The following is a 65,641-nucleotide window of genomic DNA, read 5'->3' as shown; positions in this document are numbered from 1 at the left end:
CGGAGAACCCAGTCGTGTTCCCTACCCAGTTACAAGCGGGGATTCCCCATGGGGCCCCTGAAGTCTAGCATGTCATGCAAGATTGCGTCACCCTTAACACAGGTTAACATTCCACTATTACGTAACAATCAAAGAAATCTTGAAGAAGAATGTCTTGAGAAAAATGTCTCACAAAAACGTCTTGAAATGTGTAGTAGACTGTGCTAGTAGACTGTGCATGTATTTTCGGGCTAGTAGACTGTGTCAAACTGGGCTTAATTGCCAGGACTCGTCAGAAGAAAGACTATTGAGGGCTTTTCATTAAGTTTAAACGACCGATTCAGGTGTAAACAGATATTTTTGGATGAAAATGTCCGAAAAAACCATATGCGTGATAATTGTTGTCAGAGGGTGTCAGAAGACCAGTCATAACATGGCGCAGTGATGTGAATTGATATGGTGTATCACGTTGAGGGTGGCTCGCAAAAACATGATATAATGGATTTAAAGCATATTTTTAACAGGAAAATACATGAAAAATGCCTTAGGTGTGATGAGGAGTGACAGAGGGTGATCCATAGTTTGCGTGATCTGATTTGGACTAACAGGTTTGGGGGGGGGCTTGCGAAATTACGATCAAATGGATTGAAAAAATATTTTTATCATGGAAATATCTGAAACGTGACTTTGGAATGATGAAGGGTGTCAGAGGTTGCCGTGTGTCATCCATAGTTTGCTACGGTGACGTAATTTACCTTGGACTAAGACGTTCTAAAGCTTAAATCTAAGGTGGGAGATGTCAGATAATCGTTCGGCAAATATGTGAATGAAATCTATCATTCAGTCAAATAAACGAGGGATTTTCATTAAAAAGTCCCAGAAATGTCTCTTAATATGGCTTGAATTTACCTCTAATAACAACCAACCCCTTCTGGTATAGTTTGCTATGGTGGGCCAGCCACATATTGTCAAGTTTGGTTTGCTGTTCAGATTTTGGGCAAAATTTTGCAACAAACTTTAATGATAATTTTACTCTAGAATATTGAGTCGATTGGAAAGGGGGATATTATTCAAATGGATTGAAAATCAGCAAAGTTATTGGAATTCTATTGGGGTGAAGCCACCTCGACCCCCTTCCTGGTACACAATTTGAATATAGACAAATATTGATCGACCAATATTGATAGTGTAAACAAATATTGACAGAATTATTGTATTAAATTTTGTTGTAACTGTTTTTGTTCGTTTTTTCTTTTTATTAATAAATGCATTTTGAGGTAATCTATGAAAAAGAGCTCTGTTTTGCTGTAGAAAAGGGGAAAAAATAAAAATAGGTTGTTAAGAATTAACTCAAGGTGATTTTTTTCTTGAGTGTGGTTCCCTTGGTTCAGAATTTTTATTTGAGGTGTCTTCGTGGCCTGACATCTCAAAACAGAAAACTGTAAAAAAAAACGAATATTTTGGACTAAGAATCAATATCACCATAGTGTCTTCAAAATGTATTATCCTTGATAAGACCCTTCCTCTCCCAAGTCAAAATTTAAAAATCATCACCCACCCTTTTAATACCTCTTCAAAATTTCAACCGGATGCCTGAAGGTGTTAATATTCAGTCTCGAGTGCTGCAGATATGGGGTTTTGAGAACGTTAAGTATATATTGCCTTTTGATTTAGCTCTACCCTTTTCCCGAAGCCTCAATTCAACATCCACTTTTAACAACGTTAGTTATGAATGTATTGTAGACAGAAATTGGTTAGCCCTTACCCTCTCCCCTAACTTAATTTGACTTTCCTTGCCCAAAATTCTCCCTTCCTATCTTAAACAGTGCCTGGAAGTTTCAACCCCATAGCCCAAGCTGTTCCCCAGATATTGGCTGCCCTGTTATTTCAAGGACCCGAATGCACATACTGTCATTCGTTTACACCTCTCCATCCCTCAAATCAAAATTTTGAATCCTCTTGGCCCTTCTGCCCTCCTCTATTCCCTCAGCAACTCGATACCTTCAGCAATTCACAAGATATTGTAAATAGCTTGAGAAATCAGGTGGATATAGCATCTTTTGATTTATCTCAGGTACGCGTGTCGTTTCCAGAGTACACTCTTGGGAAACTCATGGAGTTTTGGCCTAGCAAAAGATCCATAAGAGCGAGCTCGAAATACGACTAATTGGAAACAAAAAGTTTTATGCCTCTTCCAAGGGGCTTGTCATCCCCAGAGACACATTTTTAAACCTCTCGACTGTTTTGAACAAAATGGCCATCTCAAAATGTTGATCAGATTTCCTTACGATTGTAACAAATGTGATAGGCAAAGGAACTTTGGGGGGAGGGTCCACTCCCGGAATATTGAATGTGTACTGCTACTACTACTAAAACTCACTGCAGCACCAAGCCACCTGAGGCCACCACAGCTACGCACGCTCCTCCTCCATCCCAAATATTCAAAGCCTCCTTCTTTACACCCTACCAGGAAGTATCCTCCCAAAGGTACTCGACTGACTGACCGTATTTCAAACAGTAGGCTGTACGAAAAGCGTGGTTCAATCCCGATCTCTAGGGCTATAAAGAGAGAAAGGTTGGGATGGCTAGGGCATATTCTGCGGATGAAGGATGACAGATTCCCGAAGAAAGATTTAAGGGAGATGGGATTTTTTTTAACATTTCTTGAGAAGCACTATTGCATCCGCGGACAATCAATACAAACTACAATATTTGACTTGTTTTATGTTTGTTTTTTTCTTAGAAAAGTATTATAAAGCTGTCAAATAAAAATGCCGCTGAGATTTGAATTTAAAAAAATTCTCAAGTCATGACTCAACGTCCACTTGCCTTCCCCCCCCTCATAATATTCCCTGAGCTTAACACAAGCTTCAACTTAACACCTTAAGCCGTTTATGAGATATTGTAGGTACACCATTTTGACAACCTGGTAGCGCGTAGTGTCTTTTTCTTTATCTTACTGCTTGACCGTGTATAAACTATATGTCCTATAGAAGCATAAATGTAAAGACGTTATTTATGTCTAGAATAGAGACAAAAAATTGCTTAGCTCCATCCCTCTACTCTTAACAGTAAGTTTGAAATTTCTCTTGTCCCATCCTCCCCGTCCTTTGCTCTCAAGTACCTGAAAGTCTCAATTCTATCCCGCAAGCCATTCACAAGATATTGTACAAATGATATTTCAATTAGCTTGATGCGTATATTGTCCTTCGATTTATCTCCCCACTCGTTGAAATGAAAACGTAAAATCCCCTTGACCCCCCTCCTTTGCTCCCTCAAAGTTAAATTCAATCTATAAAGCTATTAATTTCCGTTCCCTAAAATATTGCGGGCATTATATTTTAATAATCTGGATGCACATAGTGTCTTTTGATTTCGTTCAGCACCCCTTAAACATTCTCTGGAAGTTTCAACTTAATACCTTTAGCCGTTCCTGAGATGTTTCAGACACGCAATTTTGACAACCTAGCAATAGTTGTGCAAGGTCGTCACCTTGGTTGAACCTTGGTTGACCTTGGTTGACAAGGTTGACATCATTAGCAAGCAAATGGTGTCATTTGCTTGCACAGTGTTTCCTTGCGTAACTGCCCATAAATTGCCAGTTTCATAGGAGAATAGAGCGAAACGTTATCTATGTTTGGATTAGAGACAAAATTACATGGTACCTTACCCCTCCTCCTGACAAAATATTTGAATTTTTCCTGTCCCATCCCCCTTTTTTGCCCAAAAGTACCTGAAAGTTCCTACTTCATCCCCCCAAATCCATTCTATGGTATTGCATACATTAATTACCACCCCCGCGAGGTCAAAATTTAAGTCCCCCCCCCTTTTTATTGCTCGATCAAAGTCTCAATTCGATCCCTTTAATCATTCACGATACATTGTAAATATTGTTTGAAGAATAAGGTATATAGCGCCATTTGATTTACTCAGGGATACATGTAGTCCCAGAGTAATTCTTATATGGGAATCTTGGCATTAAGAATGATCCGTAAGAGCTCGCCCATTATACCACTAATCAGGAACAAAATGTTTTTGGCTAATTTTTACGCCCTCTACATCCTCCTCCCTCTTCCACAAGAAAATTGATCCTTCTGACCCAAAGAGCGACTCTTGAAAGTTTCAAGCCACTTACACACAACATCAAACAAGCCCATCTTTTCCGTTAAAAAAAAAAACAAACTAAACATATGTTTAAAAATCTTTACTTAGGCTGCCTTATTACGCTGCCTATAGTCGACATAGAGTACTGCCCTTGCCTCAGTGGCTCTGGGATCATATTATCCCTGGACACTTATTAATTGAACTTTTTGACTGTTCCGAACAAAATGGATATCTCAAAACTTTGATCGGTTACATTTGAGATTTAAGGAAGGGGTGGGAATAGGTAGCTTCAGTACCCGTGAGATTCTACCCGTACAAGTTATACCCGTGAGGAATAAAATACACGCACACACACAAAAAAAGAAAGAAAACAAGTAAGCAGGAATCTCTGATGGGCTTCTAAAAAAAAATTCAAATTTTGAATTTCGTAGATAAGGGCTTGAAACATCTGTGATATGGTTCTCTAACATACTGAATGTGATGACATAACCTTAATCAACACTCACTTTACGGGTGTTTTTTCCCACTTCGGGGTTTTCTCCCTTAATCTTAAGTAGAATAAATTTCGAATATTTGGAATCACCATAAAAATTCAATTCTTTTGACGTAGCCTATATATCATTATTACGATTCCATTTTATAGAGCTTTGGTTACTATTAGCATGAGCCACTCTTTACTTGCAGTTTCTTACAACGAGTTGTTTTACGAGGGGGGGTTGAATCTGTTGACAAGAGCCATTTTACGATAAAGATAATAACAAATAAGTAATTATGATGGGTCATAATTGTCCTCCATAACGCCCCTACTGTTAACCACAAGGAGAGAGTTAGAACCAGGGCCCTCCCTCCTCCTTGGTAGAAGACAATAGTTTAAAAAGGTGATATGTTGAGTCCCATTCGATTAAAAATTCCACTTTTCTGGCAAGATTTTTTAAACAACCTTCCCTTTGGAAAAGTGTTTGGATGGGTCCCCCACCCACCCACGAGAAGTATCACGGTCACAAAATCCGTCTTTTATTTATCCATGCATCTGTGTAACACATCTACTTTCATACTATATGACAATTTAATTTAAAGTTCTATTCGCTTAACTACCCTTTATAAATTCACCATCTTCAACTTCGCAGTTCATCTCCTCATTCAACGCTTTTACAACGTTTCAAAAATTCTTCGAACCTTCGCAGCTTCATTCAAAAGATAGTTCATGTTTTGATCTTGGTTCGGCTATATATCGGAAGCGAAATGTAAGTTTTTTTTAACCGTTTAGGATGACTCGTATAGTGTCTTCATTTCTGATTGTTTAAAGGGAGGAAGGGGTATTACCAGCGTCTATGAATAGGCATTAGAATATTAGAATTTATAGCACATATTTTTAAAGGTCAGGGCCCTCTAGAGGGAGAAGGGGTGGAGGTAGTTGCCTCAAAATACCTTCCCGGGACATACTTTAGTCTGTAGATTCATCCCTGAAAGTTTCATTTTCCCAACCTAAACCCTTTCTGAGATAGCAAGAAATCAATTAACTAGAATTTTATTCTAGTTAATTGACTCCTTGCTATCTCGGAAAGGGTTTAGGTTGGGAAAATGAAACTTTCAGGGATGGGTGTACAGGCCAAAGTATGTCCCAGGAAGGTATTTTGAAGTACCCACCTCCACTCCTTCTCCCTCTAGAAGGCCTGGAAGTTTGCCTACATGACAGGTCTATACATATTGAAATTTTGACAAAACAACATTTTGCCTTAATTTTCAGTTAATAGTTGCTTTTGTTGTCTATATTTAAATCTGCCTTTAGTTCTGAAAATGCAATTCCTGTTATTTGAGTAGAATTTTGAACCATATCAATTTTTTTCAAAATTTAAGAAATGTATTTGCATATCTTTAAAACCTTATAAAATGGAATTGAGCAAAGTTATGAAACTGAAAACAATTTTGTTGTACTTCAATCAAGCAGAAGATCTATTTTGCAAGGTTTCACTTTTATAACACATATTTTTAAAGGTCATCAAAGGTCAGGGCCCTCAAGAGGGAGAAGGAGTGGAGGTAGTTGCTTCAACATACATTCCGGGACATACTTTAGTCTGTAGATTCATCCCTAAAAGTTTCATTTTTCCTAACCTAAACCCTTTCTGAGATAGCAAGAAGTCAATTAACTAGAATTTTACCTAACTTCCCAGGATATAATTCAGCCTAGTCCCTGAGCCCCGCGGGTAGCGGGGCCAGGTCTGTATTCTATATTTATTTAATAAACCTCGTTTGAGTTCTTTTTTTTAGTTTTATCACTCTTTGGTGAATAAATATTAGAATGCAGACCTCATCCTGCTGCCCGCGGGGTTCATGGACCAATGCACTTCGCTCTATAGGTAATGTTACCTGTAAGCAATCCCACTTTATGCATTTTTAGTCTCGTTGGAGGGCGATTTTAGAAGTTTAAAAAATGGATGCGCTTGTCTAATCAAACAGTTCGTGGTAACGAACTGTAGTAAGGAGCGACCCGGCTCAATAGTAACCAAAACTCTAAAAGATAGAATTTTTATACCAATAGTTACATCAAAAAAATTTTATTATTACACTGATTCTAAATATATAAATTTCATCAAGATTAGTCTTACTCGTCAAAAGTTCCGAGCCTGAGAAGATTTGCCTCATTTTAGAAAATAGGGGGAAATACACCTTAAAAGTCATATGATCTTAACAATCACACCATCAGATTCAGCGTATTAGAGAACCTTACCGTAGAAGTTTCAAGCCCTTATCTACAAAAATGTGGAATTTAGCATTTTTTGCCAGAAGACAAATCATGGATGCGTGTTAATTTGTTTTTGTTTTTGTTTTTTTGTCGTTTTGCTTTGTTTTTTTTTTCCCAGGGGTGATCATATCGACTCAATGGTCCTAGAATGTCGCAAAAGGGCTCATTCTAACGGAAATTAAAAGTTCTAGTGCCCTTTTTAAATGACCAAAACAATTGGAGGGCACCTAGGCCCCCTCCCACGCTCATTTTTTCCCCAAAGTTACCGGATCAAAATTATGAGATAGTCATTTTATTCACCATAGTCGAATAACCTAATAACTATGTCTTTGGGGACGACTTACCCCCCAAAGTCGCCGTGGGAGGGGCTGCAAGTTACAAACTTTGACCTGTGTTTACATATAGTAATGGTTACTGGGAAGTGTACAGACGTTTTCAGGGGGATTTTTTGCTTTGGGGGGAGAGTTGAAGGGGTGGTTACGTAGGAGAATGTTTTATTGGGGAAGAGACTTTCAATGGAGGGGGCGCAGGATTTTCTAGCATTATTTAAAAAAAAACAATGAAAAAATAAACATGAAAAGTTTTTTCTATTGAAAGTGAGGAGCAGCATTAAAACTTAAAACGAACAGAAATTATTACGCATATGAGGGGTTTACCTCCTCGTAATACCTCGCTCTTTACGCTAAAGTATTTTTAGTAATTTCAACTATTTATTCTACGGCCTTTGTGATTCAGGGGTCATTCTTAAGGAATTGGGACAAAATTTAAGCTTTAGTGTAAAGAGCGAGGTATCGACGAGGGGTGAGCCCCCTCATATACTCAATAAAAACATACGAATATAGAAGTTTGCTACGTAAGTTAATTCGTAAGTTACGTATACTTTTTACTTATGAAAACGTTCGTAAAAAATTAAAAGTTATAGTTGCCTTTTTAAGTAATCAAACAATTGGAGGGCAACTAGGCCTCCTCTCTCGCTTCTTTTTTTTCAAAATCTTCCGATTAAAAGTATGAAAAAGCCATTTAGCCCAAAAAAAATTTATATGCAAATTTCGTATTAATTATTTACGCGTGGAGAGCCAAGATAAAAAAAATTGCATTAATTAAAAAACGTCCAGAAATTAAACAAAAAAAAACAAGTTTTTTTAAATGAAAGTAAGGAGCAACATTAAAACTTAAAACGAACAAAAATTATTCCGTATATGAAAGGGGCTTTTCCTCCTCAACGCCCCGCTCTTTATGCTAAAGTTTTTTACTGTTTTAAAATGTAGAGTTAAGTGAGAGTCAAACTTTAGCGTAAAGAGCGGGGCGTTGAGGAGGAAAAGCCCCTTTCATATACGGAGTTATTTTTGTTCGTTTTAAGTTTTAATGTCGCTCCTTACTTTCATTTAAAAAAACTTGTTTTTTTTTGTTTAATTAATGACAAAGAAACAATATGCGATCATCAGAATCTTGCTATATACAGCAATACGCACTTTAGACAGCTTGTGACGAAACTAAACATTTACCACAATTCTTATTTGATGATATACGGAATAATTGTAGCTAAAACATTTTGACTGCAGATCCACTATACCCTCCCCCCCCACCTAATGTGCAAGTATAAAGCCGAGATTATATATTTGCCATAGATTCCGCCATCGGTTCCTCTTGTTTCAACCCACGTACCCGTAAATTGATAGATAATTTGGGCTATATATTTGCACATTTAGGGGGGGGGGCAAAGTAAAATGAAGCGCTTTTAGGAATGATAAGAAGAAGGTTGCTTTCAGAATTTTATTGTTTCCTTATGAGTAGGCCTCAAGGCAGAATGATACCGTTTCCTTTGCTAAAACTCAATTAGCTTTTTGTGGTTAATTTTACCTACAGGACAGGAGTCGGATAGGAAGAAATTTACGAATTAATTCCCAGTAAATTATACTTTTGCATATAATGTAGATATGAAAAAACTGAACATATAATTTGATGCTTTTGTTTTGCTGTGACGCAGTTTTCGAGAGATTTATGGTTCTTTTTAAGAAACTTGGCAAATTTTTTCACAATAACATTTTATTGTTAAATAAACCAAAATAACAATTACCATTCCTGAATTTGATACAAATGGCGATTTTCTCACTAGACGTTTTTTAGAACAGATCTTTAAACTTTCGGTTATTATGGGCTGTTTGAGCTCCTTTTAGGACTAAAAAGAATTGGCATCCAGAAGCGATTATTTTTGCATAAAAAGGGTATTTAGTGATGTATTCACTTGCTTCCCATATACGAAAAAGTGTAAATTTACTTAATTCCCTACTCAATGTTCTTTCTAAATGAAATAATCACTACCGTCACAATTGTGTACCAGTCTTTCTAATGGGGCGTGATATTGCCCTGGGCGTCATGCTAAAGTTAGATAATTTGCTGTTCCTTCCAAATTGGCTTTATTTGGAATTATGAACCAACTGTTGATGAAAATTAAAACATTAATGGTAAACCCACAAAATCAACAAACACTTGTCTAACCAAATCACGGGGGAGGGGGACTGGGACACAATTTTGACGGCAGTGATGGGTAGGTAATAAATGGGAAACCTAAAATGTAGCTAAAAATCTAAAATCTAGACCCAAAAAAAGACTTAAAAACCAAAAAACTCTAAAAGCAGGCAAAAAATCTAAAACCTAGAACCGAAAAAAAAAGATTTAAAACGACTTCAAAGTTTGTTGTTAAAGTTTAATACAGTTTAAATAGTGCTCTAAGCTTTACAATCTTCTAGGCCCTGGGGATGAATAAATGGTAGAAATAGCCTAGTAACTTGATAACACATTCCCGGGTTTATGTGAGGGGCTTGGATTCATTCCTGTAAACTAAATGAATTAGCCTACAAAAAGGATAAAACACCAATAAATTCAAATTCTATCGCAAATAGGGTATAATTCAAGAATATTCTTTAGATTTGAAAATTATTCCCGTTTGAAACATTGTTTCCATTTATTGCTCCCAGGTTTGACATTTGTTTCCATTTTTTCCTGAGCCCAGCTCAAGGAGTTATTTTGTCTGATTTTTCGACAACAGGTTTGAACAACCTGCCATAAAAATTCAAATATAGCACGAATTTTCCTATCAAAGTTTCTTACAAGCGATTATGAGCTGAGTTTTTCGTTTTGCTCCGAAATTTTCTCAGATAAGCCCAATAGGAAGCAGCTTCAGTTTTCATTAATTATTTTTTCCTTTTTTTTTACAGATAGCCTAAGACTATATGACACCAAAATAAGAGGATTAGGGAAAAAACTGTCAAAAAGATGAACCCATCCATGAAAATGAGCATACAATTAGCGATATAAATGTATCTCTTTTTGTTCATGTTTCCTTTTGAAGATGTTCATTTCTTAACTTTTACCTAAATTATGTTTCACTTAGGGTCCATTTTCACGAGGACAAGGGCTCAACCGAAGTCTTCTGTCCCATAGAGACCTATATTTTCGTGCTTAATTCGTTCTCCAAAAACGGTTAAAAATATGTTTTTTACTTTCGCTCTCCTCCTGTTCATTTCTAACTGAACTGGACAAAGCGCTTTTGTTCAGCTCTGCTTTGAGACTGGAGTAGAGATCAAATCGATAAACTGTATACTACTACTACAGCTAACAACTCAGCGCAGGCAAGCCACCTGAGGTGAACAAAGCTACGCACCCTCCTCGGTCCCAATCTTTCCTAAGCCTCACTCTTTAAGCTCAATAAGTTCCCATTTTCCTGAAATCTGTCCTTAAGACATCCTCCCACCCATTTGGTAGGACCTGCTTTTAGTTCGGCCCTAGACGGTTGGCTACAGTTATTAATATTCGGAAATAAAGTTTGAAAGCTTTGGGGTATTTTCGAGATATGAAAATAAAAGTTTTTTTTCGTAAACAGAGTACATAATAAACCATTTACAGATTATCTTCGTGACTTGAGGGGCTCGTTGAAATAGCTTTGTGTTTTTGGTAGTCTATACCTTCATCTCGATGAAGAATTCTCCACTTTTTTTGAACAAATGGCTGTTTTATAGAGGAGGGGGGTGAATGTGGTTCAAATGCCATCCCCTTGAAATGGTGTTGCTAAGCTTGTCATTGCAGCTTCATGACAATTTGAAATTTTCAGGGTGAGTTTCTAAAATAGTGCGCAAATGGCTGACTTGAATGTGGTGCAACTGCCATCCCCTTGAAAATGGGACCTTAAACGGTGTTGCTCAGCTCATCATTGCAGCTTCATAACGATCTGAAAATTTCGGGGCGGGTTTCCAAAATAATGTACCAATGGCTGAGGTACCCTAATATGATCTTTTCCATTCACAAATTTTTCATGAAATTCCTGAGAAGGAAAAACGGCTTTGTTTGTTTTTGTTTGTGATACTGAGCACCATCTTCAAATTGAATTATGAGAAAAGAGACCACGTAGAGACGGTGAGGAGGGTTCGACCCTTGCCTTAAATAGATTTTCATAATTTGTCCCTTAATTTTTTCTTTCGTGTTCCGCTAGTTTTTTTTATTCACTCCCTAACCCTCTGTTGAAATAAGTTCTAATATTATTAAGTTCTTAATGAAAATATACAATGAATCTTATTTCTCAATTTAAGACCAAATAGGACAACTTGCCGAGTAAAATGGTACTAACTATACACGCAGTAATGAGATTTTTTTTTGTTTCCCCGTTCCAGCCAATGAAGTTGCAATATTGTGTTTATGTGATCGGACGGAAAACTATTACTAATAATAGTTATTTTTAGCCATGGCTATTGATATTGTCTAACAGTAGGGTATTTTTAGAGAAAAATTATCGATTAAATTTGAATTTGAAAAAAAAGGAAAAATTCGAATTTCTAGTTAAGAATAATTGTTGATGAACTATGGTTTGGCGTTTTGCATTCTTTTTATAAGGGTTTTGAAATTTCAAATCTTTTAGTTCTTTGATCTTCTTTGAAATATTAGCGGTTCTTTTACATATGAACACCCCATTTTATTAAATTTCCTGTCGAACGAATGTGTTTTCGAAATCCTTTCTGATAAATTTTTGTTAGATGACAATAGCGTTTCCACAAGCTAACAGAAAATTTTTCGCAACTTTAGCGGCCGAGGAACAGGGTTATAAATTATTATTGGTTTATTATGCTCCAAAAAGTACTAAAAAGACGTGTCTTACGTATGAGTGAAAATTCTCGTATCTTTTACTAAGCTTTACACTAGCTTCTGAGGACTTCTGGGGGTGGATTTTTACTCCCTAGCTATGCTCGTGCAACACCGGTGTTGTAACTTTTTTTTAAACAAAAATCAAAATGCGAGAAGTTCTAATGTTTTCTGGGATTATTTACCATGGGACCACCAGGACTTGAATTCTAAAGGCAAGAAACTTTAAGGCATAAAAGAATATGCTTTGGGGTCTGGTGCTGGGTTCCTGAATGTCTACTGTATTTTGATATACCAATCCGCAAAGATCTTCCATTTTTTGTCAGATAGGGATTTTTCCCTCATTTCTCTTCAGAGAATCGAAGTCCATTTCACTCTAATCAGTAGTCTGTCTAATGACTTTGATGAGAACACCGTTGAATTCTCCTGCTCAATACCCTATCGAACAAAAGAATTGAAAGGTATTAGATCTAAGATTTTAGTCCTTTATTAAGCAAAGCAACAGTCGTAGTAGAAAGATCAAACATTGAATATCTTAGCAACAAAAAATGCCAGTCCACGGTCCTGCTACTAAATCCGGGTAGTTTATCTTGCTAAAACCGGGTAATTACCGGGTAAAACCGGTAGGAATTACCGGGTAATTCTGCTTGAAATTGATGTATTTTACAGTACAGTTAAAATTACAGCCGTCCTAGCACAGTTAAAAGCCGTCCTAGCAGAGTATATTGAAACGCTGGATTTAGGATACTTTGTCCGAGAGAGGGAGGGTTTGAATCCTAGTGTACCCAACTATTCATTTTGGGACATGGTCTAGTGGCGTAACTCTGTAAGCTCAGCCAGAGTTGATTCAACTCCAACAAATGGGTACTCGGAGGAATCTGGGGAAGATAAACAGGAAGGGTGTGCGAAAGCAAAGGATGGGTGGCCCCCAGCATCCATTGTACCTCCTGGCTGAAGGGGTAAGACACGGAAATTAGCACCACTGGTAGGGACTGTAAAGTCCAATGCCATACTCTTTACCTTTTTTTTTACCTTTACAGTTAAAATTCCAGTCTTAACCAATAATGTACCAACATGCCATGAAAGAGGTGATGGGGGCTGTTAGTAAAACTTCTGGGCAAATTTTAAGTTCCTGGATGTTAGGAGCCTTGAAACTGATTCGAGTTCATCAATTTGTTAAATTTTCAATGATAAAACTGTCTCCTCCACTCCCTGAGGGTAAGGGATATTATCTTATATATGTTACCCCTATTCTACATGTTCTACCCAAAGAGCCTGTCGGAAGACCAGCATAACAAAGAAAAATAAGAAATTTACTTCTGTAAGCATCAGATACCAACTGACTCAGAGTTGTCAACTGCCGCCACCTCAAAAGACTGCAAATCAAGGCCCAAAAAGAGGGATTTTTGTTCAAATCAAGCCAAAAAGTTTGCACAATTTCCATGTCTTAATTTTGATCGATTGAACCTTTAATTGAACTATAGTTGATTTCATAAGATATTTAGATAGTTTTTACTCAAATTTATTCAAATGTATGGAAAAAAATTTAGAAGTCCAAGTAACTAGTTATGAACTATAGCTGATTTCACTGTAGTCAAGTCAAGTAACATATCGTAGCTGGAAAAACAATGGTTAACACATTCTTATTCGCATTAAATAATTCTTTTTCTTCCTCTGCTGGATCTTCTTCTTTCCTTTTCTTTTGCTCCATCCAAAACAAATTTTTGGGAACATGGCTGGTAAGATTTCAGAAAAAAATGACTATCACAAGCCGAGATGAGCCATTTGTACTTTAAAATGGTGCATAGGCCTAAAGTATCCAAGATTGTGCCAAAAGCGATTATTATCTTCGGAAAGAGCATAAGAAAAGGCATCGAATGGTAAAAGCACTTTTGTCCATAGGTCAATAATAGGAACCGCTTAATATTTGTCCATTTTTCATTGTCATTTGGCTCCAATATTTTTGGACCTTGATTCATTTCTGAAAGTGTCATTCACCTAACTCAACTGCTTTCCAAGATAGCAAGAAGTGTCTAAATTACAATTTTAGGCTATCCCATATTTTCCTAATGTATACTTTTATGTCATTTTGATAGTATGGGTCCCATCCAAAGCAAATCCTTGGACCCGTGGCTGGTAAGATAAGATTTTTATTTCAGAAAAATTGGCTATCACAAGCTTTAAAATTGGCGTTTTAAAATAGTGCATAGGCCTAAACTCTTTGCAGAATTTTATCAGTTTGAGAGTAGACTTCGAAAATGTTTGTTTTGGTTGTTGCTTCTCCATCGCCTTACTATATGTTGCATACTCACTTTTCCATTTCCAAGAAGAATAGTTGGGCTAAACAGCCTTTGATTTAATGATTTTGATTTAATTTGAATCTCCAGTTTCCACGGTTTCACCTGTTAATTTGACTTTGATCTACTTCTTCTTAAAAGATGGGAAATGCTGTAAAGACGACTGGAGGGCTGGGGGAAGGCAGAGATCATACCGACAAGCTGTTCTATTTTTCGCGCTCGAATAATTTGAAGGTTTTTATTTCGTTTAAAATTTTTCTATCATTTCATTAAAGAGTGCAAAAAGAGCGATTTTAGCTAAAAATTGGCAAAAAAGTACAATTCCCGTCCGTCAAGGGAAAGAATGCAATGAGGTTAAAAAGAGTGAAAAAACTATGAAAGTTTGCAAGTTAGCAACCCCGAACTGGCAACCATAGGAAAATGCTTCTTTTAGGTACCTTGTCGTTTCATAATGTCACCTCATTGACTGGGAGTTACTGACAGTTATCAATTATATAAAGTAAGGTGTCGTGAGATCAGTGATCGGCTGGAGTTACGAACAATTACAAATTATTTTAAAAGATGTAATACTTATCTCTTATTTAAGGTATCGTTTTGGAGATATGCCAGAGGTGATGAAAGATATCTACCACAACAACATACGGCATATGCCGTTCATTGCCCAAATGGCACTTGCCACCATTGCTGCTTTTGGAATGCCGATCCTTTTACCAGTATTAATTTTTTTCGCTTGTTTCGCACTCCCTCTGAGGATTTTTAATAAACTTCTTTCTGGTTCTTATAAAGGAACACAGCGACTAGATGGGAAAACCGTGCTTATTACTGGCCCCGAGTCAGGTAACTTTCTTTGCTTGCGAATTTTTTACTCTTAATTCTCTCTGCGTAATTATCATCCACACTACGTATATTCCTTTCTGTATACGTATATCCCCATATATCCACATATATCCCCTCCTGACCTAAGAAATAGTACCATGTATGAAGAATTAAAAAGAAACTATTTCTGGTACTTGTCTATTAAACAGAACACACTCAAGAAGGGAAGTTAGGTTAGTCCTAATGAAATATACCAAAACATGAGGAAAATATAATACTTTAGAAACAAAATTATGGAAATCAGGCCACGCAGAGCACATTATATTAAATAGCTAACCTAACTTAACCAAACCCTAAACCATCTCTAAATATTAAATATTTAATTAAGATATACCTACATCGTAGTTTTCTCACTCACATTAAGCAAATCAAACGATTCTAGAGAGGCAAACCGGTTTTTGTCAGGTCTTAGACAGCGTGATTTTTGAGTGTGTTCCGTTTAGCAGACAAGTACCCTATTCTTTCCAAACTGTGAAGATTGTTTTATTTAGCCCTTAAGTTTCATGGCTTTAGTCCTCAATAGCCTTTTTCATGGCTTTTGCACTCTCCGTCCTGTCTCTTTAGAAAATTATTCCTATGCCTTATCTCATAAATCAGTTCTTAGAGCAACGATAAAATTGTATAAAATGAGTGGCATTGTATGTTTTATTTGAAGCTTATTTGAGTCCCTATTCTTTTGTTTAGAAGAAATATGTCTATCAATAAACCCTACTTTGGCGTCGCTTGCTTATTAACCTACTTTTTTGAAAATATTTATAGTTAATAGTTAAAACTTTTATATTTCTGAAAGTACCAAGGACAGTGAACATGAAATCTGATAGTTTTAATTGGTTGATTGGAAACCTTTATAACCACTTATATCGTAGGGAATTAGAAAAATCGCCATTTCAATTTCCAATGAAAACAACCTTATGGAGTTTTTATGGCACTTGGTATTAACCAAGTGACATATTGCAATCGCATATTCTGTCGGTCTGTCTGTCCCGGTTTTGCTACTTTAGGCACTTCCAGGTAAGCTAGGACGATGAAATTTGGCAGGCATATCAGGGACCGGACCAGATTAAATTAGAAATAGTCGTTTTCCCGTTTGACCATCTGGGGGGAGTGGGGGGCCCGTTAATTCGAAAAAAAATAGAAAAATTGAAGTATTTTTAACTTACGAGCGTTTGAACAGATCTTAATGAAATTTGATGTTTGGAAGGATATCGTGTCTCAGAGCTGTTATTTTAAATCCCAGCCTGATCTGGTGATATTGGGGGTGATTTGGGAGGGGGAAACCTAAAATCTTGGAAAACACTTAGTGTTTTCTCTACACTCTAAGTGGATTGGGATCTAAGTGGATCTAGTGGATTGGGATGAAACTTGGTGGGGAAAAATAAGCAAAAGCCCTAGATACATGATTGACATAACCGGAACGGATCCGCTCTCTTTGGGGTAGTTGGGGGGGGGAGTTAATTCTGAAAAATTGGAAAAAATGAGGTATTTTTAACTTAAGAACGGGTGATCGGATCTCAATGAAATTTAATATTTAGAAGAATATCGTGTCTCAAAGCTCTTATTTTAAGTCCCGACTGGATCTGGTAACATTGGGGGAAGTTTGAGGTGGGGGAACCTGAAATGATGGAAAACGCTTAGATTGGAGGGATCGGGATGAAACTTGGTGGGAAAAATAAGCAGAAGTCTTAGATACGTGATTTACATAATTGGAACGGATCCGCTCTATCGGGGGGGGGGTACTTCTGAAAAATGAGAAAAAATGACGTATTTTTAACTTACGAAGGAGTGATCGGATCTTCATGAAACTTCATATTTAGTAGGACCTCGTAACTCAGATCTCTTATTTTGAATCTCAACCGGATCCAGCATGATTGGGAGGGGGGCAGTTGGGTGGAACCGGAAATCTTAGAAAATACTTAAAGCGGTGGGACAGGATGAAACTGGATGGGAAGAATAAAAACCTGTCTAAGATACGTAACTGACATAACCGGACTGGATCTGCTCTTTTTGGGGTAGTTGGGGGGGGTTAATTGTGAAAAACTAAAATCAGGTATTTTTAACTTACGAACGGGTGGTCGGATATCAATGAAATTTAATATTTAGAAGGATATCGTGTCTCAGAGCTCTTATTTTAAATCCCGACCGGATCTGATGACATTGGGGGGGGGGGGGGGAAACCTGAAACCTGGAAAACACTTAGAGTGGAGGGATCGGGATGAAACTTGGTGGGGAAAATAATCACAAGTCCTAGATACATAATTGACATAACCGGAACAGATAAGCTCTCTTTGGGGTAGTTGGATGGGGGGAAAAAATTGGAAAAAATGAGGTATTTTTAACTTACGAACGGGTGATCGGATCTAAATGAAATTTGATATTTAGAAGGATATCGTGTCTCAAAGCTCTTATTTTAAGTCGTGACCGGATCTGGTGACATTGGGGGGAGTTTGGGGTGGGGAACCTAAAATGATGGAAAACGCTTAGATTGGAGGGATCGGGATGAAACTTGGTGGGAAAAATAAGCAGAAGTCTTAGATACGTGATTTACATAATTGGAACGGATCCGCTCTATTGGGGGGGGGGGGTATTCTGACAAATTAGAAAAATGACGTATTTTCAACTTACGAAGGAGTGATCGGATCTTAATGAAATTTCATATTTAGAAGGACCTCGTAACTCAGATCTCTTATTTTAAATCTCAACCGGATCCAGCGTAATTGGGGGGGGGGGCAGTTGGGGGGCACCGGAAATCTTTGAAAATACTTAAAGCGGTGAGATCAGGATGAAACTGGATGGGAAGAATAAAAACTTGTCTAAGATACGTGACTGACATAACCGGACTGGATCTGCTCTCTTTGGTGGAGTTTGGGGGGGGGGGGTAATTTTGAAAATTGAGGTATTTGTAACTTACGAAAGGGTGACCAGATCTTAAAGAAATTTGATATTTAGAAGGATCTTGTACTTTAAAGCTCTAATTTTAAATTCCGATCAGATCCTGTGACATTGGGGGGATTGGAGGGGGAAACCGGAATTCTTGGAAAACGTGAAAATTGGGGTATTTTTATCTTACGAATAGGTGATCGGATTTTAATGAAATTTGATATTTAGAAGGAATTCATGTCTCACGAGTTCTTATTTCAAATCCTCCCGACCAGATCTTTCGACATTGGGGGGAGTTGGAGGGGGAAATCTTGGAAAACACTTTGAGTGGAGGAATCGGGATGAAGCTTGGTGGATAGAATAAGCAAATGTCCTTGATACGTGATTGACGGAACCGTACTGGATTCGCTCTCTTTGGGGGAGTTGGGGGAGAGGTTTAGTGATTTGGCGAGTTTGGTGCTTCTGGACGTGCTAGGACGATGGAAATTGGTAGGCGTGTCAGGGAGCTGCACAAATTGACTTGATAAAGTCGTTTTCCCAGATTCAACTATCATGGGGGGAGGGGGCTTAAGGGAGAGTAAAAATTAGAAAAAATTAGGTGTTGATAACCTACGAGTGGGTGATCGGATCTTAATGAATTTTGATATTTAGAAGGACATCGTGACTCAGAGCTCTTATTTTAAATCCTGACCGGCATTAAGCCTCTGATTGATTCTTAGAATTTATTTAGAGCTCATACCATATGAGCTCTTGGCTCTTAGCTCTTCTTGCCTCGTCACAAGTGCCATATGAGGTCTTAGCTCTTGTTTAAGCATAACAACCATAGAAAAAACATTCCCTTTGACGTAACATACACCTGCATCTCTTAGAAAACATACCCTATGACGTAACAGATATCTGCGTCTTGAAGAAGTTTCTAAAAAAAAGTATCAGGACTAAGATTCGAGGGGATAGGGCCCTTGTCGGAAGCCTTGTGGTAATACTATTCATATTGTCAACTTTTGCGTCCCTTCTGCCCCACTAGCAGCCTAATTTTACATGAGATATAGTATATATTACATATTTGGTACTCCTAGAGATGTTAAGTCCAGGGGCAAGTTTAATCCCTTTCCCCCGCGCTGCGCTACTTTAATCTTCTTATTTCGAAATAAAAAATAGAAATTATACACAAATAGACACTGATACAAAAATATACATTGAAGATTGCTTTGTAATTAAAATAGATATTGATAAGGAAATTGGCTTAGAAACATAGAAAAAAGATGTAGTACATAAATAAAATATATAATAATAAAACAAAGTAAATAATATAGCGATATATATATTTATAATAGTAAATATAATAAAATATAATGTATAAACAAATTAATTCGGAAAAAATTGAGTTTGAGAGTAGTCATAGTATATCAATAAAACATACATATAAACAGAGAAAAATGGAAGTCCTCGTAGTCGTCTAAAAAACGTGATATATTCCTTGCGATATGCTTGCATATTGACATGCTTCGATTCAGAAGGACCATGTATTGTCGATCCGAACTCAGTGTCCCCTTTTGGTTGGATGATCAAAAATATTTTCATCTCTTGTCTAATTCTTTTCTAGTATCTTTTACTTACCTTCCTGACTTGAAGATTTATTTACAGGAATTGGCTTCGAAGTTGCAGTTAATCTGGCCAGGAGAGGAGCTCGTTTAATTTTGGCGTGCTACAAGGCCTCTGATGCCAGGGCTACAGAAGGTGAGATTAAGAATATATCTTGGGAATGTTTTTGGCAAAGATTCAGGGGAAAACTGTTTCGTTTTATATCGGGGACAATTCTTTAGTTGTATTTTCCTGTCTGCCAGTTGTGATGGGAAAGAAATATACCTGCACGTCCTTTTCTCTCGTAATTTGTGTAAGTAAAGCTGCGTAATTTGTTTGTGGAATTCTATTTGGCAGGAATATATTTTATATATTATAAAATATGTCGTTTCCCAAATAACATTCTTTCTATTTTTGCAGTCTTCTATGGGGTCCTTTCTTCCCCCTCCCCAGGAGATATTTTCCTGCTTATTATATTAGCTATTGGGGCATAATTTCAATTCTGTCAGGACGGGAAAAATGGGGTTAGAGCCAAGGATTTGTAATGGAGAAAGGAAGGGCAAAACCCCAGATTGTTTTTCTCTGGAGGAGGGGGGGGGGTAACAAAATAATGAATGTTTTTGCACTTTGTCTAGTGGTCTTGAAGAGTATTATCCTTATCTGCTTAAATACTTTACCTGCGTCTTGATTAATTTTTTCCAGGGGCAGGAATACTTGGCTTTTCACAAATTCGGACCAATTTATGAGTAGATCGCATGTAAAGAGAAAGGGGGTAAATCAACTATCCTTCTTCCCCCTCCACCAACCATTGCATTTGGCCTTGGGGAAACTGACACATGTACATTCTTATTTTTGTGTACCTTTAAAGAAATGTTTCCCTTTGTGCACATTACTTTATAAAAAAAAGGTATATAGCCCCATTTTTCTTATGTGGAAAAATCGAAATGAACTAAGAGTATTGGAAGTTTTATTTATTTTTTACTAATATAGATTAAGTCGACAATGATATTCATTTTTTAGTTAAGTTTCCTTATTGACTCTGTAGTGGCTCATCAGAGGTGCACAGGGGTACAAGAGGCCCATAGGGGACAAATGTCCTTCTCTCTGAATAATGGAAACATATACCATTCAAGTTTTGCGATGTTTTAAAATTCTCTTGACGAAGTTCCTAGCAAAAATATCGTGCGCCCTTGCCTTGCTTTCGTAGAAAAGTTTTTCTCAAGGGCTATACGACTGCTGAACAATTCTTCTACTCTCCCAAAATTTTTTGGGGTTTCCCCAAATGAAACAAAATTAGGTTCTCCGAAGTCTCCAAAAATAAACGTACGTAAGTATATGAACGTTAACAGGAAAAATATCAATTATTTTGTTAACGGTAGTTTTTTTAGGTTTCTCTTAACTTTTTTCAACAGGAAACTGTTCTCCCAAGTCTCCCCAAAAGTTGACATTCTTAAGTCCATGAACATTAACAGGTAATAAAAATCAGTTGTTTTCATTAACTCAAATTTTTTGGGATTTCTGCGAGTTTCCTCAAAAGCTAATTGGGTTCTTCAAAAATTTTCGAAAATTAACGTATGTGTATACATGAACGCTCGTGAATATCTGACTGATAGATCATATGGAAACAAAGCAAATGCATAGAAAGTGGAGAAAGTATTAAGATATGAACTAAGGAGGTGTGAAGTGGAGGCCATGGATAAAATTGCTGAGGAAATGGAAGATGCAGCTAGACGGAATAATAGTAAAATATTGTACTGACATGTTAATAAATTGAGAGGGAGTAGTTAATCCAGACTTGTCCCAGTTACAGATAGGAACGGGGCCACTATTAGTGATAAGGAAGGAGTGAAAGAGAGATGGGTGGAATATTTTGAGAATGTGCTAAACAGGGATACAGTTGCAGGAAAAGATATAGAGGAAAATGAAAAAGTTTGATGCCTTGGATGTGAATGAAGATTTGTTTTGCGAGGAAGAATTAGAAATAGTACTAACAGGATTAAAAAATAAAAAGGCTCCAGGTGTTGATAGTTTGGTAAATGAGTTTTAGATATGGTGGCTCTGAGGTTAGAAATAAATTACTGATTATGAATATGATTTTTGAAAAAGGGGAAGTACCTAACGATTTTATGAAAGCCTTAATTAAACCACTGTATAAGAAAGATGATAAGAGTGAGCATTGTAATTATCGAGTCTTTAGTCTAGTCTCTGTAGGTAGCAAATTACTAAGTAAAAATGATACTTTTTAGACTGAAGATGCTGTAGACAGTTTTAAGAGAAGATCAGTGCCGTTTTAGAAAAGGTAGAGGATGTATAGACCAAATTTTCATTCTTAGATTAATAATTGAGAATTCCCTTCGTTGTAAAACACCTTTGGTCCTCAGTTTTATCGATTATGAGCAAGCTTCCGATTATGTTGATAGAAGAGCGTTAGCAAAGGTCTTATCCTCATATGGTATACCAGGCATACATTAAAGTGATTAGTGCTATGTACAAGAATAATACTGCTGCAGTTAAGGTATGGAATGAGGTTAGAAGCTGGTTTTGTATTAAATCAGGAGTTAAGCATGGTTGTGTTATATCTCCCTTTATATGTATAATTGATAGAGAGCACAGGGAAGGCAATGGGAGACCAAGGAATCGAGTGGTTAGGAAACACTTTCCTGGATTTAGGTTATATTGATAATTTAAGCATCCTAGATGAAAGCGTGAGCAAAATGAATGAACTTTTAGAGGCTTTGCAAGCTCAGATGCTAGAATAGGTTTGGAAATTAATGTTAAGAAGACTAATTCACTAAGGCTAGGAATAAGTGAAGATGAAAAGGTGACGTTGGGTAACGAAAAGATTGATCAGGTGGGAAGCTTCACTTACCTTGGTAGTATCATTAGTAAAGACGGTGGGAGCAGTGAAGGTGTTAAAAGTAGAATAGCCAAGGCTCAGAGTGTTTTTCACAGATAAAAAAAAAAGTTTGGAAGAATAGGAAGATAAGTCTGCAAACCAAGATTAGATTTTTGGAAGGTATAGTGATTACTGTGGTCAAATATGGCTATGAAGCATGGGCGCTCTTAAAAGCGGACGAAGATTTACTAGATGTTTTCCAGATAAATTGCCTACGGATTGTTCTGGGTACCCGGCTGACCGACCGTATTTCAAACAGTAGGCTGTACGAAAAAATGTGATTCAATCCCGTTTTCTAGGGCTATAATGAAAGAAAGGTCGAGATAGCTAGGGCACGTTCTGCGGATGAAGGATGACAGATTGCCGAAGATTGTCATTGTTGGCCAACCATATAGGGGTAAACAGAAAGCAGGTTTTCCTCGTCCGGGGTGGGAGGTTGTCATTAAAAAATATTTAAAGGGAATGGTAAGTTCTTGGGAGGGTGTAAGGAGGGAGGCTTTGAATAAATCGGGATGGAGGAGGAGCGTGCGTAGTTGTGTTGGCCTCAGGTGGTCTGGTGCTGCGGTGAGTTGCTAGTGGTAGTAGCAGTAGTATACATGAACTTCAACAGGGAAATACAAATCGATTGTTTTCGTCAATGCTAATTTTTCAGGGTTATCCCGAATTTTTCCGAAAGACATTTGAGTTCTCCAAGATATCTAAAAATTGCATTCGTACATAGATAAATGTTAACAGAAAATAAAATTGTTAACCAGATTTTTCCATCGGGAGGAAAATCCCTTGTGGGGGGGTGAACTTTTGGGAAAAATTTTACACGGGTAATTTTGCACTATCGATCAACAAGTGGAGTAACGTTATTTTTATACAATTCTGAAAAAGGCTTATGCCAGCTTTGCCTCCCACTAAGACTATCTGTCTTGGCTTTTTCTCCAATTAAGTCATGGCTTGATAGCAAATTGATTTAAGTTTTATTGCCAAAATTCATATACGAAATTCGTTTTATTTGTCTAAATTTTGTTTTATTTGTCTTACCATTTAAGGTGTGGATATTTTCTGGGATAATTTTGCGTTGAAACTGTTAGCGGAGTTACAATTTTCTGGGGGGGGTATGTGGAGGGGGTGGCGTTTCGCCGGGAGAAATTCTCCCTTGGGGAATTATTTTATTAGATCTGAGAAAATTGCCATCTGCTTTTAACAGCTCGTCTTGATAATGCCATCGCAGTGTCATGTTGTCATCAAGTTTCTGGTTTTTAAATCCTGGGAAGCATAAAAAGGGTATCTTTATAATCTCTATGGTTGAAAACGCTGGACTAGAGTTTTATAAGTTTCAGGGAAAAGTTAGTTTGGGTAAAAGTTAGCTCAGGAAAAAGTTTTACTTGGGAGGATCTTTCCATGGAGGAATTTTTCATGGGGGAAGAGAATCAAACAGTTCATGGTAGCGAACTAAGTAAGGAGCGACCCCACTCAATAGTAATCAAAACTAAAAAACGGAATTTTGATAACACTAGATATATCAAAGGAGTTGGATTTTTATGCTGATTTCAAATATATGTTTCATTAAGTTTAGTCATACCCTTCTAAGGTTACGAGCCTGAGAAAATGTGCCCTATTTTAGAAAAAGGTACGAAAATCCCCTAAAAATCACATAATCTTAATGAAAACCACACCATCAGATTCAGCATATCAGAAAACCCTATTGTAGAGGTTCCAAGCTTCTATCTGCAAAAATGTGGAATTTCGTTTTTTTTTTGCCTGGAGAAGATCACGGATGCGTGTTTTATTTGTTTAGTTGTTTGTTTTTTTTTTCAGGGGTGATCGTATAGACCCAGTGATCCTAGAATATCGTGAGAGGGCTCATTCAAATGGAAGTTAAAGTTCTAGTGCCCTTTTAAAGCGACAAAAAAGATTGGAGGGCAACTAGGTTCCTCCCCCGCCCCTTTTCCCCCCAAACAGTCCGAATAAAATTTTGAGATAGCCTTTCATCATAGTTGAAAGGCCCAATAGCTATGCCTTTGGATATGACATGACCCCACCCCCTAGAGCCCCAGGGGAAAGATATTAAAGTTATAAGAATTGCCCATTGTTTACGCATAGTATTTGTTATTGGGAAGCATGCATACATTTTAGGGTGGGAAGACGAATTTTCCGCTAGGGGTTTTTCCACAGGGAAACTTTCCATGGGGAGGGAAGCTTCCAGGGGGTGAAATTGTCAAAAGAAATCATTCCCCGGGGAAATTTTCGAGAATTCCTATACAAAATTCTTTTTATATTTCTTGCTTTGTCTCTCCCGATCTGAATTTTACGCGTGGAATTGTTAAGGGTAATTGCCTGGGTAAATCTTCACCGGGATTGAAGTGTTCATAGGATATATCCGTCGGAAGGGTGTTTCTCTATGGAGGTGGGGCCATATTTCCTGGGATTATTTAAAAAAGGACCAGAAATTAAATTAAAAAAACAAGTTTTTTCAACTGAATTTAAGGAGCAACAAGAAACCTTAAAACGAACTGAAATTATTACGTATATGAAAGGGGTCACTTCCTCCTTAATTTCTCGCTCTTTACGTAAACGTTTGAGTTTTGTCCCAATTCTTTTAGAACAACTTCTTAAACACTATGTTCATTTAATTCGAACAATAATAAGTTTTTTTGAAAAGTACTTAAAAAAAACTTTAGCGTAAAGAGCGAGGTGTTGAGGAGGAGGCAATTCCCTTCATATACGTAATAATTTCTGTTCGTTTTTAGTTTTAATGTTGCTCCGTATTTTCAGTTGAAAAAAACTTTTTTTATTTAATTTCAGAAGACAAGCTCTATCCGGAAAACAAAGGATTCCAACATTCATGATGGAGGCGACCTTATTTTGTGGTTGGAAGATCAATTTTCCACCTGAAACTATTCCTTAGAATAAATAGTTGTAAATTTAGGAGATAATCGTTTTTTGTGTTTTTTTTTTTTTACAGCAAAAATCCGTGAACTTAGTGGCAATGACAAGATTGTTTCAAAGAATTTCGATCAATCAGACATGAGATCTGTGCGCCAACTCGCCGATGAACTAAACAGAGAGGAAGAAAAAATAGACATTTTGATAAACAATGCTGGAATTCAGGCTTGGGAACAGGTTGTTTCAACGACAGACGATGGCCTTGAGTATCAAATGGCCGTCAACTATTTTGGAGCTTTCCTCTTGACTAACCTCATTATCGGTAAGTTTGCCTTTCATAGTCCAAGACCAAAGGGTGCGGGTAGCTTACAAGAATAGAAACTGGTATTAGTCCCAGAAAACACCAGCGTCGTCTAGCCTTGGGCAACACTCGACATTTTTCAAGCTTTATAATCGTTCTGACACTTTATTACCGCGCTAATTCTACCAACTATGCAAATTAAATTAATTATTCTTATTATTACAACACTGAAAAAATTCCAAATTCCACCAAATACTAGATAGCGTTGACGTTTTTTTGTAGTTACTAGTGCCAGTTCCTATTGTTATAAGATACCCATAGTCTTTGGTCCTAGACATTATTTGAGCAAACCACTATTGCCGATTCTTGAAAAAATGTCTTGGCGAAGGGTTACCCAACATTGCGATAGATCTTTTGATAAAAATCTTTTTCTATATTTACCTGGAGGGCTCAGTAGGTTTTCACTAGCATCCTTTAAATCTGTTACTTTACTGAAATAATTTATTCAAGATTCACTAAACTGAAAAATAGAGTTAAACGAGTGACATATAATACACAAGTACCAAAATTCCCCCCATTGTCATTAGAGGGAGGCGTAGTAAACCGACAGACAGACGAAAGACGTGCTTTACAGTTTATATTTCTTTAGGAGAATCTTATTCTTGAGCCGTCTATATATTTGTAATGTTTTAGTTTTTTATTCTGCATCCTTGTTACTTTTGGCCTCAATCTATTTACGTCTCTGCCATTAATATTTTTGTATTGGTATTTTTTAAATTGAGAGAATTAAGTAAAATATCTGCTTCACATCCATCAGCTATTTTTAAATTACTTTGGCTTCACTATTTTTAGGCTTCACTTTGTAGTTTCATAAATATATTATTCCCAAGAAATAGGTACCTGTACGCAAAAAAAATTCTGGAACGGTAAGAAATAATGGCCATTTGGTCGAATTTCACACCTAAATGTAGAGGGTAACGCAAAACCCTAGCACTTTAACAAACCAATATATGCATAGATGGCATAGATGAAAATAATAACCTCTTTAATAACTGAGCTGGACTAATTTGTGACAGGAATATTTCAATAGTTCCAATTCAGAAGAGGGAGAAGATGATTTGTTCCTTTTTTCTGAATCGACGTTCTATGCATCGTCTGACTAAAAATAATGACAAGGGAGCTTTTACCTTACATACGGAAGTCATTTTTAATTAAAAATCTTATTAAGTTAGTATATATTATATAACTATTGTTATAATTATCGTATTACTGTGCAATACTTTAATTATTCTATTACTATATTATAATTTCAATCACAATATTGCTATGCTTTTTCTGTGTTTGCAGGAGTCCTCAGATCAGTTTTCCAAGCATAGCTTTTTGATAAGTAACCGTATTGAATCGATGGGCTGGAAGGTTTCTTAGACAAAAGCTAGGTTTTGATCGAATCTTGGGCAGGGTATTTCACACCTCGATGAGAAAAATGTCGTTTTTCAACCAGACAAAATATTTAAAATAGATAAAAGCTTTCTGTTCGAAGGGTTAACAATATAATGTAAGCATGATATTCTTATTTTGATTAATTAAAAAAAAAGCTTTTGACAAAAGAAGTTTGGAAAAAAAGTAGAGCTGAATTAAACCGAAAAGGAGCGCAAAAAAAATAAGTGGTTTTTCACGCTTAAAACTACCATAAGTCACCGTCAATAAATTAATGAAACTCAAAACGAACAGAAAATTCAATAAAAAGCCGAGTCAAAGTAAAAAAGAGCAGGAACTCAGAGAAGCAGGCTAATGCTCACCATGCCCTCTGAAGACCTGGACTTAGTTTGACTTTACTGAAAACAATCCTTATTTCGAGCTATGTGTTTTTATTTCATAAACATGAAAAAAAAAATACTCATAACGAAGATCACTGAAAAAAACAAATGAACGTGGATTGCCAGTTTAATATATATGCTAATATTCATGCCTTAAAGTCTTAATAATTTAGGATTTATTTAAGCTAAAAAAAAAGAGAAAACATGTAAAATTCATAATGATGAGTGTGTAATAATGATGGACTTATTCAGGAGGTTCACCTTTACGCAAGTGTCTTCTCCTCGGAATCTGGGACATCAAAGCCAGAGTATAAAATATGGCTCTGTAAGGTATCAATACCCCTCCGAAATAAGTATAACCATCTCAGCTGTCTTGGTCTCATTGAAGGATTGTGAATACCTTATCTCTTGGTCGAGATTGGTTTCAGTGCTGCACAGTATCTCTAGGTCGTAATTACTTTCAGTGCTTTACATTACCTGTTGGTCGAAATTGGTTTGCAGTGCTGCACATTATTTCTTGATCGAAATTGGTTTCAGTGCTGCGCATTATTTCTTGGTCATAATTATTTTCAGTGCTTCACATTACCTCTTGGTCGAAATTGGTTTGCAGTGCTGCACATTATCTCGTGTTTGAAATTGGTTTCAGCGCTGCACTTTACCTCTTGGTCGAAATTGGTTTGTAGTGCAGCATATTATATCTCTTGGTCGAAATTATTTTCAGTGCTGCACATTACCTTTTAGTCAAAATTGGTTTGCAGTGAAGTGCTCCACATTATCTGTTGGTTGAAATTGGTTTCAGTACTGCAAATTATGGTCTGCTTCGTCTTGCTAACTAAATGAGGGTATTAATCAAGCTTTAACCTGAGACATGGTAAGGTCCAGTGGACCATTATAAACAGGTCTATTTTATAACCTTAGCACAACCAGAGAGTTGCAAAAGTTTTTCTGGGGGGGGGGGGCTATATTAAGTTTGAAAAAAACTTCTCTGCCAGGGAAGCATCGTATTTTTCTGAACGTTAGAAATCTTGGTATATCTTGAAATTTTCGGTCTTCAAAATTTTTGTCACCCTCTTTTCTGCCCTCTCCAGCGGTTGCCCGTGTTATGGAGCACTACAAAATAATTCCATTCCTTTGTAAGAATCACTAATTAATGAATATTCAATATGGAGGGATCAAACCCCTCCATGCCCAGTAGCTATCTTAATGGAAGTGGGTATTTAGAAGTTAGCAATTTAACTTCTTCCAATAAGATTTAAATTCTTTGGATTTTTTTTCATGGAATTTGCACTGAGAACTCTTGGCGCCACTGATAGGTTTCGGCCTCTCTTAGTCCTGAATAGCTCCTAATTTATTTCGGACTGAGTCATGGAAGTGCCAAAAACTATTGGTGCCAAAAAAGATTGTCAGATCAGAATTTTAGAATAAATATTATAAATTTGAAGCATAATACTTTTAGCAGAACGATATTAGAGTTGATTTTTTCAATGTCTTTCTATTATTTTTTTTTCTATTTTTTTATTATTGTTTTGCGCATTTTGGTGTTAAGGCAGATGTATTTTTTTTTTCATTTTTTTATTCGAATGCTCGTGTCCTATAAATCAAAGATCAAAGTATATTATATGTAAAGAATAATTGTTTATGTGACTGGCTTGAAGCTCTTTACCTTAAACCTTAGATCCTCCGGAGCCATTAGTGCCGCAAAGGACATCGACAAAGCCTCTCCAGTAGTCCCGAAGCAATGCTGCAGCGGTGACATCTTCCCATTCAGGTATTAATGAGGTCTCAGTCGTCCCCTGATCTCAGTCAAAAGCTTGCCGCAAAGTGTTCTTTGGATATCCTCGTCTTCTTCTATCCCCTGGTTTCCAGTCTTAGGCTGTCTGAGGGAGGTGGCCTTCTTTCGTGTAGAGTACATGCCTTAAAAAATGTCCATCTCTTGTAGCCTAATCTTAGCAAGTTGTGAAAGCTGGGAGCTGAGTTAGATGGTAAAAGATATCTTACCCGATGATCAGCTGAAACATAAGACAGTTCATTTTTGATAGAGCGAGTCTAATATAGGATGGAGGTAGCAAGGGTATAAGAAAGCTATTTTATTGATATTATGTAGCTGAGAAAAAAGAATTAAAAAAAGGAAAAATTATGAATAAAGAGAATTGAGAATGGAGTTGAATATAAGCTCTCAGTAGACACAACCAGCATTTTTTGGGGTACCTTATAGTGCTCTTCGTGTCCAATATTAGTAAGTTGTGAAAGCTGGGAGCTGAGTAAGATGGTAAAAGATATCTTACCCGATGATCAGCTGAAACATAAGACGGTTCATTTTTTATAGAGCGAGTCTAATATAGGATGGAGGTAGCAAGGATATAAGAAAGCTATTTTAATCATACTGTGTAGCAGAGAAAAAAAAATAATTAAAAAAAGGAAAATTATGAATAAAGGGAATCGAGAATAGAGATGAATATAAACTCTCTAGACACAGTCAGCATTTTTTGGGGTACCTTATGGTGCTCTTTGTACCCAATCTTAGCAAGTTGTAAACTGTGAGGTGAATAGGATGGTAAAATATAGATTACTAGCGTAAGGGAGCATGGAGACTGCATGGAGCAGTTACTGAATGGAGCAGGTACTGGGAGCATGGAGCATTGCTACTGAAGAGACGTAACTTTGGCAGCAAAGAATAATTGCTGCTCCTCCAAATGGGCTTTAGAATTGGTGGCTCCTGTTAACGGACCAATTCTACGCCTAACATCGGTCATTTTTTCACCATTGCAATCGATCCAGGTACCCTGGTATTTGAAACCCCTTCACCTGTTCCAGATTAAGGCAGGACGCACACACAAGGAATCTTCCTATACCTCCCATGTTAAACATTTGGAGTTTGCCTGACGGTCCTGAATTAGTGATTTCGGCGGTTTTTATGTCAATAGAAATAAAAAAAACTTGGTGAATTGATTTAATCAAATCTTAAAGCCGCCAATTATATTTTTTATAATTCCAAAATAATTATAAAACCTGTTTCGGGTTTGCATTCTTGATTGCTATACTTGACACTGTTGTGGGGTATCAAAAAATAGAGTAAAAAATTTTCTATTCAACAATCAGAAACTTATTTTTATAATGTATACTTCCTAGCAGTCCCTTCAAATACTTTACATATTTGTGTTCTAAAGTCAAAAATTCCCCTCAAAAGACTAGATCCAGCTGTAATCGGAGCGTGCGAGAATGCATAAATTACACCAAGGGAATAACCACTCGGATTGTTCAGAAGCGATTCAGTCAAGTACAAGTTAGTTTTAACCTCTTTAAACAGATTCTTCTGGTTAAATACATATAAAAAATTATATTGTATAAATAATTACAAGAAGAAATGCTAAGGATAACCTGCACCTAATCGTAATTTTGAGTAAGGAACCCCTTAAGTTCAACCTTCTTATGTTTGTTTAGTTGAAGCGACGAAGAAAACTGATACCTTTGTATTTGACCGAGTTGCCGCCGCAGAAGAAGAATTGAATAGGGAGTTAAATTCTTGGACTTTGGCCGGGCCTCAAAGCTCTTTAGTTAGTTGAAAAATGACCTCATTTATAAATTTTATACAAAAATTCTGGAGGTTTCTTGAGCACCATTTATTGATAGAATTAGGATTGCCACACCTAGTGATTTATCACTATTCAAGAGATTTTTATTGTCTAGCGATTTTTTATTAGTAATTTTTTCGGAAAACTAGTGATCTTCTCTTGAATCTAGAGATTTTCATGATGCCGCGCATAAACTCAAGCGTATTAGATTATCTAGGGAGCTAATTATGGCAAAGAAATTTTGTAGTGAAAACCACCGAAAGCCGAGAAAACCAAAACTATTCCCTTTGTTTTGTCTCAGAAACCATATTTAACCGAAAATATGCTCATCAATTTTGAAGTTGACCGGGTTGACAAAGCTGCACACACCAATTTGAATGAAGCAGTTAGGAGGTGCTAATTAGTCCTAATTAGGTCCTAATTAGGAGGTGCTATAAGGATCAGCTTTGTTATGAAACATTTTAACTTAATTGCCACTGATTAATCTGTATTGATTGCTTTTTGTCGTTTTATTTTGTATTAACTTAATTAAAAATAAACATATTTTTTTGCAAAAGTAAACAGCAAAGCTATGTCTTGAGTAAAAAAAAAACTACCAGAAATTATATTTAACAATGAATTAAAAGTTAAGAGACAGATATTAGACTTAATAAATAAGAAATCAATAATGAACACGTGATGTACCGAAAACAAGACTGATGTTCAACTCAAACTCAAAACGAACAGAAATTACTAGGTATATGAACTGGAAGTTGTCCCCCTTGTACACCAATTATAGTTTAAAAATAAGTGTTAAAATTAGCACCTTGCATACGCGTTGCTGGGGCGTGCAGCGCTACAGCAACGCGTGGCAGCGGATATATATATATATATATATATATATATATATATATATATATATATATATATATATATATATATATATATATATATATATATATATATATATATATATATATATATATATTATATACTACTAATAACTCACCGCAGCACCAAGCCGCCTGAGGCCAACAGAGCTACGCACGCTCCTCCAACCCATTCTATTCAAGGCCTCCCTTTTTACACCCTCCCAGGAAGTTCCCATTTCCTTTAAATCTTTATTCATGACATCATCTCACCCCAGTCGAGGACGACATGGTTTCCGTTTAGCCCCAGACGGATGGCCAAAAAGGACGATCTTTGGCAATCTGTCATCCTTCATCCGCAGAACAGGGTCAGACATCACAACCTTTCTGTCATTATATACCCTAGAAAGCGGGATTGAACCACATTTTTCGTACAACCTATATATATAAATATATATATATATATATATATATATATATATATATATATATATATATATATATATATATATATATATATATATATATATATATATATATATACATAAATATATATATATATATATTCCTTTATGCATTTCTATACTTTACAATTACTATACATTGTATTTTTCTAATGTACTGTTTCATATGTATATCTTATACCGTTTCATTGTATTTCCATTATGCATTTTTTCAGATCTTTTGAAGCGTGCTGCGCCATCTAGGATTATAAACTACGGCAGCGTTGTCCATTGGCGTGCACGAGAACTGGATATAGATAACCTGAATTTCCAAAAAGGAGGGGCTGGCTATTTCAAAATCTATGGTACTTCTAAACTGTGCGTGATGTTGTTCACAAGAGAGCTTGCAAGACGTCTTCAAGGCACTGGAGTGGTTGCCAACGTCCTCCATCCAGGCTTGACTGATACTCCCACCTATGATCGGCCACAACCATTCTGGTTTAGAGTTGTTAACTGGCTGCCAAGGAAACTGCTGTTCAAGGTAATTGTTTTCAATTACGGAGATTTTAATTATTTTAATTATTTTACTTTTTGCTTATTGAAACATTACAACTCGGCTGTGTAAATACGAAAGGTGTTAAGTCACGTAATCTAAATTGTTTAGAAGAAGCAAAATATTATTTTGAAAAATACGCCTCCATTTCTCTCGAGCTCTAATCGTGTCTTTTTGGACACCTTACGGAAGAACTTATGTGACGATCTTCGTGGATGTGGAAAAGGACACAAGTGCTGGAGTAAGGAAGAAAAAAGAACAACGAATAAAAAATCAACGCTTAACAAAACCAACGACTCACCTATAGAAAGACTTTCAGGAAAGTAGAATCAAAATTTAGCCTCTTTTGAAACGACTCAGTTCTTATTCGGATAGCATCTAAGGGGCTAGTGACTCCATATCTGTTAGATAAAGCTGTTTTACTAGTCCAGAGGAGCAGTCGAAGTAGGTATTTCGCATAATTGAAAACACTTTCCAATGTCAGCAACATCACTTCGAGTGGAAAGGAAGTAGATGCGGGACTGCAAAAGCACAGTAAACATAACCGAGGATAGTTACTAAACTTAAATTTCATAGTAACCGAAGGCCATAAGCTTTCCTAGTGTTTCGGGAAAAAAAAATTCAACAGAGTTTGGGTTGTACGCAAATTTACCCCAATTGGCAGTCGGAGGTAAGTAAAGTGATCTGCTCATTAACGACATGCACCAAGAGATGGACTGATTCTTGGCTACGGCGGTTGAAAACCAGTAATTCAGATTTACTCTCGTTAAACTTTAGTCCGATGCGATCATACTCCTCTGACAGTATAGTAAGTGATCTGCATGAAGAGCACTGGTTGGAAGGTTTTCCTTTTCTGAGGACAGGGCTAATTATACCAGTATCAGTTCAGTTCAATTAATCAGTTTATTAAGAGAAAATAAAGAAAAATTACAAAGCTTTGGACCCCCACAAAGGCTCTTTGGCATGTGATGATTGGAGCCTAAACATTACCTTAATTAATATAGAACAAAATTAAGAAGAAGGTATAACACAAAAAAAAAGAAACGAAAAGTACTAAAAGACCAGAGAGATATGGCACCATTTCAGAGCGAAAAATCATTTGATATAGCAGTGTCAAAAGCAGAGCTTAGAAATGCATTAAATCGTCAACGAATGAGTGACGATAAAACTGAGGTCATTGCTAGACTCGAGACTAAATTTATCCTTCTCATAAACACCAAGACCGCATCAGGATCCAAAAAATCAGTACTGAAGTAATTACACAACTGGTAACTTGTAAGGACAGAATCACTACATAGTTTGGATCTACCATGTTTCACCATTTTCCACAATACTTCTGAGCCATGCTGCCTTATAGAACAGTACGGCTATACAATTTGCTGGATCTAGTATCAGATTTCTCGTAAAACGTAACTTTGTATAAAGACGAAATTCGTTCATTACGCTGGTACGGAGCATACCACCCTCTCAAAATATGGAACCGAAATTTTCACTTGGCACACGACTTGGCGAGCTCTGGACTGCTGGTCCAGTCAGGCTTTTCGGCTCCGACTGACTTTACGAACCGGTACACCTTTTCAGCAACGTAGAGGGCACGCACAATTTCAGCATAATCCATGTTGAATATAATCTGACTTTCAGAAACACTTACTCCAGACTTCCGAGCCAGGAGCTGGAAAGATAATTTGATTTTGTTCCAAGGATCGCATCACTTGCGCTTTGAAAAAAGGCGGTCAATTTTACTTCAGTCTCAGATTTCATGCCACTTGCTGGTATCATTTGATTTGAAGGGATCCGTTGAAGCTAACACGACGGAAAAGGGTTGCTGATTGGCGGGTTATCTGATGTCTGGAATGAAGTAATAACCGAGGTTTACAAGCTCGGCAACATTTCAGGGGAGTGAAACATGAGATCAAGAGAAGACGTGGTACCAGAGCTATGAATATATGTAAATCTAAGCTCTTTTTCAACTTAAATACAGAACACAGAATGTTTACTCTAAATGAAGAGAAGACGTGCTGCCAGAGCTACAGATGTATGTAAATATAAGCTCATTTTCAAGTGGAACACAGAACACAGAATATTTCCTCTAAACAACAGAAGACGTGCTGCCAGAACTATGGATGTATGTAAATCTAAGCTCATTTTCAACTTGAACACAGAACACAGAATATTTACTCTAAATCAAGAGAAGATGTGATATGTAGATCTAAGCTCATTTTCAACTGGAACATAGAATATTTTACTCTACTGTTGGAGTCATCAATCAGATTGCAGTTCAAGTCGCTGAACAATATGACTGCCAGAATGCTCAATTCACAACCAGTGGCAAGAGTACAAAAGAGGTCGGCACGCTTTATCAAAGGGAGTGCATTCAAAGGGAGGGCTAGCAGCTCCCTAGGTAATGCACTGTCCAATCACAATTCAAACTTTTGATCAAAATTACCCTACTGATGTCCCTTTGAGCAACGATTAGCAAATTATCTAAGAAGTATGAAAATTTTACATACGACCTTTAAGCATAAAAGTGACCGTATAATGGTTTGCGTTAAAAAAAAATTATTAAAATCAAAATTTTATTAGATATTTTACTTATAATAAATGGCATTAATGATTAAATTTAGAATTCCTTGAAGTTTAAATTAGTGGGAGCTTGTTCTAATGAAAAATTTTTCGGGGGGCTATTTGGAGTAACCACTTCCTTGGTAAATATTTGCTCGTTACATATTCCTGGGGTTTCATTTTCCTTGGTAAATGTAGCTTTGGAATATAACGTTAGTCTGTTTCTTTCTCCCAGCTGTTGCTAAAAATTTCCTCTCATCTCGCAGAAACAAGAATAAGTTGCTAGCAATTTTTAGAAACAGGAATTTTGAAATTCTAATATGTAACTTTCCAGTTACAAAAAAAAATAGATGTATATTTCCTGTGGTGGACGATTAGACGAAGCGTTTCCTGGAGATTCGTGGCCCAGGTCTCAATCCAAGCTGTCACAGGGTTGGTGCGAGGAGCTTTATACTTGTAAAACGTCCTTAATCCGTAAATATATGAACAAAGATGCATCCAGCATTTCAAATTTCAAAGCAAGTCTGGAAATGCAAGAAAAACTGTAAATCCCAGTAGATGTCTACAGTGCAAGTTTTTTCAAAAAACGGTAAAATTCTAATTAATTGACTTCTTGCTATCTTGGAAAGGGATTAGGTTAGGAAAATGAAACTTTCAAGGATGGGTCTACAGGCTAAAGTATGTCCCGGGAAAGTATTTTAAATTACCCACCTCTACTCCTTCTCCCTCCAGAGGGCCCTGAAATTTGCCTACATGACAGGTCTATACCTATTGAAATTTTGACAAAACAACATTTTAACTTAATTTTCAGTTACTAGTTGCTTTTTCTCTGCCTTTAGTTCTGAAAATGCAATTCCTGTTATTTGAGTAGAATTTTGAGTCATATCAGTTTTTTTTCAAAATTTAGGAAATGTATTTGCATATCTTTAAAACCTTATAAAATGGAATTGAGCTAAGTTATGAAGCTGAAAACAATTTTGTTGTACTTCAATTAAGCAGAAGATCTATTTTGCAAGGTTTCACTTTTATAACACACATATTTTTAAAGGTCATCAAAGGTCAGAGCCCTCTAGAGGGAGAAGGAGTGGGGGTAGTTGCTTCAAAATACCATCCCGGGACATACGTTAGTCTGTAGATTCATCCTTGAAAGTTTCATTTTCCTAACCTAAACCCTTTCTGAGATAGCAAGAAGTCAATTAAATAGAATTTTACCCAAAAAACTCTTAGATGGCGGAAACATGCCTGTTAATAGGATAAATTTGAATTTTAGGCTGAATAATTTATGACTAAATAATTTTAGGCTGAAAAAAAAGGCAGAAAGATTTTAGATTAAATCTTCTTTTTATTTTTATTTTTAATGTCTTTTTATTATTTCAGACACCTGAGGAAGGAGCTCAGACAACTATATACCTGGCTGTCGCCCCTGAAGCAGAGCATATGTCTGGACAGTATTTCACAGATTGCTCCGTGAGTAATTTTAATTTTTCTTACTATAGAAAAATTATATAATAAATTTATAAAGCACAATTTATAATAAATTGTGCTTTATAAGTATAGGCTGCTTGGTCCAAAATGAGTTTCTGACTTTTAATTAGACTGCATTAACAATATATACCTTTTTTGGAGGGGGGATACCTAAGTTTATCAAAAAAAAATAAGTTGGAGTCTGTATCTATAAGAAACAATCATTAGTATTTTTAGATGTTGGAGGGAGGGGGGCAGAGCAGGATCTGCAGAAGTAGACTAATGATTATATTATTATACATTTATTTTAACTATTTTTTCATATTTTAAGCGTTATTTTTACTTATTGTATTCATTGTTTATTTGAATTAATAGTTTAATCAGTCCTGAGCTAGACAGAGAGCTACTAAGCACGGGATTGAGTAGTGGGGTCATATTTCACAGGGGTTGACCTGAGAGGGTTGTGCAGAATAGGGTAAATTTGCGTGGTTACCAGGTATTTACAGTCGAGTAAAAACCCAGCAGATAAGCACTTTTGTGTTTATATAAGCTAATTTCAAATTTTTGCCGTACAAATGTAAGTTTATCCGAAACTTTTCTTTGACAGGGCAGACCATTCTGGCAAAGCCTTTCTGTCTGAATCCGTACTAAAAAAACAGTATTTTAAACCGAAAATTGTTTAAACTTGTCGAATTGTCAAAAATTGATTGATAGGTGGTAGATACAAAACTTGAGTTTATCCATACACGTGTGCTACACCAAATGACACAAAAGCAGACCCATATTTGGCTCACGACATCCCGAACTTAGTTGTGAATGATGTTTTCCACAGAGTTGCAGTATAAGTTAAGTTTTTTTTTCAAATGTTGTTTTTAAGCTGCTATATAGCTTAATGGTTGACTTAATGATAATAAGGTTGAAACAGTAGGTCAACTCCAATAAGGAGCGTATCAGGGCCTATTGCAACCGAAAACTTAAAAAAAGCAAGTCTAAAGAGCCAGTATAGTGGAGAACTTTCCCCAACTAACTATGGATGTAAGAACATTTTGTTTTGAACACGAATAGAAGCAAAAACCAAAATTAAAAAATAATTTTATAAGCCAAAAAAAATTAAGTTTTTCAAAGAAAAGTTAAGTGCTACATTAAACCAAAAATGAGCAGAAATCAAGTCGAATAATTTTTCGAGTATATTATATTTACATTTGAAAGTCAAAAATAAGCTTTTAAAGAGCATAACTTCTCAAATTCCTCTTTGTATTCCCAGACAAATTAAATCACGTGATTTTTCATTAGACAAGAACGGTTTTTCAATTACTTCGCAAGTTGATTTTGACATCAGCTACTGGGATATCAGCATAAGTGGCATCTTTAATATTTCTTAACGTCTAATATAACAAGATAGCAGGAATATACAATAAGAAACGTGTCTATCTTCCTGATTTCCTGGTCTTCCTAACGGCTCCGTAATTGCTCTGTGTTTGTTCTAATCGATCTTTGAAAATCTTTACAAACTTAAAAGACTGAAGTATTTCTTTCTTTAATTATAAAATATCCGTCGATATTGTTCAAGTCAAAATCAAAACATGTCAAAGCTTAGAAATCGAACACGTAAAGGTACGCATTTACACTTATTAAACTTGGTCTTGATTTGCTAGCATTTAATAAAGGCATTACTGTAAAAGTTCAAACAATATGGCTACATGAATACTACCTATTCAATTCTTTAAAGTAACAAATTTGTATCAATACACAAGGTTTTATTTCTAATTATTATACAAGGTCGGGGCCTAAAAGTGTTGTTTTATTTTTTATTTGTATGGAAATGAAGCTCCAACCGGATGGGTTCTTTTTTGGCAGCTTGGGTTTACAAACTCTGGCATAATATCTGTGTGTGTGAAACCTATTAAATAACTATTAATTTCAATAACTTTTTAGTAATTTTGTTGTGTTTAATTACATGCAGAACTTCTACCATTATATGTTTAATAGGCCCTTTGGTTCTTATGGACTCTAGTTGGTTTCTCGTTTCAATTAAACCTAAAAAAAAATATGAGAAATTTCTAAAATTATCTGAAGTTCTCTGCTCGACTTCACAAATTCAAAAAATTTTATTTTGAAATGACTGGGGAAAGAAAACCTACAAATATCAGAAAGTACACACGTGATTGTTGGAATGCTTACGGTGGGTATGAGCGACAAGCACTGAGAAACTATAATTATTTGAAAACTAACAGTTTTCATTGTCCAAATCGGCTTAGGGTAATCTTCTAAGGCTTAAAAAACTTGAACAATGGGTATTTGACATAATTTAAACTGTTAAACTGGTTAACCATAATTTTCGATGTTATACAATTTCTTTTGACAAAATTCTGAAAAATAAACATGGTTTTGACTCAATTTTCTGTTTTAAAATAATCTATATTTTTAGTTAGACACTATCAATGCTATCTATCAAAAAGATATTAATAGACAAACACTAATAATTTACGTTAAGTAAGGTTAGGTTCGATTAGCTAAGTTAGATGACACTCGGGTGTTTGTTTATTAACAATTTTCAAGACGAGAATAGACGCAAATATTTAAAAATGTGGTAGAAAAACTGGAAAAAGCGAAGATAAAGATTTTCCCCGTGCAAAAATGTTAACTAGGATTATTTTCCACATTTTGAAGTAAGAATTGTTTTCTTAACATGTTTCCATACGTAGAGAACCACTCTTCATTTATTCCCCCCAAAAAAAACTTTAAAAGCGGATCAAAAATCTGTTTAAGAATTGTTGTTATGCTTTTACGAATCAGATAAAAATGTCGAGGGGGGAGGCTGAAACTGCTAGATTTTGCCTTATATGGCACCTTGTTAATTTCCACAGCTGATTTCTATAAAATTATAAAAACTCGGAGAGCTGTCCTTTGTTTTGAGCCAGGCAATATATTGAGCTGTCGGGTCGCTAAAACTATTTTATTTTCTAGCCTGCTTCGTCTTCAAAGTTGTCTCAAGATCCTGCTATGGCAAAGCGACTGTGGGATAAGTCTGCTGAGCTTGTTGGTCTCCGTGACAATGAAAGAAAAATTTAAATCCTAGAAAACGAGGAATCTAAACTCTTACCTGGGAATCTTCAAAGATTTGTGATAATTTGCTACCTTTTTTCTTCGCTTTTTTTCTGTTTTTGCATGTTGTGCTGAGCCTTATTGTAATAAAATATGGTTGTTCACTTGTTTTAACCGACAATGCTTTATTAGATTTTTTTTTTTTCTGTGAAAAAACAGTCAGCTTAAAAGAATTATTTTATTCAATGTCATTTACTAGATTATGAAGTTCCTTTCTATTCTCTATTCTATTTAGTTTCTATTCCCTATTCTACTCAGTGTCTACTCTCCATTCTGTCTACTCCACTCTAGTTGACATAAACCATTTATTTCAGTCAGTGTCATTTGCTAAACACTGAAATTCCTTTCTATTCTCGGGTCTACGTAGTCTCTATTCACTATTTTATTCAGTCTCTATTATTTATTCTATTGAGTTTTTATTCTCTCTATTCTACTCCAAGTCGGCACAAAAGGTTTATTTTAGTCAGTGTCACTTGCTAGACTCTGAATTTCTTTTCTGTTTCCTATTCCATGTAGTTTCTATTATCCATTCATGCAACGTATTCTATTTCTTTAAATTCCAACTTTGGATTATTAAATTGTTTTTATGTCATTAGACCACTTAATTTAGTTGACCCTACTTATGATATGTCCGTGTCATACCGAAAGTCGAGACACCCCAGTCTCGTGATCAACCAAGACTACGATAGATTCGTAACAGTGTGGTTGCATAAGAGGCGCTAGCACGGCAGTATATCTAGTTAATCATCAAGTATATGGACCCCTCTTATAGTGTTGTTGATTTACTTTTGGCGGATTACAGAAAAGCACTTAACCTCATCCCGTTTTAGCAGCTACAAAAGTGCCATGCGTTCTTGAATTTGCCCACTCTCTTCGCTCGAAGACGTGATATAATAGTGAAATTCGGAAAAGTGCTATTACCAAACGAGCAGCACATATGTGCTTTTCCACCATCCGAACTGATAAGCAGAATTGCCAGGTATCACAATAAACTACAACCCGTTAAGTGCCGTGCGAACATATTTGTAACCTCCTTTGTCTCATATTGATTTCCCAGCTAGAAGTGTTTCGTGCGAATTCAATCTTCCGCGCAAAACACGAAACAATAAACTAGTGGGTCATGGCGAAGTACCCTTTCTGAGGTTAAATTAGAGGCTATATGGTTCCTAAAGAGAGATCCAATTAAGAACTTGTTAAGTCACACAAAAAGCATACTTTCAATGAAAAAATAAAATTAAGAAAGGGAGCTCACACTTTATTTCCGCATATTTGTTCTTTTTCACTAAACAGACCTTACTTTAAATTTAATATATTGAATAACATGTATAAAATCATGACTAGAGGGAAATTCTCCGAGGTTTCATTTCTTTCTACTTTTGAACTATTTATGACAGGTCGCACTGGTCCAAAATTTAGTTTCACAATCAAAAAATAAACTAACGATTAAGTAATTTCTCGTTCAGGGTAGAGTCAAAATGTTTAGAATTTCAGCTTGGACACAAGCACATTGTTGATTTGTTCCAACAGAACTTTCATGAACCTCAGTGGGTAGATGAATCAAACCGCACAATAGCATTTCTGAGGGTCTGGGCTTTGCCTCTCGTCTGGGTGTCTAATTCAGTATCACTTCAAGTGTAAGTTCTGGCAACATGCTCAATTATGTTAGTGAAGGCTTACATCTTTCCCACCTTCTTGCCTGAAATATTTCTCATATGAAGCTTGCATTCCATATTTTCCATGGCTTCTTTGTAATAGCTAAAGCCCTTATTGCCTCCATTGAAGAAGGAGTGAAGAACTCAAAGAGCGCAGGAGATGTTCTTGACAAGACTTGTGGATTCACAAGCATTTTTAACTGATGTCATTTCCTGTAAACGGCGTATTTTTCCCTGCGAAAAACTCTTCCAGTCTCAAAGAAAATTCCCCCCATGTGCAAACTGAGCAGCCAAAGAGAAAGTATGACATACAATAAAGAGGAAAAGAAGGAATTTTGGTATATTCTACGTGTGTTCTTAAATATAGGCAGAACGTATGGCGTAAAATTTAAATAGTATTTATTACAACGTTTTTATTTATTTTGGCTTTTTCTATGTTTAGGGGGTTGAATTGTCATAGAAGAGTAGATAAAGGTTCAAAAAAGTAATTTGAAAATGTAAAATTAGTGGAAAATTGAAGAGTTGTCTGTGATGGAAGTGCAGAGAGATAATAAGGTGGGACTAAGAAGTGCGAATAATTGCTTCCTGTGGATTAAGTCTTACCAACAGGCGGCGTCACTAGCAAAATATTTTGTGGGAGGGGGGGGGGGCAATGGATACTACAACTGGTTGGTCTTTTTGCAGACTAACTTGGGTGGTATTGCTATTCTAATTTCTTAATTTTTGTTCTTTGCTAACTTAGATCTTCTTCCACTAATTTTACCTCATATTTTTCCATCAGCCCAATTACTCAAACAAAAAATGAGCCTATAAAATGGTTGTGCTTCGTGCCACTACCTTCACTGACTCGAATTTTTCATCCGACTGGCTGAAAAAATTAGAGGAGTGGCCTCCCTTCTCCCCCATATGTGAATCCCGTTCAACAACTATAGTGCATGACACCAGTTTACCCCCTGTGGTCGAGAACACGTCCAAAGTTATATTTGGCTGGCTGAAAACATTGGCTGAGGAGCAAACCCTTACGCCACATCCCTGTTGACAGCTTTAGTACATGAAGCCAGTTCACTCCTTGCGAGCAAGAACACATCGGTTAAGCGTTTATCCCAAAGTTTCCCCGTCTGAAGTACCTTCCAAGAACATTTTTTTTTCTAATTTAATTTAAAGTTTTGAAGTTTTGACTTAAAGTTTTATTTGGCTGGCTGAAAACATTGGCGGAGGAGCAAACCCTTACGCCACGTCCCTGTTGACAGCTTTAGTACATGAAGCCAGTTCACTCCTTGCGAGCAAGAACACATCGGTTAAGCGTTTATCCCAAAGTTTCCCCGTCTGAAGTACCTTCCAAGAACATTTTTTTTCTAATTTAATTTAAACAATAAGATGTCAAATTTTTAAGTCAGAAGCAAGAAAATTTCAAATTGATAATGCTCCTTATTCCAAATCAAATAAGCAAGCAAAATCGTTTAAGTGAAAAAAAATTTCAGAGTTATCAAGCCCTGTTCCCAAAAAAGAGTGTGTATCGTCCACTAAACGTACATTAGTTGGTTTTCCAGTCATCAGAAGCACCTTTACTTGTATCGACTACGTAATGTGCTGAATCAAATGTGTGAGTTTTATTAAGATCGCTTGCCTTTTTGGCGGGTCTTTTCCCCGTTTTTTTTTTTTTTTTAAATGAGGCAAATTTTCTCATTCTCGCAGCGTTTGACGTGTAATATTAAATTAATTAATGTTTTATATTTGGAGTCAGCATAAAAAACTAATCAAACAGTTCGTGGTAACGAACAGTAGTAAGGAGCGAACCGGCTCAATAGTAAACGAAACTCTAAAAAACAGAATTTTGATGCTAAAAGATACATCAAAAGAATCGGATTTTCAGTCTTTGTCATCAAAAGTTACGAGCCTGAGAAAATTTGCCTTATTTTGGAAAACAGGGGGAAACACCCCCTAAAAGTCATAGAATCTTAACGAAAATCATACCATCGCATTCAACCTTTCAGAGAACCCTACAGCGAAAAATTCAAGCTCCTATCTACAAAAATGTGGAATTTCTTTTTTTTTACCAGAAGAAAATTACGGGTGCGTCTTTATTTGTTTGTTTTTGTTTTTTTCTTTTTCCAAGGGGTCATCGTATCGACCAAGTGGTCCTAGAATGTCGCAAGAGGGCTTATTCTAACGGAAATTAAAAGTTCTAGTGCCCTTTTTAAGTGACCAAAAATATTGGAGGGCACCTAGGCCCCCTCCCACGCTCTTTTTCCCGAAAGTCAACGGATCAAAATTTTGAGATAGCCATTTTATTCCGCATAGTCGAGAACCATAATAACTATGTCTTTGGGGATGACTTACTCCCCCACACTCCCTGAGGGAGGGACTGCAAGTTACAAAGTTTGACCAGTGTTTACATACAGTAATGGTTATTGGGAACTGTACAGACGTTTTCAGGGGGATTTTGTTGGTTTGGGAGTGGGGTTGAGGGGAGGGAACTATGTGGCAGGATCTTTTCTTGGAGGAATATATCATGGGGGAAGAGAAACTCAATGAAAAGGGCGCGGGATTTTCTAGCATTACTGTAAAAGAAACAATGAAAAAATAAACATGAAAAAGTTTTTTTTCAATTGAAACTAAGGAGTAACATTAAAACTTAAAACAAACAGAGATGATTACGCACATGAGGGGTTCTAAAAATGCTTTAGCATAAAGAGCGAGGTATTTAGGAGGAGATAAGTACCTCGTTCTTTATGCTAAAGTATTTTTAGTAGTTTCAACTATTTATTCTACGGCCTTTCTGATTCAGGGTTATTCTTATAGAATTGGGACAAAACTTAAAATTTAGTGTAAAGAGCGAGGTATTAACGAGGGAACAAACCCTCTCATATACATAATAAAAACATAAGAGAATAATAGTTTGTTACGTAAGTTAATTCTTAAGTTACGTATATTTTTTACTAATAAAAACGTTCGTTAAAAATTTAAAGTTCTAGTTGCCTTTTTAAGCAACCGAAAAATTGGAGGGCAACTAGGCCTCCTTCCTCACCCCTTATTTCTCAATATCGTCTGATCAAACTAAGAGAAAGCCATTTAGCCAAAAAAAGAATTAATATGCAAATTTATTTTAACAATTTATGTGCGGAGAGCCAAAATCAAACATGCATTAATTCAAAAACGTTCAGAAATTAAATTTAAAAAAACTAGTTTTTTAACTGAAAGTAAGGGGCGACATTAAAACTTAAAACGAACAGAAATTACTCCGTATGTGAGATGGGTTGTCCCCTCCGCAATCCCTCGCTCTTTACGCTAAAGTTTGACTCTTTGCCACAATTCTACGTTTTAAAACAATTAAAAACTAACTCTATTACTATATTGATTGTTATCAGAACTCCTATTGGCTAGAGTTGTGCCTTATTTACAGTTCGTTACTACGAACTGATTGATTCAGCGCAATATTCTAAATGCATTTTGCAATATAGGTAAAATATTCCAGGACCCCTTTGATTCTTCATTCTTTTTATTTATCTTCATTTTCTCTTTGGCTGCTCAATTTTACACGTAGAAAGAATTTTCCGTGGGGGAGAATTTGGGGGGATACACCGGACACCGTCATTTCTGTGTTGTGTCAGACTACGGGAGTATGGGATTATCCCTTTTAGAATTCTGGTCACATAAGCTTGAACCCCTCAGGACGTCCTGACATTTTTTGGTGAAGCCGTACAACAAGAGAACCAGCTTCTCCTCACTGGAACCAACATTTTGAATGCCCCTTAATATGTCGCTAGCTAGATCCAGGTCTTTCTTTGATTTCGATTTCACTAATATATCAGTCTTCATTCAGTCTTTGAACAGTTAAGATCTATCTATTCTTTTAAAAAGGAATAATCTCATTTTGAAACAGTTGTTGGTAAAGGTTTTTTACTCTGATTTAATTAGACACTGAATTCTTTCAGTAGTTACGAAACAGTGAGAACACTTTTACGTCTTATAAACTATTAAAAATATTCAGTATCTATAACCTAGTGGAATATGTGATGTCACTGGATAAATTGAATTAACTATAGTTTCTGTCCGCTGCATTAATTGAACTTCTGGCATTCTTAAATTGAAATAATTTCATATGATATCCAAGTGCGGTATGCCAGTTTAGCAATAATAAGGATTATAGTGGCGTAAAATTGCATTCGTATTGGCAAGAGCTGTGATAAGCAGAGAGCTTTGAATTTGTTCATTTTATTCCAAGGAATGTTTATACAAGGCGAGAATCCAGGAGATAAACATATCTCAAATGATGCGGAACCTCGAATAATGGTGATGGTCACCCTAATGAACGGTCAGTTAGCAAGAGTAGACCCAATTTCATCAGAAATAGCGGCAATAAATGGGGGACTGGGACAGTTATCAACTAAGTTGGAGGGAGCAATCACTGAAGTTAAGGCATACGCAGGGAGAAGTAGATTCTCTGAGAAGAGAACTAGAGAAGACGCGACTTAAATATGATTTAATATGGAGGAGACTGATTCGAAAAGAACAAATGTGATTTTCCACAGCTTTGATCCGTCAAGACGAGCACAGACATTACTTGAAGATATAGTTGTCACTTTTAACCAATTTATTTCGAACGCGTCGTTACAACTTAGCGATATAAAAGACATTTTTCGTATTAAATGTAGTAAAAACTACCTCAGGAACAAGTTTGAATTAAAATAAAGTAGTTGTGGGCATAAGGCCATGGCTAATTGTTGAAAAAGCCAAGACAGACAGTACGATTGAGTGAGAGGCAAATCGGGCATCAATCCCCTAATTAGGATTGTATAAAAATTATGTCATTTGTTAATAGATATCTGACATAGACCCCCTTATAGAAATCTGGCATTAATCCCCTTATTAGGATTGTATAAAAATGATGTTAGTTCAATTGTTAATATATAAGTCTATCTATTATCCGTCTATGCGTCATTCCTAGGGCAGAAGAACTAAGGTAGATAGTCATAAAACTAAGATAGTAAGGTAGATAGTAAAGATAGCATAAAATAGATAAGATAAATAGATAATAATAAATAAATAAGATAAAATAGATAGGATAAAATAGACAGAAAGATAGTAAGGTAGATAGTCATAAACCAAGAACTAAGGTAGATAGTCGTAAAACTAAGATAGTCATAGAGCCAATAGTTTTCCAAGTGTTTTGGTTAAATTTACGAGCGCTTTTGGCCTTGGTATTGTGAATATAAAATTTTTCTTTACTCAAGCCGTCTCAGTGACCGAGATGGTGTTGTAAAAATGCTCCCCTAAGCTGGAACCAGCTTATAGTATATGGTTATTAAGTTTTCCTACCAGTTTGATATGGATACCAACATTTTAGACATATACGTCGAAGGTCAAAATAGCACTTTCTTGGATCTAATTGTCGAGTGGTAGTAACGTCATCAGCTGGCAACCCTGCGTTAAATTCTACTTCGCCTCTTCAAACGCTCCCCATCTTATACTGTTTAAATTGACCTACTCCCTGACCAAAACCTTTGTTTATTTTTAAAAAACATGGAGGATATGAAATAGACATCATTTAAAGGTTTTTTATTCTACAGCTAACAACTTATATTTGAGATTTTTTCCTAATATTACCATTTCGAAATCTGCCATTTTATTCATTTATTTGCAATTCTCCGTGGAGTTTCTCAGTTGGCTTTCTGACTAAACTACACAGTTACGTAATGAATAAATATCACCTAAAATTATCCAATTTTGTAAGGGGACATAGTAGACTAATGCATCTTAAGCTTTAGAATTTCATGTTCAGTTTCGTCAAATTTAATTAAGCATCAGATTGGAGTCAAGAACCAGGAGAACAACCAAATTGGTTTGTTTTTTTGGCTACCTACGACAGGATTTGCGAAGACTGGACAAATTACTGAAGGAGTTCAATAGCCTAAAAGTCAAGATGCCCAATTTTCAAACGAACATAAAACCAGTTGAATCAATTCTAGTTAAATCAACAGAAACTGAATGCAGTACATCTTCGTTAAACTAGACTTGAACTCGATGAAATCGAGATAGAAGTAATAAATGAGTTTTTTTTTAATTTTAAACTGTACACAAACTAGGCATCGCTAACTTGATAGTGATTTAACTCATTAGTAACTTAAATGTGTGCTTTAAGTGATCTAATTAATTCAGGTGATTTAAAATAGGTGTGCTACGTGACTTAACTGATATGTGATATTAACAGATGGTTTCAGTGATTGGCGATTCAAAGGAGTGATTTAAAATCTAATATTCTGCAGATAACAACATCTGATGAAGAGCGACACAGAGGTAATAGTATGCATATACACTTTAGTTATGTGTTGCGACATCGCTGAATATGTGTTGGATATTATAAAGATCTGAATAAAAAAGTTTATGCAAGAAGATCTTAACCATCTATCAACTGACATACATACGACTAAATTTAACTTATAAAATACTTTAGTGATTTCTCAGTTGAAAGGTCTCGGTCTATTTACTGTAATGCATTCGAGTAAATTTACCAGATGACTTATATTTATGATTTCTCATCTGAGAAGCGTATACAATAAAAACTGTAGTGAAACAGATGTCACTACAATCCATCAATCCAAAATGGATTGATGGCTTTTAGTAATACGAGTCCCAGGATTCAATTCCCACTGCCGCAAGGTTGGGCGACAGGTCTGCTTCCTGTCGCTGAAAAAAGACCCAGCAACTGAAACCTCGGCACATTATGTACCATCAATGTCTAGAGAATAATTAGCCTTATCAAATCCTTTTCTAGCATGCTTCATCATTTAATTCCCCACCAAGATACCGATGTCTCTCCTTATTTCCCCATAATTGCAAGGCGCATTACATTCTCAACTCCCGTTACCCAAGACAGATTTTGTGTATAACTCTTAAAAATGACAAAAGAATGGGGTGGGGGGGGGCGAAACTTTATTTTGGTTACTTACCGAGAAGCACCTGCTTTTATTCAAAAAGATTTGAAGCAGTGGATATCGAAGAATAAGCTATGCAGTAAAGGCTAACCAAATTTATCCAAGAAAAGTACCTACCCCGTATAAGATTATAAGTGAATAGTGGTTAAATAATGAATTATAAACTAGAGTATGGGTAACTTATAAAGGTAGAAACTGGTGTAAGTGTCGACAGAAAACCATCAACGCCATCTAGCATTTGGCGTTTCTTTGCATTTTATTTCAGTGTAATAATATAAATAACTATTTAATTGGTGTAGTTGGTAAATAGTGTAGTAATAAGTGTTAGATCTCAGTTATTTCCACAGCCATACTCTTTGCAATAAACTTTGAAGCATAAACCGCAAAGTTTTAACAATAATTTTTTTGGAAAAATGAAAAGCACAGAGACGTACTTTTGCCTACCAAAGACTGAGATACTCGTAACAACTTCTAGTCGATCATACCACCTATCACATAGATCCCAGCACATAAGCCTCAGGGCGCATACAATCCCCGATTGTTGAACTGTGAAAGTTTATTCTTAACTTATCGCAGCTTAATCACTTTGCACAGAGAATTACGTACGTAGTGCAAAAGCATAGGAGCCAGAATAACATTTTTTTTCTTCTAAAAATTGATTCCGGAGATTTTTCAAAAATTAGGAGAAACGTCTGTTGGCAAACCGCGGGGAATGTTCACCAAAATTTGTCAATTAAGAGCATTCACGGTGAAAATAATAACCATGAAATTATTCATGGTTATATTCAAATCAACGAAAAAATTCCTTCTTTATCCCCCCTCCCCACTAAAATTCCTCTATGTGTGCCATCATAACTATTCCTGCCTCAAGTACTGCAACTACTGCGACATATCTTACTATGATTACTACTCCTGTCACAACTTTTTATATAATAACTATTTTTACCACAATTGATCCTACAAATCCTAATTTTTCCATGGAAGAATTGTTTCAATGAATTATCCCTCATAAACTGAGCACAAACTAAGAATCAGCACGAAGAACAAATTTCGAAAATCATATATTCGTCATTTTGCCACTAAATTAAATAAAGTCACTGGCAATGAGGCCAAAAACAGCTGAAAAGAATTTTTCACTTAAAAACTTCATAGCCACTCTGCTAAAAAAAAAAAATATGGAGTCACAGCGTGAAGTACCCTCACGAAGGTGGTGATTTGATAGGTCCAGGGTGTTGAGTGGCTGAAAAAGAAAATAAGTCCTAAGTTAAATTTGGCCACATTACAATAATACAAAATTCCTTAGTTTCGATTTTCATTTCATTTAGTTGTGCTTCATGTATCCATTCAATGTTAGAAACCAGACCATACATTATTTCATATCAAATTCACCCCCATCACGAGTAAATGATGCGTCTTTGATTTATAGAATCAGATGGAATATTATTTTCTAATGGCTGCGAAAATTCTGCCTACTATTACGAATTCTAACAAATAGTAGCAATATCGATTAATCAAAAGCGGTCTTTCTCAGAAGCAAACTGAACGTAGGGAAAAATCGGCCCTGCAAGCAATTACATGCCCAAGCAAGACGGCTTCAACAAAAAGAGAAGATGAGCGAGAGGCTATTCTTTGTAATCCAGGCATCCCTTACCAAGTTTTAGGTAAGCCAGTTTATCAATTCTATATTTTTACTGGTTCATAGTTAAACGAAAACTTGAATGCCATTTCATGTCTATGTTCAGCTCTAACCTTCTACCAGGTGATATTTTTTGCATTTCTTTTTTTAGATTGAAAATATGGTAAAAACACACCATAAACATCAAAAGAGAGATTCCTTCACATTTCAAAGGAAGTATAGATTATTCTAAAAAAAAAATCTGGATATTATACTTCTGGTTCAATGAATGTATGGATATGAAACTTCAATGTTTTCATAGCTGCGCAGAATGTAGTCTATGTGTCCATTTTCTTCCTAAAATGCGTCTGCATTACTACTCACTGCCTGAGAAACTTGTTAGTAAATAAGCACAAACATTAAAACACACTACCTAAACACCCATCCTTGTTTTCTTTAGCAAAATGACTTTCTGACTTGGCTCAACTTCTTTTGAAAATCTTAAAAAACGTTCAACTTCAATCAAATTCAATAAAGTTCAAAATAAATAAATGCTTCTTTCAAATTTAAATAAAGTAGACAAAATGATATGAGAAAAAACAATTTACCAACTTTACGCACTTATAGACATCAGAGGAGCCCTCCATAAGCCAAATGTTACAGGCATGATGTTCAGTAAGCATCAGCGCTACCTAGGCAGAAACCATTTTCTTTTTTTTTTATTAAACAATGAAAAATCAGTGAAAAACGAGTGCTAAGGGTTTTTTAGTAACATGTCAAATGGCCACTTTTGGCCATGAATGATTCAACAATATAGAAAAACGATCCCAGCTTTGCTTTTCTTTGATTAGACGATATATTACTCCGGTTCCAGTGGAGAAAAAAGAACAAATTTTAAATGACGGTCTAGCCCTAACTACGAGTTAAACAATATTCAGAACACAATTAAATTAGACTATATGGCCAGAGTTTGGTAGGTGAAAACATCAGATAAATTGCTCTTGGTATGAAAAGACAAAGAGACGGCAAAGGCCGTACGACTTTTTTTTTCTTTTTTTTTCGTGAATGAAGGAGAGAAGTGAAAAGCTTAAATAAGACTTAACGTCTCAATCTCCCTCGTAAGATACCCAAATTTACAAGTTAATAATTTAAACATAACCTGCAAGTTTTAGAGAATTAAAAAAGGAATATGAAAGCTCTTTTTGAGACTCCAATAAGCATTGGTAACAATTAACCCCCCCCCCCTTTTTTCGCAACAATTATTTTCAGTAAATAAACAACAAACAAATACCCTTAACACAACAATAAGACAAGTTTCAAAACACTTAACAGCCTAAAAAAAAACAAATGAAAGAAATCTAAAATAATCAATTATGAAATTATATTTGAAGTAAAATTATTCTGGACTTTTCCTATTTTTTTATTCGAAACACTAGAATACCTTGTCCGAACTCAAGCAAAAAAACTGGCCATCAAATTCTCTTTCCCAACGCAGTTTTATGGGCAAAAAGATGTTGTAAAAAAACAATGTCATCGCATTTTAATTTTTTCATATCAAACTGAAAAATATTTTATCTCATCATTCAGGACTGATTCTTATCATTTCTTTATATGTGTATATACATGTGTCTGATGCACAGGCACCAAATCAACAAAAGATAGGGAGGGGAGGGGGATTTTCTTTTTTTTAATGAAGATACAAAAAAAGTGTTTTTCAGAATATAGACGGGGTAATATCGGCCCGTCTGGTGCTGGTCTAGTACTGTTGTTTGATCTAAGGATTATCTGGGCCTAGATCTTTTTATCTTTGTATTATTGCTGTTTCATGGCCCAGAATTTCTTTGAGGCGTGCGCACTTATTCAATTGTGCATTTACGTGATTATTTTTTAACTATGAACTACTACCCTGCTCTACATAAGCTTACATCCTGGCTACACAAACAGTTTAAACATAGGAAAGAAAGTAGTGGTTTAACAAACTAGCTAATGTGTCAATGATATTATTTTGAGAAATTTGCCCACCCTAGTGATAGACAGATGCTAGAATCTAACCTCTTCGGACAAACGGTGTCATCATTGGGTTGAACATATCAGCGGAGGCAGCTGAAACCCCTACGCCAGGGTTGTTCGAAGGTTGCTGTACGCCACTCATCATCTGCTGCTCCATTTTAACATTGGGATTGGAGCTGTCTACTCGTTGAGGGGGTGATGTCCCATTTCTTTCGGAGCGAAGAGGATCTGAACGGAAATTCAAAAGTTAATTTATTATTATTATTATTATTATTATTATACTTTTGGTAAGGCCTACTGAATTCATCTTTTTATTCAAAACCAATTAAAATTAGAAGACATGTGTAGTCGATTCATCCCTTTCCTACAATATCACACGCTCTTTTTTTCACTTTTAACTATTTTAACCAGACTTCATCAGCCATATTTTAATATTCTCTTTTTTTAGTTGACATAACTTCATTTAAGTCATGAAGTCGTCAAACAATTCAGTTATACTTTAGTTAAATATAATTAATAATAATAATAAATATAATAATAATAATAAATATAATAATAATAATGAATATAATAATGTGCGTTAACGACGCTTCTTGACTGCTAAGGTCCTAGCATCAACCCTACAGCTAAGTTTGAAAACTGGGTCTCACACTACCATACTGAGATTAAAACCACTGCGCCGCCATAGGGCTTTCTTTTAGTATCGCGCACACATTTCAAATATTGGCAATAGAAAACACCATCTATGTTATCGTGTCGTGAAGGTACCGTTTTAAGAATCTCATGACTTTATTTGAAGCAGAGTCATCTATAATGTTCTTTTACAGCACATCGTGCTGCAACTATGGTGACCTGGCGCTGTTACCATGACCACAATGTATATAGTGTTCGTTATTGCCAATGCTTGAAATACAAGGCACACAATTTAAGTGACAAAAGAAATTGATTAATTTTAAAAGTGGAAGCGCATAAAAACCTATAGGATTGCAATTTTTGTGCATATTATGAAGTAAAAACTATTCGCGCACTCACAATTCAAATATTGGCAATAGAAAGCACCATCTGTGTTATCATGTTGTCAAGGTGCCGTTTTAAGAATCTCATGACTTTATTTGAAGCAGAGTCATCTATAACGTTCTTTTACAGCACATCGTGCTGCAACTATGGTGACCTGGCGCTGTTACCATGACCACAATGTATATAGTGTTCGTTATTGCCAATGCTTGAAATACAAGGCACACAATTTAAGTGACAAAAGAAATTGATTAATTTTAAAAGTGGAAGCGCATAAAAACCTATAGGATTGCGATTTTTGTGCATATTATGAAGTAAAAACTATTTTAACAATTAATGCTTCCTTCTTGATAAGGCAACTACTACGTATTTAGCCTAATTTTTATAAGCGTTCTCATGAAGAAAAAAAAAAGAATAAAGAAAATCCAATAAGATTTGGAATGTCCTTACTACTTACAACAATAAGTTCTAAACAAATATAAACTTCCCCAAGTATGTAATGATCATTTAGCAGTTGTTTCTAGATGATTTTTCTTTAAAATTACTTACTATGATCTTGTTGGTGTTCATTATGTCGCTGATGCTGGGAATCAATTGCTTTTCTTGTGTTGACAGGAATTTAATATAATTTACGATGTGTACTTTCTTCACTCCTACTGTTTTAATGTTTAGGCGTGAGACGACAAATTTTGCTATCATCTAATGGCTGACATTTAGCTCCTTAGTTCCTTAGCTATTTATGAAATTTGTCTTTTTATTTCTTTTTTTTTACTATGTAAAATGCGATGAAAATGCGTTAGACAAATTTTCTATTTTTGAGTATTTTCTAATTTTTACTATAAAAAAATTTTCTAATTTTTTAGTTCAGCTATCCAACATTATTAATTCTGCTATTTGAACGAAAAAAAAAATTATTTTCCTTGTTTTAGCAAACTAAATGGTATAAAGTGACGATCGTTGGAATAACAGAAACGCACCTTACGGGAATCGGTGATGTAATAAACCAACACCTGCTCAAACGCAACATCAACCCAAATGAGGCCCCATCCTTAGCCCTGGACAGGGCTACTTGGAGAAGACTGACGGCGTTGTCAACCAGTTTCCTCTACGCTGGCGACCCTGCTGAGCAAGAGCGTTAAGTCAAGTAAGTCCAGTCAAAGTTACCTAGGACTACAATTCTCCCAGTAAGGGCTTTCAGCTATGGTGACTCCAAAGGCACAACTTTCATTTTGATCAATTTTTTGGAATACCCATATAAATTTGTTTTCACAATAAACTTTTACAATTTTGATTTGTTTTTTATTTTTTATGATCCACAAATGAACATTGAGCGTGTTTTTAAATTTTGGTTATTATGAGCTTTACCATCATTCTTCATTAGGTTGCACATAACGCTGCAACCGTAATTAATATGAAACTCTACTGATTGGCCAGAAACTTCCAAACATCATTGCATAGGCAGGCAAGAGAATCAAATATTTTTGTTTTAGAATTTCAGAATTTGGTTCAAGTCAACTGAACCGCGCATTTTATTAGGAAGCCTCGAAGGAAGCAAAAAACTGTTTTGTTTCTAATCAATTATAAACTTGCAATCTACTTACAAAGTCCCCACGCAAAGAAGAGCCTAACAACACTAAAGACAACAAATGAAAACGTTACAACGCATAAAATAGGCCTTTTCTTTAAAAAGGAAAGACTAGAAGAGGCTAATAAGACGAAACTTACCAGTTGCTGCGGCAGCGGCAGCTGCTGCGGCTGCTGCAGCGGCAGCGGAATGTGCTGTTGATTCATGTGCCGTTGATGGCATTCCACTTGGCACAGCACCGGGTGGCAGTTGTGCTAAAAAAAAAAAAAACAAATAAAATAATGCATAACATGCTTCTTTTTAGCTAATCGAAAAATGCATAGTTGTTAAAAACGTTTAGCTAAAATTTCGCTACAAAACAATAAAATACCCATTCTTGAAGCAATCAAAATAAACAGGGCTCGGAAATTTTGAATATCACGTTTTTCTTACAGCCCATTCGCAATGAGGTTTTACTAATATCGAAATTTAGCTTGCACTAACTTGAGCCGATCAGATTTTCTATAGAATTTTCTGATTGGTTGAAAAATGTTTATTTTGTGCAATTTAGCACAAGCTAAATCTCGGTATAAGTAAAATCTCACTATTAATAGGCTTCGTTCTGTTTTTTTTTGTAAACTAAGAGAGCAACACTTTTGCTTTTGCTATACATAAGACCTTAATCTGAATAATATTACATGGCTATGAATATACGGGCGATCATTTGAAACTTATCTCTTTCTCTCTTTTACAATATCCTTACAAAAGTAAGTACATAAGTGAGCGATTTTCAGCATTTAATTATCAATGTAAACATATAATGTATATCGAAATACACGAATAAGAATTTGATTTTAACCATTTGAAGTTTAATTCTCTATTTAATCACTATCTCACGTGTCCCAAATGACGGTAGTTTTTTAAGCCAGAGACCCCATTTTTAAGTACTAGTAGCGCCATCTATTAAATTGATTTTGTTTGCTTTAACAAACAAATTATTATAGATTCATAAAACTGAGCTTCGCGACAATGACTGAGTTTAACCTATATCCAATTTCTTCGTAATGCTAAAATTTTCACTACCTCAGCAATTAGCCAGAAAAGATCAATATATTTTACTTGAATTTTGTTGTGTTTGACATTACTATTTATCAACCTATCGTTGACAAGTTTCTGTATGGTACTTAAGAAGTATCATATATATCGAATATATATATATATATATATATATATATATATATATATATATATATATATATATATATATATATATATATATATATATATATATATATATATATATATATATATATATATATATAAAATGAAAATTGAAGTCAACATATATGTCAATATAAATAAATATTAAAATTATCCTTGTTAATCCATACGTATGCTATCACAGAAATGCTACATTGAAACAGTTTTCAGTCAAATTGGGGTAAGAAAAATTTCAGCTTAAAGGATGTTTCCTAAAAAATCAAAAAGTTTTACGTTCGGGTCGTTGACGCGTCGAGAAAGTAGAAAAATCACAACTAAGTTATGGATTTTAAAATATTATATATTAAATTATATTAAATAAAATATATTAAATCATATGTCAAAAAAATGACACAAACAAAGGTGCTGAGAATTCAGACATGGAAGGAGACTTTCCGAAAAAAAAAATCTGAAGGATTTTAGAATTTTTTAGAAGAATTTTTAGGATTCAACAACTAACAAAAAATATCGTTTGTCGGGTTATTTGATCTATTTTTGTAGTCGTATCTTACATAGTCAGCAAAAATCTTTCTTTTTTTTTATTGCTCCACGGGACAGTGCGCGGTAACCTTCACGTGGGCCTCTGGGCATTTTGGTGGGTGATGAGGGAAAGATTTCAGAATGTATTTAGGCGTTTGATTTTGATGTTATAGCCCGTAGCCCTTCTGGTGAACAGTGTCAATCATTAGTGAGCTCTGAAGCCGGCAGCTAGAAATGGACGATAGGAGGTAAACCAGGAGGCTTCTTGGAGACTTTTAAGTCTGGAGCCAGAAATGGTGGAGTACAATTGGGGGTAAACCAGAAGGAAGAAGGAAGAAACGTCCAGAAATTCTCGACCCCACACAAAGATTTTGGCTTTTCTCGGCCATATCTTGGCCACTGAAGCAATAAGTGAGGACCATTGTTGACCTAGAAGTAAACCGAGAGGGACATCTTGCCCCAGTAAAGCTCTAAATGAAAATTGACGGAAATAATACAGGGGAAGAATCTCGGTGTTATCCTTGTCTGAGGCCAATAACAAAGATACCACAGTAAAGAACCCGAGAACGCCAATCCAGTGGCTGCCGGGTCAGGTGGTAAATAATCTCGCCTGCAGCTAATGAGACACTGGATGGCAAACGAGAGAGGACGCTAAGAGTGTGTGACCTAATTCTCATGGTAATCCTTCTTGTACTTATAAAGTGAGTTGAAGTGAGGGAAGTGAGTGACTGAGTTGAGTGAGGAAATGAATTGGTCTGACCCTTCTGTTACTATAGTGTTCAGTTCAGAAAAGGAATATCGAACCAATATTGCCATATATAGCATAGTACTATGTTCAAAAATCACGAGCGGAGGCCAGCTTGCACTTGTGATGATAGTAGTTGTAGTAGTATAAGAGGTCCAGCTTGTTGGGGCAGAATACTGAATCGCAATCAGAAAGAAATGGTTGACAAGGAAAAAGAACCCGTCTGTTAAGTCGTTCTGTGACAAAGGGATGGGAGCTTCATCAGTACATTTCATTAAGGACAAGAGTGAGCGCACTTTTGAATAGAGCTTAATTTCATTGTGAATAAGCTTTCATTGATTTTTAAACTTACCAATTTTGCTATGTGGAGGTCCAGCTTGTTGGGCCGAATTGTGAGCAGGCTGGACACTGGGAACAGGTACGGGAAGGCCGCTGTAATAGGCGGCGGCAGCGCCATTCAAACCGACACCAGGCAGACCGGGTATACCAGACGGAGGCTCGTTTGGATATCCACTTGATTCTACCTTCACTGTACCTTTAAAATAAAATAAATTGTAAAACATCAAAAATTCAGTCAAATAAATAAAGCAAAGCTGTATCTGGTGATAGGTTTTGTTTTGATGCAGTTGAAAGTTGGATGATTGGCGATATGTTACAAAACCTAAATTTTGAGGGAGCGCTGAAACTGAGGTGCGCCAATCAAGTGGCCAGTAGTTTCCACATGAACTATCTTTTTAGGCGTCACGACCGTGGGTGACACCCCTCCCCCTAGATTTCGAAAAATACATTTATTTTTGTATCTCCATGCTAAAAAGAATTAAAGAAAATCTTTACTTCCCCCCCCCTCCAAAATTTTCGGCAACTGGCACCCAGATCAAGATCCAGCAACATTGAGCTCAATACAAAAAGCTCGTTCTTACGATTAGTTTTGTGAGTGAGAGGAAGGAACATAACGCACCAAAAAAAAAAAAAAAAAAAAAAAAAAAAAAAAAAAAAAAAAAAAAAAAAAAAAAAAAAAAAAAAAAAAAAAAAAAAAAAAAAAACAAATCGCATGAACCAAAAAAGGCAGAAGAGAATGAATTGAGCCAATGTAACAAGCTTAATTGAAAGAACGGGTTGCAAATCTAAGTTCCATCAAAGACGGTACATAACACCTTCTCAATGATCATAGCCATGTCCTTCTATACCTAGAAGGTATAACCGCGGAATATTTATATCACGGGAACTAAACCAAGCCACGAAACAACCCAGTAAATATCCCTCACATTTGTATTCTTTCTTCATCTATATACTTCTTTCATTTATGCCTAAGAGGGAAAACCAGTCAATGTCTGTCATAAATTACTTCTCCAGAGTTCTTCCTCGATAAAATTCTTCCTATTGCCTCATTTTCCGAGCTTACTAAAGGGATTCATTTGCGAAAAGAGCTCACATAAAACCTTACCTTTCAAATGAATAAAAGCACAAGCCCCTGAATGGCTTTTAAAGGAGGGGAAACAGAAAATACATTACCTCCTACGCAAGCAGGAGGATGGGTTACAATAATATCTCAATATTATTTGTTGAAGCCCTCCCTTTCAGTAGATCAGATCAGATTTCGGTAGATCTTTTCAAGAGAGATTCTTTCAAGACCCGAAAGAAGTGCATGTTAAATCACTATTTTTCAAGTATTCAAGAAGAGTGGGGTCTTTTGAAATAGTTGAAAAGTGGGGTCCAATCTAAGGGGGTGGTGTCCCCACACATTTGCAAAGATGTTTATAATCATCATTCACCAATTGGGTATACTACAGTATATCCAATTGGATATACTATTTTGAAATCCCTTCTAATCCCTTTTTTATAATGAGTTGATCTAGTATAATTCTATATCAATTTCAAAAGCTTGCTTTTACATATAATTCCATGTTTTCCCCCTCATACAATTAAGCAAATTTTTAATTTTCTTTTCTCAGATTCATGAGACCATGCATAAGTTGTTCCGATTTTTCCCCATTCAACTCATAACCTTTTCTCTTTGAAAATTTGTTTTCCAAAAGTGCATAACTATTAAGTCTAGGCTTCTCTCTCATTCCCCTCCAATATCCCTTTTCATCCAGAGGAAAACAACAGACGAGGCATTAATTAAGGTACCAAAGAGACAAGGGAGAAAAAGAGAGAAATTCCCCGAATCAGTAGAAAGGTTCTCTTACGGGGAACAATTCCTCGGAGAAAAATACAAAAAGTGGATGCCGGACATGGAAATTGTTCCAAATAAACTTTAAAAAGATAGAGCTGAGTAAATATAAAAGATGAACATATATTTAGCCAATGGTTGTCGTGGAAACTCCTTGTTAGCAAGAGCTGATACATTGTGAGATCTTAATAAACTATAAATAAGATGAAAATTAGGGTGTCTGAAAAACAAGCTTTCATTGAAAAATTGTCTTCCCTTATTCCCTGTATTCAAAAATATGTAAACTTGAATAATTGAGTTTACGTTTTATTGATGTTGGTCAATTTATGTATGTTCTGTAATACGTCAAATATAATCTCTCGTAATGCTTCTGATTTTTTTATTTTACCAAAATGGCGTAGCTAAGGGGTTTTTTGCACTGGTATATAGGTATTTACAGCTGACAGTGTCTTAGCGTGGTAAGGAAAATCAATACCGTTTTAGCTATGATGTGATTTTTTACATCGAGATACGCAAAAAAAAAACACATTTGAGAAAATATTTGTGTTTATGTATATTCAACTTGTAAAAAAGAAGAGAACTAGGGTTTCTAAAGCTCTTTTTGAAAACTTATGCACACTGTATACTTCGCTATTCCTTTTCGTCAAAAATAAAAAAAAAAGTAAAGTTTGGGCACTCTTAGTTTAGGGGGTGTGTTTGTCTGTAGGCATGGGCATCGATACGGGAGGGGAGGAGTGGTTATCCTTTGGAAAATCATTCATACAAATCCTACTGACTTTTATAATTTGCTGAACTGACGTAGCTCTGAGGAACTTTTTTGTCCTGATTATCAGTATTTACAGCCAGGGCCGTACCTAGGTCTTTCGTTGGAGGGGAGAATAGGGGGAGGGGGTACAAAGACTATACAAAACGTGTTTAAATGTATTTTTATTACATTTTTACAAGTCAGGCAAAAACTTTCGGGGAGGGGGGTTAATCCATAACCCCATCCTGGACACGACCCTGTCTACATCCATTAGTTTCTTAACGTAGTAAAAAAAAGCTCCATTTGAGTACTTTTTTTTACATAGTCCTTGACATATTAGCAATACTAGAGCTGAGTAAAAAACACAATTTGAGAAAATATTTGTGCCAAGTCAACTTATACATTAAACATCTTTAGAAATTACAAATAATAAAGGAATTAGGGTATCCAAAGTTATTTTCCTAAGTTATGCTCATCGTGTACTTCGCTATTCCTTTTCATCAAAAATGAATAAAGTATGAAGTTTGAGTACTCCTCAATTTAGGGATGGATTTGTCTGTAGGCCTGAGCAACGACAGAGGGAGGAGGCAGTGGCTACCCGTGCGGAAAAAGCAATACATTAAAAAAGTGTGAAAACAAAAAAAAATAATGAAGAAAGTTCACAATTAAATATAAATATAAACAAAGCTTCAGGTAATACTCCCGGCCCTGGGAAGTTTCTTGGCACCACTCATCCCTACAGTGACTAAGTATCTAAAATTTGGAAATTAAACCAAAAAATTTATTAAGTTTAGAGTTAAGGCCACCAAGAAACTTGTTGCACATTATAGCCAAAGTTTTTTTCTAATGTAAATAAAACATTTTTATAGAAAAAAGTTTGGATCGACTACATTAAGTTTACATTTTTTTAGCTTTTTCTCGCCCCCCTTATTTAAACAGGATTTATATGTACCCAATAATGACAATAACTAAATTTCCAATCAATATAATTTCGCTTACAAGGAAAAACCGTACTGGAGAAAAATAAAATAAAAAGTAATACTTAGTAATTTGTTCTATATTTAGAAAAGACACAATCTTGATAAATGCAAGAGATGAATACATTTTTATCCAATAGTTGCTGTGGAAACTCTTCGTTATCAATAACTGATACACTGAAAGACTTTCGTAAACTATAAATAAGCAGGGAATGTTAAATACGAAGGTACAAAATTCGTCAGTCAACAGTTTAGGAGTGAGGCTTAAAGGGGCTTTTCTAACAGAGGACCCAACCGCTTAAAAAAGTCATAGGCCTATATTTTTATCTTTATTTCATTCTGATTAAGTGAGAATATGAAAGGCCCTTGGGAACAAAAGTACCAATTCACAAAATGCAGGGGGAGGAGCAAGGATTTTTCCGTCTATTTTTTACTGAAGATGCAAAAAAGGATATTTCAAAAATCTAGACGGGGAATGGTTTTATTTTTCAATTTGTTTAAATATAAAAAAAACACATTTTTTCTAAAATGAGGAGGGTACTGCATCCATAATTGGCGTCCCCGTTTGGGAGTTTCTTCCCCATCCATCCTAGTGCACGATTAGAAATTCTTAATCAATTCGCTAAACAAATTTTGCTCACAACTAGAAGGAACAATTCATCCAAGCAAAATGATAAAATATGATAAAGAATTGGAGAGCAATAATAAAATTGACAAAATATGAAAAAAATAGGGCCCTGTAAATGATTGAAACAAACAAATGTTTACCAAAACGTTTGTCATGGAAACGTCTCTATAATATGACCGGTATATGGAAAATGACAATATACTACAAGTAAAATAAAAACATGAAAATGCCTGGCAAAAAAAAAAAATGTGCAAAAACTCATGTGATAGCAATTTTTATGGATATAATAAAAATGACAGTATTTACAGCCAGAGCATTACATGAGATTAACGAAAAATAATTCATTATAACTACACCTGAAAAAAAATATATTACCAGGTGTTACATGTCTGCATGGCAAAATACTAGGCAAAAACAAGTTCTGCTCCAAGTTACTTTCCTACTGGACGTTTTTACCCCGCTCGGCATCGAGGATCTCTGATACTTCCAGAAGTGGTTTTGGAGGAGGGACAAAGGGGGCCTTTGTCCAGGGCGCAGAAATTGCAAATAAATAATCTAAAGGTTAAGATCATTTTGTAATTTTTGAAATTACATTCTTGTTAAAATAAAGTAGAGGGCGCACTTAATAAATGAAAATAGTTAATAAATTATAAACTAATTGATAAAATAAAAATAAACTGTAGAATAATTAAATAATAGTAATTAAAATAATCAAATTAAGATAATTAGTGATAATTAAGTAATTTAAATAATAATTAAAAAATAAATTATTAATTTTTGAACAAACTGAAAATAATCACGTTAATAAATGAAAAGTTGTTAATATTTAGCCTGAAAACTTTGTGAGAAACATATGTGAGGGGGGAGCTAATCAAGATTTTGCCCCGGGCACAAGAGAGCCTAGAACCCTCACGGATACTTGTTTGATTTATAATGAACGATTTACAGTCATCTTTTCAAGGATTCACATCTATCAAACAGACAATATGTAACCAAAATGTATACACCCCTCCCCCACCCAGGATTGATATCCAACTTAACAAGTTCAACCAGTTTTTCCTTTTGTCCTTCTTAACCTCTCTTCCGGGAGTTGAGAGGCTGAGCTGAGCCTTGATGAGATGGGTACTCACGACACCAAAGGTAACATATTACTACTTAGTATATTATGTTATTACCAACAAAGTATTATTATTTTCGGTATAACTATTTCATAAGTGAATACCACCAAATTTAAGCTGATTTCCAATAAAGAAGACAAACAATAATAGTATAATACATGCAAAAAAAAAGAAAAAAGAAAAAAAAGAACATCAACCAAGGTAAATGGATCAAAGCTGTTCTAAATGGATCAAAGCTGTTCTAAGTCATGTATAAAATTAACGAATCTGAAAACAGCGGAATCAACAATTCTTTTGCGCTGGGTTTAGCAGAAAATTGTTCAGACCTAGAGGCAGAAGATTTTATCCCTACGAGAAGGAGTTTCTCTGATGAATATTCAAGTTGGGGAACACTACATTTCTCGGTTTCAGGGAGTTATCCAGTGCCTTGTCATCAAAGCGAGGAAAGAACAACTATCTTTTTTGTTCAGAAGTTTCTGTTAATGGAAAATGCCAAACAGAGAAATACTCTAAAATAAGTATATTCTAAAATGGGACAAAAAGATTTGTGAAATTTGAGTAAGGTTGATGACTTCTAGGTGGAGTTTTTTAAATTAAGTGAAATGGTGAATTAAGTGAAATGGTTCAATTTAGTGAGTTAATCATTTGACTTCAAAGTCTTAAAGTTTCTCCTCACATAATCGAGGGGCAACCGATTTTCATAAATCACATAGGGTAGGTGGCGCGTGCCAAGCGTAGTGGAATTGTGCCTAACATTTTAGGGACTGTGGCGGAGCTCTACAGCACACGTGGCACTCTGAGCAAACCAGATAGTGGAAAGTGGGCAACACCTCGCAAAGTGGCTGAAAATTGACAGCTGCCCAGCTAAATGCAGGGAGGTCCTTCCTGCATTTCCCAAGTATCCCAAGTATCCCAAGTATCCTTTTCCGACTAGAATACTTTTCCCAAGTATCCTTTACGGCTACTATTACTATTGACGTTGTTTATAGAGTAATTAGTCAGATACTGATATCAATAGTTTGATGGTCATGTGTGATCTCTTAAGAGTACATACAGTAAACAACCTTTTTATAACCCAATTAACGGTTAAAGATACTTGTTTCATTTTGATTACCGTGCAGTTTGACTCTCTTTGAGAACCACCTACAATAATCACAAAGTTTTAACCTTATTTCTTCCGAGATAACATTCGTTTCGTTCAATACATTTTCAAAGGCGCTTTCAGTTTATTCCAGTTTTGCCCGCTTTTTATTATGATGTTTGAAATTACTTCTTTTTTCAACTTACTATGGGTTAGATTAACATAAAACTTGGATTAAACTGAAAGCCTCAAAAAGAATCATTAGATTATCAAATTTGCAACTACATTATTTAGTTTACAAAAGGAATCAAACTTAATTAAAGCATTCATTATATCATTTTATGAATTACTCGTTGAAAAAAAAATATTTATTATCAAAATAAGGTGTCACCCTTACAGCAGTTCTCCTTAGCAGGAAAACAAACCAAGACGGAATTGTTCCACATCAATAGATTTTTTTCTTTTAGCAAAATATGTTTTCCAGGACATGTTCGTTATGCCTGAGTAAGGAAGCAAACAGTCAAGTTTCTAAAACAAAATGGGAGAAAAATATGATAAAAGGCCGAACTGAAACGAATTTGATCTTAAATTACCATGTACTAAAATAATATAAATTGAGACTCAATGACGCCACGCATCGCTTTCAATTATCCAGTACGCCACGTTTTCGCACATGCGCTATGGTTTTCACATCCCCTGAATTGGATGAATATTCCCCGACTTCTGACTAATTTTTTCCACAAATATACAAATACATTTTTGCATAATCCTACTAAACATGAAAAAAAGGAAAAAAAACATTTTCATACCCAGCACCGAAAAAAAAAAGAATATTTGCAGCCTATTATAATTTAAGAAGTCACCGAAGTTTTTAGATCATATACATGGTGGCACATCAGTAACGTTGCCATTTTAAAATAAGATATCTTTTTTCCCATGTCAGTTGTTAGTTTCGGAACCTCAGATTCTCAACCCCAGTGCCATCCTTTCAGAAATATGTGATTTTGCGTCAAAACTACAGTTATAATATGCACCCAAAAAGTGTACTTAAACCATTATAGTTTCATAAATCATCTTAGTTTTAGACAGGGCCGTATACATTTTTTTTTTACAGAGAGGGGGGTGGTGGTACAAAACAAAATCATAGTGATTAGGGTTATCAGGTTTCGTGCGTAAATTTGTTTACCGGTTGGTTTTTTTTTTCACTTTTGTTTCTGTCGCTTATTGTTGTTCACAAGGGGAATCTAATCTCATTATAGCTTTTATTATATCATTCTATGAGTTACTTTTTGAAAAAAAAATAAGAAAACATATTCACTAAAAAAATGAGGTGTCACCCATTCAGTAAAAAATGATTGATCAGTAAATGATCAGTAATGAATCAGTAAATGAATAAGATGTTGAGCATGCGTTGTCCCACTAAGAAAGATTTTTCTTTTAGGGAAGTAAGTTTTCCACAACATGTTTGGTATGCCTGAGCAAGGAAGCAAATAGTCACTTCTCAAAGGTTTATGGTTTATGTTACCTCCGAAACATGTGGTTTTGCGACAAGACTACAGCTATAACTCGCAACGAAACAAAAAAGACACTTTATAACTATAATTTCATAAATCATC

General features: G+C 35.7%; 2 protein-coding genes across 3 annotated transcripts in view; one reads left to right on the top strand and one right to left on the bottom strand.

Moving 5' to 3' along the window:
• Positions 1–5,185: 5,185 nt before the first annotated feature.
• Positions 5,186–40,132, top strand: LOC136029904 (retinol dehydrogenase 13-like). The gene is made up of 7 exons (XM_065708402.1): positions 5,186–5,327; positions 14,843–15,093; positions 19,654–19,746; positions 25,443–25,685; positions 32,581–32,885; positions 36,837–36,926; positions 39,891–40,132. Coding segments are annotated over exons 1-7 (1,089 nt in total). The 5' UTR covers positions 5,186–5,325; the 3' UTR covers positions 39,996–40,132.
• A 9,527-nt stretch (positions 40,133–49,659) lies between these two features.
• The window catches only part of LOC136029903 (C-terminal-binding protein-like), a 92,575-nt gene continuing 76,593 nt past the window's right edge, over positions 49,660–65,641 (bottom strand). Inside the window, exons 8-11 of one of the 2 annotated variants that reach the window (XM_065708401.1) lie at positions 57,656–57,838; positions 54,980–55,093; positions 52,253–52,468; positions 49,660–49,855 (exon numbers count right to left, since the gene is read on the bottom strand). In XM_065708401.1, coding sequence (XP_065564473.1) covers positions 52,278–52,468; positions 54,980–55,093; positions 57,656–57,838 — 488 coding nt within the window. In that variant the 3' untranslated portion in view covers positions 49,660–49,855; positions 52,253–52,277. The remainder of the gene's footprint in view (positions 49,856–52,252; positions 52,469–54,979; positions 55,094–57,655; positions 57,839–65,641) is intronic. The other variant, XM_065708400.1, reaches the window with a different exon arrangement.

The sequence above is a fragment of the Artemia franciscana genome, chromosome 8 (assembly GCF_032884065.1).
Source record: "Artemia franciscana chromosome 8, ASM3288406v1, whole genome shotgun sequence".
In the NCBI taxonomy this organism is placed as follows: domain Eukaryota; kingdom Metazoa; phylum Arthropoda; class Branchiopoda; order Anostraca; family Artemiidae; genus Artemia; species Artemia franciscana.
This window is presented reverse-complemented; position numbering and strand designations above follow the sequence as displayed.

Excerpts from the sequence above, each read along its gene's own strand:
- LOC136029904 (XM_065708402.1), top strand. Across the intron at positions 25,686-32,580 it reads CTTGACTAACCTCATTATCG|ATCTTTTGAAGCGTGCTGCG; the intron begins GTAAGTTTGCCT and ends GCATTTTTTCAG. Across the intron at positions 36,927-39,890 it reads AGTATTTCACAGATTGCTCC|CCTGCTTCGTCTTCAAAGTT; the intron begins GTGAGTAATTTT and ends TTTATTTTCTAG.